The 66271-nt window shown below is 41.7% G+C and overlaps 1 protein-coding gene and 1 long non-coding RNA gene across 2 annotated transcripts; both read right to left on the bottom strand.

Annotated features, from left to right (window-relative positions):
* Positions 1–7700: 7700 nt before the first annotated feature.
* On the bottom strand, positions 7701–53913 carry DCBLD1 (discoidin, CUB and LCCL domain containing 1). The gene is given in 16 exon segments (XM_053939503.1): positions 7701–10170; positions 12664–12783; positions 14306–14355; positions 15376–15466; positions 16940–17056; positions 17136–17283; positions 18811–18935; positions 20004–20219; positions 21482–21522; positions 25535–25668; positions 27334–27406; positions 28143–28194; positions 28663–28800; positions 38131–38343; positions 53486–53750; positions 53752–53913. Coding segments are annotated over 16 exon segments (2463 nt in total). The 3' UTR covers positions 7701–9652.
* A 7660-nt stretch (positions 53914–61573) lies between these two features.
* Positions 61574–64602, bottom strand: LOC128786496 (uncharacterized). Its single transcript, XR_008430305.1, has 4 exons — positions 64539–64602; positions 63696–63849; positions 62135–62226; positions 61574–61656 (listed from the first exon to the last, which is right to left on the bottom strand). It is a non-coding gene; the product is annotated as an uncharacterized LOC128786496 (long non-coding RNA).
* Between the last annotated feature and the right edge of the window lie 1669 nt (positions 64603–66271).

The raw sequence follows: 66271 nt of genomic DNA on the forward strand, positions 1-66271 counted from the left end.
AATAATTGGAAAATACTATCACCTTGTCCAGTGTGTCTTTTCCAATAGGAGGCAGTTCCCAATTCTTTAGAAGTTTTGCACTTGTAAGGGAACCGAGGAGTTGAGAAGTGGAAAACGTGCTGACTTTGAAAGAGAAATAATCAATTTATTTGGATTTTCTTTTCTCGTGGATTTTCGTTTCTCATATTGCTTTTAATGCTTCAGAGTAGCCTTGTCCTAGCTACTTTGTTCATCTGGTGTTCCCTTCCCACAGATGTACTTTGCTTGTGATGCCTGCTCCTGTGTAGGACGTGATGCTTCTGAGTCAAATGGTTGAAAAAGGCCAAGTAGTATTTTTCAAGGATTTTCATTTCCTAGGTGAAAACTTTAAGTCATTGGGTAAATTTTCCACACTATACAAGTGTTTGATTCAATCAGCTGTCCAAATTGATGTCTCTGTCAGCCTTCTGCCTCATGTGCTAAGGCTTGTGTTTTCCAGCTCTACCTAGGTTAAGCATTGGAGCTGCCAATGTTTTGAAGGCTCTGTAGGAGTATGCTCTTCCAGTCCCTTGAGAGGGATGAGAGGTATTTTAAAAGTCCATGTTTTGATCCCAGGAGAACTGGTTACAGTTTTTCTTTGTAACTTTCTACTGGAGATAGTGATCACAATTCCCATCAGAATTTTTGGTATCTGTATTTCTTCAAATTTCCTTTTTGAAATGCAAAAGCACTGCAACTGTAGCTGGCTCCCCACTTGTCCTGTATCAGTTGTGGGGCCATCACCTCTCTGTTGCCTGGTTTTCAATGGCTAGGTCTCAATCAGGAGGTTAGGAAAATGTAAATACAGGTGAAAGCACAGGCATTCACAGACATGTTTTGATAGCCTGTAGTGCTGGAAGTCAGGGGTGCTTGGGAGACAGCTGGTAACTTTTCTGTTAAAACTGCAAGTCTTCAAATATATCTGTAAATCTTTGTAAATCCTTTTGATTAAATCTTAATTTGCCTATGAACTGTCTAAATATTTGCATTGATATTACTTCTGTCAAATGAAATGAGTCTGATTTCCATGAAAATGTTTTTTCTAATGTTACTTTACTTGCTGTTGCCCAAGTGTTTCTGTCTGTCATCAATTTCTTTAGGGGAATAGGAGCATTAAAGGCCGTGCTCCTGAACTGGAATAGTTACACATTTGGGCCACTGGGCTTACACTGCTGGAAATGTCCTTGACTTGAATGCTTTCCCTTTCAATAAGAAATGGAGTGTCCCTATTCAATCCCTGCCAGAACAACCTGTAGAGAATTTGCCACTGTTGACTCTTCTGCTGAAGATCAGGGAAGAAGGTTGCTATAGGTTGCCCATGCTGATCCTCTTGTAGAAGTAAAGCCTTTGAGTTATGCCCATAAATGCATCGGTTCCTCTTGGTTTAATTTATAATTTGCATGGTAGTCTGTGGTTCTGTCAGAAGGGATTCCCCATGGGTGCTACAATTTAAACCCTGCAGTAGGTACCCTCAGCTTCTGAGGGTGGCTTGGAACAGAGAAACTGACTTTCTATAAATGATAAAGGGGGATTTCTGTATAGATGTAATTGAGTGCTACTGCAGGCTTTCATGTTTATTAGATCTTCCTTTTTTATCCAGTGTGCCAGTTTAGGTGTTCTAATTTGTGAGAGATGTGGGGTGTTGTAAGGCAATTCAGGAAGCCAGCAGAATTAGGGTGCTCCTTTAAGTATTATTATAAGTAGTATTTTAAATCCAGGTCACATATTACAAACTTTTATTTTAAAATAAGATGGCAATTCTATGTATTATGACCCCCCCCCCTTACTAAGCTAATGGGGTTGTCTTGAATGGTCTGGGTAAGCAGGCAAATGTACTTGGGGCTGTGTCAGTTTTTATGCTGTTTTCCACTTCCAAACTTGTCTATTACTTGGTAATTGCAATTTGTGACCAGAATCTTCTTTTTCCATGCAAAGTACTTGCATTTGTGTGTGGTGCCAAGAGGGGGCAGCATCTTCCTTCCAGTCTTCAGCATTAACGAAACTTGAGAAACAGAACCTATTGTTTCATGGGTTGTTTTTTTTTTTTTTTTTTTGTGGTTTGGTTGGTTGGTTGTGGTTTTTTAATTAAAAAAATAGAAAAATTTTATTAATTAGAACTATTTCTAGAAACATGTAATCTTAAAATAATTAACATCTAGTCTAATTGACATCCTGTAGCAAGTAGTTTGCAGATGGCACGTAACTACAGTTTAAAATTGTCGTTTGTATATATCAGTGAAATTTATGTCCAAACACTCATAAACACGGACAAGTATAATTACATACAGCTCTGCATTCATAACTTGCTAAAAACACTTGATTATCCCCATCAATTACTTTAAAAAATGAGTGCTCTGCTCTCTTACAAGCTCAGAGAGAAGCAGTGAAATGTTTTATCTCTTGTTTGTGGATGGGTTAAGGCTTTCCAGAAGAAGGGACCGAATGCACTGATAAAACATGAAGTGAGATGCCAGGTAGGTTTGTAAATACCCCTGCCTGCACTTTGCCAGTGCCCTTCAACCATGGTACAGAACCAGCCTTGTCACGTTCCTGGAATCTTTGCTGGAACAGAGACCGCCTATGGTCAGGACAGGTGAGGAGAAGCAGGAAAAAAAGAGATGACAATTGTGTTTTGCTCTAGTCCAGGTTCAGACAGAGGCCTCTTGGTTGGAGAAAGATGAAGGTCAGTTCACATTGACCCACCATTGTCTTTTCTCTACTGGTGCTCCCTTCCAGAGACCACCAAATGATAGTCCAGTCTTCAGGCCTTGTTTGTTGCCATTAACCAGGTGATCAATAGACCTGTCAGCAGAGACATATTTATGTCCTTGCTGCTGGTCCTTGTACAGTGATGCAGTTTTATTATAAAGGGGGGAGGATGGACTATGACTCATATGTTAAAAAGTTACCTCTATACATTAATACTTTAAGGAGTATGAATGCCATCTGCAAGGTCTTTGTAAGATAGCAGAAGACTTATTGCAGCATTGTTACCAAAAGCATGGCTTGCTTTGTGTTGTGGCTTGTCAGAAAAGGCTTGTGTGGCCTTCTATGATGAGACGCTGAAAGCACTTGATGCGTGAACCATCCACAACCTTTTCACATCCACATATGACACTAGCATTTCCATATAACAGGCATGCTTTATCCAGGTCACCTTATTCAAATTTTATAAAACTGTCTGTCAGAACAGATGGTGTCACTTAAGGATAAAAAGCTTAGCCATAGATGTGAAGAAAAGCTGCCTCTTCAAGTGAGGTCTGCTAGCTCATCTTAGTCTTTATCACCCCTGTCTTTCCCTGCTCAACAGAGGACTTTTCACAGGTTTGTGGTTGGTGTTTTCAGAGGCCTTTGCGTCTTTGGATATGTTTGATTTGTTGCTACAGCTCTGGACAGGTGGCAGCATAGCTGTCTATCTCAGTTCGCCCATCTGTGAAATGGTGTTTGCCTGGGCCAGAGAAACTAAGATGCACAAAACACATTTGTAAAGACTGGTTTCTACTATATGCTCAGTGGGTTAAATTGTTCAGACCATGGCCAGGCTGGTGGGTACTGTTACTGTCTTTTTGGGTCTTTTCTCCCCTTGTTTTATGGCAAGCATCAACACCTTCTCTGTTATCTGCCACTCCTCACGGAGGAAGATTTCTGAAGACTTCCCTGTCATGGCTCAGGCATCACCCATTTTTATGTGTTTTTATATTGTTTGATTTAAATTTGTCTTGGTGTTTCTCTTAAGCCTAAAATTTTGGCTCCCTCCCTACCTTTTTGCCTGCCTTCTAGTAGGCAACATACATGTTTTTTCAAAGTCTATTATTGTCTGTTGTCATCTCATTTGGCTGAGAGAATGTTACAAGCTTTGAATAATTTGTTATGTTTGTAAATTTTCTCATTCTTTTTGGTCAGACTTAGTAGGAGGAAATGCTGGATATTCAGGGTACAATTCCTCTTTGGGTTAGCTAATAATGCAGATTAATACATTAATAATACAAGGGAGCTTTTCCAGTAAAGTCTGTTAAAAATTCTGTGTCTAGTCAAAATTATGGATTCTTGAGGTCTGTTCAGGGTGATTATTCAGGGCACAAATGCCTTAGTAACACTACTATGTCTTATTTGTTGACTTTCATTTTTTACTATGGTAAAAAAATATGTTGTCCTTTAACTTGATTAAGTTGTCTCCTTCCTGGATTTATTTTTTTTGTACTTGTGACTATACAAAAATAAACAGGATGATAATCTCTTGGATGTCACATGGCAGAGCAGTAGCTGTGCTGTGAGTGTCTAAGTAATGAATTAACTCAGCCCAGGACAAGAGGTTACTAAATAACTTTTGCCTACTGTAGATGGCAAAGGTTTTTCAGGACTTACAGCCACTTAATGTGAGGCAAAGCCTAAACAAATTGGTAACATTTGAATGAAAGTCTCCAAATTCTCATGTCCAGACTATACAATGAGATAGCACAGAAAGTTAGATGTGAGGCATCCTCCTTATCGTGGGTACCAGGAATTTTCTCCAACTAAGGATGTCTTCCCTCTTGTCTTTATCTAGTTTAGAAATACTTTATCTGACTCCTTGTCGCATGTCCTTAATGGATTGTAGGACTGTACCGGGGGGAGGAAGGGGCTTCAAAAAAAGGAAGCCCTCAGGAGAGGTTTCTATTTTAAGTTTGAAACTGATAGTGCAGAAATGGCACCTTCCTTTTAAATAAGTATGTTCTGTGAAACTCACTCTATCTTCAGTAATTCATAGGCATTGCACTGGTAATCTTCTTAACCCCACACAGCTATGGCAGGGTAATTTTCAGTGTAGGTATCAACAAACTGATGAGTTTCAAATGAAACAGTAAATTCTGCTTTCACACTGTACTGATCACAATGTAGGCTGGAGGTCAGGACAAACATCATAGCTGACACTGGAAAGAAAAGGGCAATACATAATTTTTATTATGGAAAATAATAAGGAAAAAGGAATGCAACAACATAACCTTGTCATTCCTTCGGTCTGGCCTGATTACAGGCTGGGGAGCCTTTAGGAGGCCCACTTGCTGAGCAAAGCTTTACCTGATTTTGGAGAGAGGGTGGACGGAAGAATACAGATGGATTTCTACAAGGTTACTTTTCAGTGGGCCTCTGATCCTGCAGGACTGCTTTGAGACGACAGACTCCCTTCTTAGAACTCTTGTCATTTTTTCACTTTTTGTTTTAATGATAGTGATCTACCAAACAGGTAAACACAGTTAGGTATCTGCTTCTGTAATGGGACCTATAGCCTGATATTCCCATCCTGTGTAAGGAATGTTTATTTCTTCAGACAGGGTTCCAATAAAATCTGCCCATGAAGTGAAGGACTGCCAATTCTCTGGCAGTCAGTGGGAAAAATCTGAAAGAAGTCTGTATTAAAAACTTAATCTTCCCAGGTTTTAGCCATGCCAATAATGCAGACCAGCCATGGGATTCACCAAGCTGCTTCTAGAGATTCGAATCCAACCTCCTGTGTCTTTTCAGAATAAGGAGGCAGGGATCTGCCATTTACACACAGGTGCTAGAGACACTGCTGTGACTGCTGCCATTTTAGCACAGTGCTCACAACACTCCTCAGATGCCAGGGGTGCAGAATAGCCTCAGGGCTTTCCCTGCATGCCCCCATCTCTGCAGACTGCTGTACGTAATGAGTGGGCTACTGAGCTGGTTGAACCCATCCTGTGGATAGTGCCTGGAAAGGGAGGTGAGGCCAGGCTGTTGATCCAAAGATCATAAAAAGAGAGCAGATAATGTTCTAACCAGGACATACCCTGAGCCAGAAAATCCTAATTCCAGTCTAGGGCTAATTTTAATCTATTGCCTGTTGGATGTAAAGATCGTGGTAGGTACTAAGGTAAGGTTTAATATCTGATGTTTAGCAACTAAAAGAAATAGAAAAATACTCCTTAGAATTACTCTTGATAGGAAAAAAGGCTTTTGTATTGAGCATTAGAAAGGTACTTGATAGAAGAAATAGGAATTTGTGATCTATTTTCCAGTCTAAGGAGGTCAGAGCAAAGAAAGTTTGTGGTTTTGCTGTGGTATTTTTGGAACCTTTGTTGGAGGCTTTTTTTTTTTTTTTAATTGTTTGTGTTTTAAATATAAGGCACCAGCTGGAAATGCATGCTGTCATTTTTTTGGTTTGAGTTGTAGGTAGCTGACACCATTTTTTACACTTACCTCAAGAGTCACCTGTTTCGGTTCCCTCAGTCAGACATGCAGTTACAGGGCTGCCCCTGTTCCCAGCAAAGTCAGCGCCTTGCTGTCAATAACAATGGCACAGGCAGGTCCTAAGTGCCAGGAGCAGTTAATATTTAACCTTCTTGTGGACTCTGGCTTGGCTTTTCTGTTCCAACCCACTGGGAGTGCCTGCTTGGGGAAGAAGTTTGGTATCAAAACACCACTGGAAGTCTCCATTGACCAGAGGATCAGACTCTGCTCTCACACAATCTCTAGAGATGCTGGAGAGAGATCTAGACCTAACAGGCCTTCTGAGTGTGGAAATATCCCAAAATAGTGCATACTCTAACCTTCACTGTGGAACAAAGCTTTTTAAACCTGGGATGTTTTATAAGGCTGCCTGTGTTATACCCGCATCTGGCTTTGGCAGTGTGGACAGGCTGATGTAGACAAGCTGGAGTTTGATGTATCAGTATGCAAAAAGCCATTCAGAGGATGCACATGAGGATGGGCATGGGCACTGGTAAGATTCAGGCAATCTCTTTCATTCCTACACCAGGATTTTGTATCTCTATCACCATTAGGATACAAAGACGTGGGGTAGGAAGCTCCCTTGCATATCTGCTACTGGGGTTGCTAAAACCTTCCTAGGCCAAGGTGGAGAGGCCTGAGGCTTTTAGTGTTAACCATGCTCAGCAGCCACTCAGCTGTGAACCATGAAGCACCATGGCAGTGACCAGGAGATGTGCTGCCTCTGTCCCTGTCAGCACTAAGCCACTGTGAAGGGAGGCTGAAGATGTCTGGGGATCCATTTTAACCCAGCTTTGCAGGTTTGTTGTGTTACTTCAGAGGAGGGTGAGGATGAAGGCAAGGTGCAAATTGAGACCAAACTTTCCATTAGGCTAAATCAGTTGTGTTAAGATGGGTTTGAATGACAGCAGAAATGGGCAGATGCTTCTGCCAATAAGCTTTTGACACTTGTACCATGTTGCAGATGTGTCAAGCATGTGGCAGAAATATGCAAAAAGTTCATTATAATACAAGTAGTGTCATCTGCTGGCTGGTCCCCTTGCATTGCTGTGTTCCTTAGCTGCCTCATTAGGTGGGGAGTAGGCCTGATTACTGACTTGTTTGTCAAGTGACAAGTCAGGCTAATTAGTTGTGTGGGCAGAGGATTGGTTTCAAGCTCATCAGGAGGGCATCCTCATCCTTTCCTCAATCATATGCATCCTGCAGTGGGGTTTGGCGCAGGAATTTGTTTGTGGGTTCTTCTTCTTCTCTAGAGCTTATGAACAGAAAATTTGGGCTAAATGGGGCACTGAGAGAATCTTTTTTTAGCCTGTCACACTGGAGCCGTGAATTGCAGCAGCGCAACTGGCACTTTTGCAGGGCGTAAGGAACACTTCCTTGTCACCCTGCAGGGTATGTGGCGGGAGTGGGCGTGCAGCGATAATTGAGTCACGGAGTGAAGTGGCAGGCCTGTGTGGCTGATTTACAAATACCAGTGTTCTTTATTTACACAGACATGTAAACAACAGAAGGTAAACAACACCGCCCAGCTCGGTCTAACAAACAGGCTGCTGCTGTTTCACTTCAGGACCTGAGGTGTTTTAGACATTTCACAGAAACTGTATTGACAGCAAACACAGGAAGGCTACGAGGTTACCTTGACTCTTTCTTCTCTGCACGGGAATCGCATGCACGGTGTGGCAGCGCGGGGGAATGGCACCACCTGAGGCTGCAAAACAAGGGTATGCAAAGAACCCACTCAGAGCTTGCCTTAAGTTCAGGTCTGGCCGGAGTCAGCAGTATTTGTGAGCAGTACCACTGCAACCAGTCTGTCCTCTGACAGCACTTTCCACCCAGAGATCTGAAAGCACTCTGCGAACAGACTGATCAGTCTTCGTTGCATCCTTTGCAAATCACCCCATTTATATACAAGGAAATAAAGGGAGGGCCTTCAAAGAGCGGCTTTCCCAGAACTCAGGTTTTACTGGTCTCGTTTCCCAACCTTGTGCTTTAAGTATAGCACCATTCTTTATTCACAGAAGTATATAGCTTCTTGACATTTTAGGACAAGCTTTTGAATTCAAAGAAATGCCCCAAGTCCGGGAGGTAGAAGGGCAGTGAACGGTCCCAGTCATGACCAGAAGCTGTTCTGCTCCAAAGCTGCCCCTGCTGAAAGAGGAGCCAGCTACTGTGCGATACATTGCACCCAATCCCAAGCTTTTTCAAGTTTGTCTGAAAACGGAACTAAGGGAAACATTAGCTGCAAAAGAAAAACTATTCCAAAACAACAGTGCTGATCTGGTGTCTTGCAAATTTAACTGCAACAGTAACCCATACACACACTGTGTTTCAGTTAGTTGAAATACTTCTAAGACAAATGTTACACTAAATTTATATAACAGAAAAATACCTAATGGAGAAATAAAGAGTTCAGGAAGTTTGCTGCTTTGTGCCAAGGAACAAATTTCCTTATAGTTTTAGCAGCAAAAGAATCAGCTAGGGCTTGAACAGCATTGACTTCCCAGCTGTAAATTCACATTTTGGTTATACACACACTTCCTAAATTAAAAAAAACAAAACAAAACAAACAAAAAACCAAAAAACCAAAAAAAACCCAACAAAACTTATCCAGATTAACTGGTATTGGATATGTTGTTTGGTCTTGGGTTTTTTGTTTGTTTGTTTGTTTTTGTTTTTGTTTTTTTTTTCCCTTGTTGTGGAGTGATAACCATGGCTTGAACCCAAAACCAGTTTCAGCCTTTTGACCTGTTTCCTAAGATGAACTGCAAGTTCAATGGGCTCAGCTTGTACACTAGATCAAATTCAAGCATGTGAGAATTGCTGCTAAAAAAGCAGCTGGGAAGTTGTGTTTGAGCACAGTATTTAAATACTCAGCTGCCTTCTCTCATGCACATTATGCAGCAAGAAGTTTAACTTCTATCCTCCCAATTAGAACTACAGCCCAATCTTCAGTTATCATAGGAAAGGAAATGAATCAACACAACCATAAGATACACCATTTACAGCTGCCAGTACAGCAGCAGGTAAGATAAAGACAGAAAAAGAGGACTGTTTTTCTTAAATAGGCATTCCTGCAATCCTTTCAAACCCCCAGGTGAAAAGGAAACCTAAGAAATTCTCCTTAAATAAAAGCTATGTACAAATTGCACACATTGCAAATGGAGCACTGAGATCAGTTACAGAAAATAAGATGTACAGTCTTCACTGATAACATCTCTCTTGCTATAAACAGTGATAAACAGCATATGCTTTCTTCAGATGTCAGAACCCAGCAAGACAGCAATATTATGTACACAGGGCTTGTTTGCCTTCTGCCTCCCACAGCAGAGTCCCTCCAAACTCTGTTTTCACTTCAGAAAGCTGTGCGGTGACGTTCCTGCGCACCGTGCCGCTCCTGCTCGGCAAATCACAAGAGAGCTGTCATTGCTGTCTGGCTTATGGGCTTTAGGCAGTCTCTGGGCGTGGAGTAACCCTCGCCCCCGAGAGCAGTTTGCTGGGGTTTCTGGTAGTCTGTGCTGTAGCTCACAGAGGTCAGAACACCATTAACTTTGGGTTTGTCATAGTTTATGACACTCTGGGGTGTCTGATAGTCTCCGTTCCTGGTGTCGGTTTTACACGAACTGGAGAAGCTGCCAGCGGTAAGGGACTGTATCTGAGATGAGGCGACAGGAACGTTGTAGCCGTTCTCAGGGGGGAAATTATTTTCTCTTGCTATGTGCCGCTCTATGATGGGGGTGGCGTACTCGGGCTCTTGGCTGGTCAGGGGCAGAGCATATTCGTGCCTGTTAGCTCTGTGAGGGCAGTGATAGTGATTTTCAAACTCAGAACTCCCCCTTCTTCCCTCCTCTTTGGTGTCCATGGGGCGAAAAGTAGATCCTTTACGCGTTACTGTCCCAGTTCCGATCATGAGAGGCTGCTGATAATCTGAAAGGAAGCATGAAATGCTCAATAAGGCATAGACTGATTATCTTGTGTATGTAATACTTATGCATAGATAGGTATTTTATACTGAAAAACTACTCTGTTATTGTATCAAAAATGTGGTTACTGGGGATGTGAAGAAACCTTTCCCCAACACCAATCCTGTAACCTCCTTCAGCGAGCAAGAGTTGCAGAACATGGCAGAAACTCTTCCACAGAGAAGCTCCAATCTGCCACCTCTTTTTCTACTCCCTCCCTCCCTTTCCTTACCTACCCTCCCAAATAAGTTAACATTTCTGGAGTGTACTTGAAAGCCCTAAAAAATAGTGAGGTAAACAAAATATTAGCAACAAATTGGACAAAGGACATTGCATGAAGATCCACAAGCAAGAAGTTCTCCAAAATGAGTGTTCCACTTTTGGAATAATTAAAATGCCCAGAGGATTCTTAACGAGCCGGCTTTATTTAAAAGGCATTTCACAGCAGCTGACTGACAAGAAGGATGAAGTTAGGCAAAACGGCAGCCAAGAGAGTCAATGGAAGTGTGAAATGTGCTAAGCCAGCTCAGCACGGCTGCAGGCGTGCCAGGGGGAATGAGCTTGGGGGGAGAAGTGGGAATGGTGCTGCCAGAGGAACTGGGCAGTCACCCAGTCAAGGGGGATGGCAGGGATAGAGCTGGCCTAAGGCAAACAGCCTGAGCAGGAGCTGGAGTGAGATGGAGGGAACACAGCCTCAAGAAGTGTGTGTTTGCACCTCTAGCTAAGGTAGGTGCCAGGCTGCCATGTGAGGAGATCTGAACGAGAAGGTTTCCTGAAAAAACAAGCAATACTATTATGAGAAAAGCAAACGTTCTAACTTTCTTGCTTTGGCGACAATCTCTTACAGATACTAAGGGTGGCCTGAACAGCTCTAGTAAATGACACTGCTGAAGTATCGTGTTTTCATGCAGGCGTGAAGAAGTTAGCTCGGTTTCTGTTCTGGCATCGCGGTTCATCTGACATGAGCGTCGAATTCGATCCCATATGTCCTGTGAATCTTTTTGGCAGTTTCTGGCTGTGTCCCAAACTTCAGCATGTAGGGTGAAGGTGTTATGATATTTCTCTAAGTAAGTAGTGCAGCTCTCCCCAGCAATGCTGCCGCCATCCCCAGAAACGTCTCTCCCTCAGGATGGAGCATCTTGGCTTCCTCCTGGCTGCCTTTGGGAACCAGCAGGCAGCTGGGGGTCTGAAGTGAGGGAATTCCATGTAGCATGATAACTTGTATGCAAATTGTGTGTTCTCTGCAATTAAATTATTAAATGGCACATTTCTAGGTTGCATTCACGTTCTTATTTCACGTTTTTTATTTTTAAGGAGACTACAGGTGAAATGCTAAGGCTGGGAATATACCTGAGCCAGGCTGAGAGTTTAGACTTCCCACAAACACAGCAGGAGGGGATGGTGGAGAGAGCAAAGACTTCCCAGATATGGCCAGGGAACCTAAAACCCTAATATTTTGTGAGCAACCTTTATTCATTCTTTTTCCTTAAAACTGCTTTATAGGTCTCTGCATATTTATATTGAAAGTTTCTATAAAGGATTGAAACTGTCTTTGAAAGATATTGAGAGCAGCACCATATGGAATTACAGTAACCATCCATTTGTTTTTAAAATGTATTTCTCTGCCAAACACAATGAAGAAATTCTAAGGAATTTCTAAGGTCTGGAGGCTGGAAACAGGAAACTAATCTTTCTTCAAGAGTGCTGATCACTGATCCCATGAAATGGCTGGTCTCACTAGCCTTACCAGACAGACTAGACTAGGGGGGGATAAGATGTGCTAAGAGGATGAATTAAAAAATCATCCCTTTGGGATGCAAATAGTACTGATGCTCTTTCATTGGGATTTGCTCTATCCAAACAATGACCTGGAGCCAGGGTAACACAAGAGAGAAGTGCTGTGGTTGGCTTACTTCTTCTCTCTCATCTACCTGCCTCCTCTTCAGGAGACCTCATCTCCCAAATAGTTCAGGAAAGCTGCACGGGAATCTTAGCACAACTTCCAGCTAGGCATGAAATCCCACCATAAACCAAGTAATTTTTCTAGTTGATCAGCAGCAAGGGGCATCATATTTTGTTCCATTTCCAGAGACACTTGTGTTTAAACAGAAACACAAAAATTAGTCAGCAAAGGGAAGCAATCCTATCCTAGGCACATTCTGGCACTTCATCCATGCCTGAGCGCCTTCCATCATTACCTTCAGCTCTAACCATTTCAGAGTCAGGAAATTTTTCCAACAACTCCAAGAAAACAAAATTCCAAAACAGCGGGTCTTTCCCTCCCTAATATATTTATAGCTGCTTCACTATACTTTTGGGATGAACATGAATAAATCTATTCCTGGGCCTCAGCTTGCATAAGAGCTGAAGCTTGTCACATTGCTGGGCCATCCCTCTCCCTGTTACTGGCTCTGCACACAGAGCAAAAGGGATCCATCTGAGCGGGAGCAGCTGTTACCTGCCATGTCACTGGTGACCAGATCCAGCTTTTGTGGTGTCTCCTTCTCGTTATTATAGCTGATGGTAAATTCAGTTGACTGATGTCTGGTAAAGGGCTGCTTGATTTGTTTCCAACAACCTATGAAAAAGAAATTAAAATATAAGGCTTATCAGCAAGTTAAATGCATGGAATCAGAAGACTGACAAGTAAGTTTAATTTTTGGTATACTCATTACTGTCAATATATTGAAATAGTTTAAAACATGACTAAAATGGGCTGTTTGTTTAAAAAAAGCCCCCTAAATTTGGAGGGTGAAGTAAGAAGTGAATCATCAACTGGGATTTCCAAGTTTATATAAGATTTTTTGGCAAGAAGGGCTCAAACTCTGTAGGTGCCTACAGTGATGCCTTAACAAAGTATATTGATAAAATACCAACTGTAAGTCAGTTCTGTTTTGGCATTGAATATGTGGCAAAAATAATGCTTAAAATTTCTCCTTTTTTCTGTAGATTAATGTGGCTTCTGTTTTACTGGTATCTGAGCACTTGCATTCATCAATTAACTTGTTCTCACAACATCCTTGTAAGACATAAAAGGAAAAAATCCACAGTGGCAGGGACTTGCTGGAGCCTGTACCAGGAGGTCTGTGGAGAGGTGAGTTTGACTCACAGCTTTGTAAGCCCCAAGCTTGGTTCACAAGGGCTTAGGAGCTTGATTCATGAAGCAGACATACAACAAATGAACTGACTGGGTAAGAGGCTATCTCCAATTTCTTGGGATTTGTCCTCATTAGCAAGTGAGAAAGGATTATGATGTGACCTTGAAAAATCATATTAGCAAATATGATGTTAAGTACAAATTAATTTTCTAATGAGGGCGAGCTGCAGTGGGTAACAGCGTTCCTTTCACTGACGTCAGCACCTACTGAAATTTTGGAGCTGAGCTATTGCAAGAGACTTGTCAAGAGACATATGAAGTGCTCAGTGGTTTGGTTTTTTTATGGAAAGACGAGTTTCAGAAGGATATTCCTCTACAGAAATGGTTGGCCAGGAAAAACACCCCAACTGCCAAGCTGATGGGAACCCCACTCTAGAAAATGTTATTGAGCAAGACAAAGAAAATACTTCATCAGGATTTTGCAGTCATCTCCTAAAGCAGTGTGCTCAAGCCAATCCCTCATTCAATACAGTTCACTGTTATTAGACTTTATAAATACAGTTTCAGTCAGGGAGGGCAGTGAGAAGAAAATATTAAAGCCATAAAAAATTATTATCCCTTGCTCTCTTAGAGAAAGGCAATCCCCTCTGCTGTGGGGAAAAGAAAAGAAAAGCAGTAATTTTCTGCAAAATAGGTATTTTGGAAGTGGGAAGGAAAAGGAGGGCACCTGGGAGCACTCTTACATGCTAATTTATGCACTCTGTATAATAGATCTTTTGTTAATTGCCTTTCTGTCATAGAAACCAAATTATATTGTTTCTCAGGGCACTGTGCTAGGATGACACAAGTGGGACTATCATTTGCTGTTTCCCTTGTATGAAGAGGTGAATTTGAATGAGGAAATGTGGATGCTATTTCACAAGCATTAAATGCTCAGTTGCATAAACCCCTTCCTGCTGGCCCAGTGGACAGGACAGGACAAAGTGCATGATTCTTCACTAACCTGATTTCTGAGTACTGGATAATCCATAGGAAAGTCCTTTGGCTTCTCGCCTGAGAGGAGAGAAAAGGGTTTATAAACATCAGTACTTACAGCATTTCAGCTTCATGCCTTAGCTCCAGCAGAGCCTATTTACTTAGTGGTTGAGGACAAGGCTCACTTTGATTTCCTGGAGGTTGTTGTTTACTAGAACATCAGGCATGCAAACCAGCACTTTGACATTTTCTTTTTCTCCATCTATGTGCAAGTTGTGAGTGCTGGTGTTCAAATTTTCGGGGCTGGCACTCATTAGTTTGATGTGTCTATGTCTAGATATGTCACTCTGGGCTGTGTTTGGGTCTGCTCTTCTGAATCCTTTGGCTATTTTATAGATTTACTGGGAATCCAGGGCAGAGCTGAGTATCACTGGTGATGAAGCAGCATCACCAGAGCATTGCTTACACTTCCAAATCCCCATCCGCTGACAAAAGCATTTCCTGGTTCGACATGCAAGTGCAGGTTCACAGGAATGGGCATCTAGCAGGAAGCAGTTAGCAGTGCTTCTTTCAGTCTTCAGTCTTGTGAGATGAAATAGCTTAGTTTTAGCTGCTTGCACCACTGTATGTGTGACTCCACAGAGCTGAGCTCTGCTTCCAGCATGCTAGGTCAAGTGCTCTAACTTAAGGGAGTGGGAAATAAAAGAAACTAAAAGAAAATAAAAGAGGGAAATAAAAGAAAATTATCTGGATAGTTAGCCAAATCTTCCTTCCCTTCACCGAATTTTTATTTGGCTTTGGTGTGGAAATTGTCCGGTCTTTGACTGCTTCATACCTCAGTGCTTGTAGGTATATGGTAGGGTGAAGAGAACAGCTGGTTATGCACAGTTCTGACCTGCTTTACCTTCACTTTTCTCTGACTAGAGGAGGCATACAGTAAGAAATACAATTTACAGAGACAGGTGAGTTCTACTTTAAAGAAAGACTGACAAATAGGATCAATTCCCAGCTCCCTGGTAAGGAGGCTCTGGAAAGAGGAGTGGGACATGCTAGCTAGGTACCCACAAATGCCTCCTTTGACAAAAACCAGTATCTTACTTGCGTAGGGCTGTGCAGATACAAATTCCAGAGAACAAGAACAGAAACAGCACAATGAAGATGGGGACAATTATAGCTGTAAGCTTTAAACCTGCATGAGAAAAAAAAAAAAACAAGGGATAAAAGTTTAAAAGGTAAATTACTCTAAAGCTGGTAAATTTTACTACAGCAGAAGTTAGATAATGTTGCAGGAATGATTCTTGAAGAGAGCATGAAAATGTACAACTGTAAAACTAAAAGACTACTCCTCAGCCATGGTTGGATGCCATGTACCCATGTGGAACAATGTTAAAACAAAATAATTGAATATACTTTCTCAAGGGTTATACTTGGCATCTATATGTATCCTTACAAAGAAGAGTTCTTATTACACACTAGATGACTTTTAAAAAGCCACTCATGCACACTCTGTTTGCAGTTGCTTATAAATCTGCCAAAGGAGACTGCAATTTTACATGCCAAGTATCTGGCTCATGCTGAACTGGCTGAAACATTTCAGTCAAAATAGTTCAAAGATTTCCATGAGGGAACCTAGGGAAAAACCTGTTTAGCTGCTGTTAAATTCTAACACAACATGCTTTAGAGCAGGGATTTGAAAATTAGCAGTGGGGTGGCTCTTGTGTCAGGAGTGTGCCATTCCCTGTTTCTACAGACACTCGCCAGCTGTGAGAATAAGGCAGTAGAAGTGTCCACAGGGTATTTACAGTTTAGCAGATGAAATCTCAGTAGATTTCCTTTTCAGTGTACATGGATGGTTTACTCATACTGCTGCACAGATGAACTGAGCTTGCTTGCTCTTGGCAAGCAGTTTCAAATTTTTTTTTCTTCCACTGACTGCTTCTTACAACTAGTTTTTTCACAGAGGTATTTCTACAACTCTCAGCTACCAATGGGTACAGTGGGCATTTGGTACAGTGGGTCTGGCAATTCCTGCCTGGCTATGAGCCCACCAGTCAGTATAAGCACCAAATTTTGTTTGTTTGCTTTTTAAGGTCTAAGAAGTTAGCTCCACAACATTAAAAGATGAAGACTGTAAATTCAGGGAGAATTACACAAATTAAGGTTGTCTGAGCCCCCATAAACACAGGCATTATGGAAGAGTGTTTAATTACACAATCAGGCACTATTCTATGCTGCTTTCAGCTGGGAACTTGCTCTGGAAGGAGTCATGGTTGTGTGGAGAGAAGATAATACTTTTGTGAGACGACTCCTTCACATACTAAAAAATTCTAAAATACAGGATGAGAGTGAGGAAGAACTCTCCCAAAAATTGCTGCTGAGTGCTCACTGTATTCCCTTGAGCCACCCACCAAGCATGGCAAATCAACCAATATGACAGGGAAACCAAAGCCCAATGTTTAACACATCAAGGAAAATTAAGGCTTTCAATCTCTTTCTGTGCCTTAAGACAAAAAGAACTTATTGCTCCTCCTTCTTCTCTCTGTCATTAATACAGTCTGAAGGGAAAATAAAAGTTTTGATTTGTGAGAAAGTTTAAAGTTCACTCAGACTGGGCTGAAGACATGATGCATCCTAGAGAAAATGCAGCACTAGGTAGTGTTACCCAAGCTAGTTTCTTCGGAGGGGATGGGCTCTGTAACAGTCCTGTCTTCTTTTCCAAGGGAGGTTTCTGTGCTCTGACTCGGTTTCTGCCACATGGAATGCGTGAACGAACTGTTAGCTGCAAGAGAGAAGGGGGCATCAGTGGCACTGGGCAGCACAGGGGGCTTCAGAGGCACCATGCACTGCTTACCCCCTACCTGGCATTATTCGACAGCCCATCAGCTCCAGCTTCAGTGCTATTCTTTGGTTCCAGGTCTGAGGGATAATCCGCACGTAACGGGCCACGATGGGAGGGATGAAGTTGTTGCGCACTATGTCACCAGAGTTGGAGTTGCCTTGGAATACCTGCAATGAAAGGTGCACACATTGTCTGCCCTCTTTTAAAAGTCTCTTCCTCCAACGTGCTCCTGACATCCAACTTCAAAGATTTTTCCTAAGACTAACACACTGATAACCTGGGATTCAGCCACAAGATTTTAGGAATTGAGAGTTCTGGGAAGAAATAATCTTTTTAGTTGTGCCAGATGATCACATTTTTCTGCTAGCTCAGAGGAGAAAGATTATCACCACTTCAATACTGTGTAATTCTCAGTTAATGTATGCTGGTATAATGCTATCATATTTTATTTAAGAGCACTGCAGCACCCTTTCTTGGAAATAGGGGACAGAAACATAAAAAGAAAAAACTGAGGTGGACCATTTCTAGGCATTTTAGTAAAATGGTCACTTTTCTATATCAAGCTTGAAGAATGACTATTAATTACACAGTTGTTTCTGCACTTATACAATATTTCCCAGACTCAGCTTAGCCCCCTGTGCAGAACAGTCATCCTTGCAATATTAGTTCTTGGAGATGCTTCAGCACAATCTAGGAAAACTTAAAAGCCTGATGAGATAGAGAAGTGAGCTCAGCATATCTTAGATAAAATGCCAGGCCATATAGGGTTCTGATGGGACAGGTTCTGTCATGCACCATAACTGAAACCAAGATCATATATAATACTTTCAAAGGATATTTGTATATAACAAGTCACTGTGGGAAACTGCAAGTCTGCATATTTTAAATAGCTAAGCCTTTGCAGTTCACCCACTACTAGGTTGATTCGTCACTCTTTGGGCCAGCATCCCCTCAGTTTAACATTTAAAAAAATATTAACCCCATTAATGTTGGAAATTTCTTGCTATGCAAGCTAAGAAAAGCAGAGCTAGCAGGACATCTCTCTTCAGCTCTGCCAAACTTTCAAAAACTGTCATCAGCCCTGAGGATGGCAGAGCCTTCTCCTGAGGCAAGCTGAGATCCCTCAAGAATGATGAGTGGAGGTCTGACTTTGAATATAGTGGAGACATGGAAGAAGGCTTTTGGGATTTCTTTTGTTTGAAATGAAACATGAGGTTTTCAGGGGAAAATGTTTTCAGACAAACTCCACCAGCAGCTCTGCCTTTCACCCAAGGGGTTGTTTCATTTGGCAGGGGGAGGTGGATTGACCATCCCAATGCATTTGGAGCTGACCCTCAGCTTTGCTGGTGCCATATCAACAGCATCCCTGGCACGGGCAAACACTAGCTGAGCTAAGGACTTGCCCCAACAGCTGCTGTACAGCTCCAATTACAGCACTTTTTTAAAAAAAGGGTGCAGACATACACATGCCTCCCTGTGCGTGTCCCACAGCTTCACCAATCCCTGGATAACTTCCTTGTTTCGACAAGCTCACTATCTACTCTGTAGCCATAAATTACACTGGTGAAGACAGCCCAAGTCTAGACAAGTTTGAAACTCCTAATTGTTCTTGACAGTGAAAGCCTGCCCTTCTATGTCAAGACAGGATAGGCATTATTGTTTCGTGTTTTCCTACTCTTCCCACTTTCCCTTACCTTTTCTTCATTGCTCAGAATCCCTTTGTAAGTTCTCCATTTTGAATTATTATTTTTATAGTTCATTGTAAATGTCTTCACATAAAAGTTGAAATTCATGGATCCAGAACCAGTGGTCTTAATCCCTTTTAAGAAAATTCAAGAAACATTTTCATTTGCTATGTGCCTGTTTTAAGGAAACATTTTCAAATGCAAACACACACACCAAAACAATTCCGAAAACTTAAGTCTTCAAGGTGTTAGTTTATTTTCCAAACTGTGTTGAAATTGAGTTTAAAAGTTGGGTAAAGAATGGAAATCTGTTTTAAATTGTGAACTTAGACCAATGGATATTTTTAACAGAGCACAAAACGCTCAGGGAGCTGGGTCTGTTCAGCCTTGAGGAGAAATGACTGAAGTGACCTCATCAATGTCCATCAGTATCTAAAAGGAGGGTGTCAAGAGGACGGAGCCAGGCTCTGCTCAGTGGTGCCAAGCAATAGGACAAAAGACAATGGGCAAAAAACTGATGCACTCGAAGTTCCACCTGAACACAAGTCAGAACTTCTTTACTGCACGGGTGACCGAGCACTGGAACATGCTGCCCAAAATGGTTGTGAAGTCTCTCTCAGTGGAGATATCCAAGAATTACCCGCACACAATCCTGTGCTGTGTGCTCTAGGATCACCCTGCTTGAGGTTGGGCCATATGACCCACTGTGGTGCCTTCCAGTTTTACTCATTCTGTGATTCTGTGACTCCAAAATGAAAATTGCTTTTTGATATTATGGTCTGTATTGGCCATCTTTACATCTTTAGCAGCAACTGTAATTTACATTTTTACAACTAAACCAGGAGATGGAAACAGGAATTTATTTCACTTCGGCCTTGTTTCAAAGGCTTTAATGACTTTCGTGTTTCTTATTGATTCCAAATCATCCACCCAGACTCTACTGCTCCCTATCTAAGTATTTTGTTCTGTCAGCATGCTTAAAGATCAGATATGCATGACAGTTGAGTTCAATCCTCTATCCCCATAGGAAGACCAGTCTTGTAAATAGCCATGATGTTTTAAACAAGAAAACAATATTCCTGAGTGCAGAACATTTAATTACATTTAACAAAAGAAACGTTGCATTACTGCACCCTCAGCTTTTCAGCTGCATTCAGTTTCTTCTCCCGCTGAAACGCTCTAATAATCAGAGAGCGACATACCCGTTATTCTCTTCTTCTCTCCCAGGTCTATCTCCAGCCATTCACGGTTGCTGCTGTGGTTAGAAGCCCAAGACCATCCCGGGACTTGTAGCCAAGCCTTGTCTGGGGACCACAGGAGTAGTTGCCCAAACTCATTGGTCTCCTCCCAGTAGGAAGATGCAGTAACCTTGCTCTTGGAGAGGAATCCCTCTTCCAGACTGAGAGATTTGTTGCAGCCTAGGAGTCCCCACACAGACAGGCAGAAGGAGTTATTTTGCATTTTCACAGGATATTTTTATATTAGGCTAGCAACATTTGAAGACCACCCACAACAGCAAAGTCAGACGTTGCTGAATCTAGTGCTAGCCTGATGCTCTCCATTAGCTGTGGTGTTTACCAGTCAATTTGTAGTGTATGATCCAGTACCAGAGTGCTGAAGTCCCAATCCTTTACCAGTCTAACTCCTACATACATGACACCTTCTGACTACATCTGCTATTTTTGCCATTTAGTTTTTTAATCTCTGCACTTTTGTCTCATTCCTGTGAAGACATTTTTTATTTTTAAATTTTTCCTTCTGAAACATAATATTTATGTTTTGAGATTGGCATTAACTAATTCTGCTGTACAAAACATTTCACAGATGAAGGCACTGTACTGAGAGGAATACTTTACTGTAAATATTTCATGATTCCCACCTGCAATTAGGGCTAGGAAAGTTACTCATTAGAGAAGCTCCTTGATACTGCTGCCAAGATGTGATATCATGAAGATAATATCTGTGGGTAAGTACTACAAACTCCACCAAAGAACCCACAAAGTCTCTGCACATCAAGGTTCTTCAGAGAAAACAGGCCAGTGGAATATGGTTCAATGAAGTTAAAAATAATTCCTTGGCAGATTCAAAGGCCTATACATGCTCTACAGTTTTCAGTAGAATAGTAAATGATTTTATCTCAAATGAGTGAAATATAATTCAAATGAACGAATGCGAACTTTTCCCTCCTCTTTGCTGTGTTTTATGAAAATGAATGGCTTGACGGATTAAAAGAGGGTTTTGCATCTTGGAAAGCCATAAACAAAACGCCTTCTGTATCAGTGCAATATAAATATATTTTAATTTCTCCTATGTTTTCTTTCTCCGTTTGTATGATGAAGATGGAAATTACAAATGTCTGAAGAAAAACTGCTTTCATTTTCTGTGGCCTAAAGTACATAAAAATGGGATTATCTGATTGTCATTTTTCATATGCTGGCACCAGAAATGTAACAGCAGAATACTATTTCTGTTTCTCATCTATGTGCGTATGACCGCACATATTCTGTGTTTTTTTCTAGCTCACTTCACATCCCTTCAATTTTTTTTATTCACTTGCCAATTTTAAAAAACTGTTGTCCTAAAATATCCTTCCTAGACACAGCCTGACAGTCTCCTGATTATTTTTTAAAATTTTAACAGAAAATATTTAAGTAGCTAAAAACAAAGCAATTTTTCTTACCATTTGAAGTAAACGTAAATCGCTTATCTGACAGAGAACCACTGTAAGAAAAGAAAAAGGTAATGAGGTGGTCACAGGAGTGCTGAGGTAGAGCTTCAGAATCACTGTTTATCCAGTAAAATATCTCTGGCCAGACAGCCACTTTCTCTGCTGGCTGGATACTGACCCTCTTAAGAGCACTCAAGTGCATCTCTCATTGTGACTGAAATCAGGTGATTTTTTAATAGTTTTGAGCATTTTTTAAAGCTTTAAAGTGACTTCCCATTGCATCACCCTGTTACTCCTGCTATTTGTGAAAGAGTTGACATTTGATGGAGACTAAACCACACCAGCTCTGGCCATTCTTACTTAGGCTACAGGTGTGTCATAGGATGAAAACGGGATGAAAACTATTCCTTGTTTTAATCTGGGTGGGAACCAGTTCTGTTATAACCATGGTCAACATCTCCCATTAGGAATGGTTCTTTATGCTCCATTAACCACATCTATGGCTCCCTTTTTCTTCCTCCTCCTGACATGGACTGTTTTGCTTCAGGGGAAAAGCCATTTCTTGGGCCATTCCACACAGTCCTGCACAATGCAGGACAAGATAAAATCACTACTCTAAGGGAAAGCTGAGTTTTCCTTGGCCTCTCAGGGAGCCACTTTCTAATTCCCAAGGAAATGCCCCTGAGGTTTCATTCCAGAAGCAATGACTCCAATGACTGGCTGTTTAATAAAAAGAAAACCCAGGGTTTTAACATGAAATTAGTTTAGATTTCTTGAAAATCTGCCCCCTCCGCTGTCACTTTGATTAGCTGCATGCATCACTGGCCCCTTTTGAAAAGCCTTGGCTAGCGTGACTAAGCAGTAAAACAACTTCTGCACCAAGCATGGAGACAGTTCCCTTTTAGGCTGCCCTTTCTTTGTTTTTGGCCAGGAAAATTTCCCCCAAGGTATTGTCTGCAGCCTTACCATGGTGTTATATATTTTGCAGGGCTATATGTTTTGAGAGCACTGCAAACGGGGAATAGGAAAGTGGTCCCACGTCAAGGTCAATAAAAATACTGCCTTTTTTGTCACTGAGGGAAAACTAATGACTACAGGCAAACTAAGCCCTTCAGAGCTCTGGGTGGGAGCTGATTTATTTGGGCATGTAGGCGGCTGAGTAGCTAGAAGGGGAAACACAAGCCCTCCCGCCCACATCTTCCCCACAGGCAATCCTTAGGGGCAATCAGATGTACTCTGCTCACTTCAAACCAGTTCACATCACAGCCAAAACAGTTGTTGATTTCTTAGTGAATGAAAAGCAATTCATTTCAAGAGAAAAGAAGAAAATAAATACCTAGATAATCAGTAAAACCTACCCAAACCAGCAATCACAATGCTCCTTAAATACTTATAATGAAAAAAAGTCAACCAGAACCCTTTCAAATAGAGGACTGCAAATATAGCAAATAGAGGAGGTTAGTATTTCTAAGGTCTACAAAGCTATGAAATCAAGCTGATAAATTTCTACTGTAATTCACTAAAGAGAACAAGCCAATTCAGTAAGTGGTAATTCATCAGCTTCCTAATGTGACTGCTGGAATTTTGTCACACAGGTTCCACTTTGTCCTCTAAGGGAGGGTATAACTCCGTGTTCCTCATTTGCCCGACAACCTTCAGGCTCTTGCGTTTTATTTTTTTTTGCCAGAGCTGGTCTCAAGCAAGCTTCTCTTAAGCAGTGCAGGTTAACCCCAAATCTCATCTTTCACTGTTGACAAGCACGCAGTCTCTTGCATTTTCAAAGGCAAATGATTCCACGTGTGCAGATGTATGGTCACAGGCCAGGCCATGTTACAGCACCCTGTGTATTTCCACTGGAATATCACAACTGCCCAGTAAATCCAGCCACTCGGTCTTCATTGCAGCATCTGGGGGTGCAGGTCTGCACATGAATCATGGGAAGTGAAAACCTCACAGATGCTGGAGTGTAACAAACACACTGAGAAATGGAGTGGGGAGGCCAAGCTCAGCTCTTGCAGGGTGGTGGGTGAATGAGACATAACTCCACGTTAACAACACAGATGCTTAACAGCTCGATGCACTCCAGCAGCAGCTTTTGATGAGGTCAATTTCAGCTAAAGTCGCTAAATAATTTAAACCTTTAATACTGAAATCCACTATAAATGAGATTTTAAAAGCTTGAGCAAGCTCTTATTTAAGGGCATCTAAAAAGCTCTTAAGGCACTGTTGCTCAAGCACCAATTTTTTCTTGCGGGTACTGGCTCATCTGCAGGATTTTCCTTCAGCATGTAGGTACTGCAGAACAGGGAAGCCATGCAGCTTTGTAGATGCTTCTTAAAAAATACTTTTTAAAGCACAAAACGCATTGGTTCATTTTCTTAGTAAACAGGCCTACTGTTTCTAGGAGCCCTTTTTCATGTTTTGAAACAAAAGCATTTCCCTACATACTCCAATTTCCCTTTCCTGAGCTCACACCAACAGTTCATCTGTTCTAGAGACTGTCCCAGCTGCCAGGTGTGGCAGAAACATCCTAGGAAGCCCTGTGCTGACACACCCATTTTTCTCAAACTCCGTGTCGTCTAGTTTGTAGGCATACAGCCCAGTATGAGCCTGTGGCTTCCTGTATAACCTATAGAAAGCAACCTCGGGGCAATTCTGTCCCTTGGAGATGTGCATCATGCTTGAGGAGTGCCTCTGTGTGCCCCCATAGGCAGGAGAGCTACAGGGGCTCCTCCTCAGGGTGCTCTCTCAAGGGCCTCACATTAAATGGGCTAAACCCCCTGCACATGCACACTTGCAGAATTACACATTTCATTCTTTGCCCACTGGCTCTTGTACTGTGAAAAAAAAATATAAATGGGAATCACAATTCCTTTTCATTAGAAAATTTTATGTGCTACTGTCCAAGTTACTCCACTGGGATTATCAAGGGTCACAAGCATAGGAATGTATCTGAACAGTTCTGTAACATCTTTAGATAAGGTACAAAGTATTTAATTTAGGGTTTCACTAAGCTGGCATGTGTGTGATGGAAAGAATTTATATTATTTGTTTTATGGAGGGGCTTGGTGCCTGACCAGAGTTCTCAGCCCTGCTTTGCTTGAGACAAGTTTACATTAATTTTGGCAATTAACTTCCAAGAAAAATAGAAAATATTTAGGCTGTACAGTTCTTTGGCTATGATTTACATACTACCTAGCTTTGTATACTCCAGTGCCATTGTATATAAAGCATTTCAGTCTCTGCTGAAGTTTAAGCACAGCAACAGAGCACATTAATGCTCTTTTTTTATGAATGAAACCATGACTGTAAAATTTTCAGGAGGGTGTGAGAAATCATGGAGAAAACAGGAAAATAGTAGAAAAATTACATATTGCTGTAGCTCTCATAGGCTATGGGATGGAAATTTCCCTTCTCAAAAAAGAAAAAAAAAGGCCTCATGTAAAATCCAGATAATGTTTGAAAATTAAAAACTATAAACCAACAGGAATGACAGAAGCAGTTGCTGGAAGGTCTTACTGTGCTGGATAGAGATTAGAGGATTTATTTCTACTTCAACAGCAGTACAATTAAAAGTCAGAAGATAAGCGGTAAATATAGCACCCTTGCTATAAATATTCTAAAAGAGAAAAACTCTGAACATGTCAAAAGCACAATGTTTAAGAAGTTGTTCATTAAATCCCCTATGGCTCAATGGCACTTTTTACTTACTCATTTTTCCTAGCTTTTTTTAAACTTCAACATGAATTTATCATGATTTATTAGCACATCGATTAAAGCTGTTTGTTGCAGAACATCATACTCTCATGTATCTGCTAACAAAGTAATTTGTAAATGTGCTTTGGAAGGAACAGAAGGGAAAAAAAAAACCCACCACCCTACATGGTATATAGAGCCACTGAAACTCTTCCTATCTCCCTTGCCAGTACCATTTTAATAAAGCCCTAGAAACATTCCAAACATCTTTTTCTCCTCAAAACCGTGTCCCCACCTGCTTGTGCAGATGGTGGGCAGTGCCCTGTGCCCGGGCCGTGCCCCAGTGCCAGCGCCAGCTGTGGTACTCACTCGAGTGAGGGGACACCGTTGGCGACGACGCCCTCGTAGCGGCTGATGCCCTTGTGCTGCGTGACGCTGATCTGGCCGCCCAGCTCGTCCGCCACCACGCCGGCGTGGATCGCAGATTTGCACAGCAGAGATGTCTGAAAGGCAGGAGCCAAGGCTCAGGAAATCAATCTGGCAAACTGCTAATGCCTTCCCTTCCAAGCTACCAGTATACAGGTGTTACAGCTCATAAAACCCAGCAAAAGCTCAAGAGGAATAAGAGGCAGGGGAGAGAGAAAGAGCAGTAATCTTTGAAAAATATACACCTCCCAAAGTAATTTTTATTTCAAATGAACAAACAAACTATCTGCTTCTGAGAAGGTGCTGTAAGATTGTCACTCCTCAGGAAAAAAAGAAGTCAAAGGCAAGGCAACATTTCCTTGGGAAGATAAATCAATAATTCCTTGGTGTTCTTGCCTGAAGACAAACCTATCTATTACTGCACTTTAGGATTTGAATTATGGTGCACCTTAGGGGTTTGGCTATGTGTTGAGTAGCTCCTGCTGGGTTTTAAGTGCAGCCCATTTCCCATTATCTCAGGTGGGATAGTGCTGAAAAATACAAGCAAGACAACTCTTGTGCCAGCTAGGTGGCAATAACAGGGCTAGGGCAAAGCAGGAAAGGGACAGAGGAAGGTACAAAGAAGACTTTCTTAGGGGCTGCAGGCAGAGGCTGTTCAGGTTCACAGTGGGCCAGTTTGGACTGTGCTACTGGACAAGCTGGGGTGCTGAGCTATCCCCTCCAGGGAGGGCTGGGGATAGTGGAGGCACAAAGGCAGCACATCTCCAGGGGAGCCCTGCAGGTTCTTCCCATCAGAAAATCCTCCTTAATGGTGGAGGGAAATTTTCTTTTGCAAATTCCTCAGTGCAGATAAAATCTGCATGAGGTCATGCCATGTGCTGCTTTTCTGCCCTAATCATTGGAACCAAGGGCAGAATAACTCCAACTAATGAGAACGTAATGTGGCATTTCTTTGTTTCTTCAGCTCTGCCACTTTCCAGGCTGGAGCCAGCATGCTTGAGTAACTGGATGAACAGGTTAAACGTGAGCACTGACTTTTTGGAAACTCAGTGACTGTGATAGGGTGGGATTTTTCTTCAGTGGTGTAATTAGGTTTACTCCTCTGTGAGAGAGGTAAAGATTTCACAGACATGACAGGAGAAAAGTCCAGGGAGAGGGGCACAGAGAGGGCAGAGCTCTGAGTCATATGAACTGTGGATAAATGCAACCACGTCAACTTTTTCAGTTTGAAGAACAAGAAGTTAAAACAATCCAGGAGGTTGGTAGTTACTGGTGGCATGTGGTTAGGCAGTGTGTAATATTTATTTCATCTCAGAGTATATGCTAGGATAGTGCAGGCATAATCTTAAAGAAAGCCCACGTTTTACTGAAATGTATCTTTTTCACATGTGGATACCAAACAAGTAAAAGCAAAAATCATAGAAATATTTCGTACATGGATGAGCACTGCCTCAAGAAGGACAAACACTAGGCAGGCTTTTTCCAGAAAGCCAGAAACCACAAGTCAGTAGGTATATTTGACAATCAGTGGACTTTGTTCTCACACGATTGATTTGTCTGTTTGAAAAGTGTCTCTGTGTGCTTATATACTGATAACTTACTTATATACTGATAATAAAAGGTATAGAAAAACAGCCCAGAAGAATTACTAACAAAAGTCAAGCAGCAAAAGTTGAAACCAAGTCGCTCTGTTCTTGTTTCTTTTGTTTTTATAAATTCCCCCCATTATCCTGTGTACTTACATCTCTGTATCCTTCTCCAATATTCCCAGAAATGTCACCTGCTATGTCTCTGCAGCCAGCAGGACAGTATCTGCTGTAGTGAGAGAAGAAAGGCTTGTTTAAGGCATGAACTGTAGTGACAATACACACAAAGAAACTCCTACAAAAGAAACGCTCTCAAACCAATAAATATTTTAGCAGTAATTTCTCTAAATTACTGATGCTCTGTTAGTGAGTCTAGGAGCTAAATAAATGGGCCCTTGAGTTCATGGGTGGACTGAACACAGTAGCACACAAAGAACCAGAAAAGCAGTTTAGCAAGGGCATTTATTTCTGTTTAATTCTCTTGTTCTAGAAATGCTACCACACAAGTTTTCAGAGTAAGGTAAGAAGCCTATATGCACATCCAGACAGCAGCCAAAAGAGCACAATTTATTACCATTTCAAACCTATCACAAAGTTCAAGGAACCGAGAAATTATAGCTTGTCCTCAGATAATCTTGTATCAGCTGGGACGTGATCTGCTCCCAGAGGAAGCACTGGAATTTGAGGCTACTTTGAATTTCAAAGTGGAAACTCTTTTTACATATACCATGTATATGTATGCACTTAATGAGAATTGCTGAGAGCTCTGCAACTCCATTCCATCATTTTTCTGGGCCACAGTCTTCCATTCTGCACTATGGGTTCTCACAACCAGGCATTAGACCATTACTCAAAAAAAATTCACTTTTCCAGAAAACCAAGACTCTTTAACATTTTCTAACAATTGAATCAGTTGACAGATACTGCAAAGCAAGCCAGAATGCAGAGCTGCAAGCCCTCTTTACCTGAATTCAGCCTTTGTGTAGTGGTTTGCTCGTTCCAAACAGGTGATTAGATCTGTGAAAATTTAAAAATGTCAATTCCCATTGTAGGATGTAAAAATACAGACAAATATTTGCCAGAACATGAAATTACATTTAAAGACCTCTCTGTATAATATTTCAGCAATTTTATTAGACTGGAAGCAATAGCTATAGTTTTCTTTCATTCTTTTCAACTCCCCCTTCTACTGTTCTTATGCTTTACAACTTCTTCAAAGTTGAACAGACCTCCAGAACATTAAATGTGGGAATGAAAACTTTAATCCCTCCTACCCCTCCAATCTATCACAGTGTGATGGATGCTGGAGCTCAAAACACTGTGGATCTTCAAGGAGAAGGCACTATTTCCCCCTCCATGCTAATCTGCTAATCTGGAAATATTTAGGAACAAACATTTAGGCAAAAGCTCTATGTCTGTAAAGATGATAATTAAATAGGGGGAACTATGCCACTAATCTTCTACTACTTTTGGATATCACCTTACCTGGATGATCACTGCTGGCATAAGACAACAAAAAGCCTCGTCCTGACACGTGGGATCCACTCTCAAAGTGAATAGTTGCCTCATTGCTATCTAGAATGATTTCTTTGGGGACAGGCATCACATTACCACAGTATGGCCCTACAGACAGAACAAAGAAGTTTTCAAAAGTTTAGATGACGTAATTAGCCTGGAAAAGTCTCACGACTAGCAGAGAATTTCATAATACACTCATTCTTTTTCAGTATCAACCCAAATGTTGACAAAAGGGTTTTGGCTTCAGTCCTTTACGAGTATGAGCTCTAAAGCTACCCTGACAAGCAGTGGCCAGGATCCAGTTGTCTCTGCATGGCAACAATTCCAGCATTCACATTTCTCATCACATAAGCCTTAAGAGAAGGATTAATGCCCTTCGACCTTTGAAGTACAGTGTGCTTACAACCAGCAGTAACTCATTAGAGAAAATGACACTACATTCAAAAGCAATCCAAGGGATCTAGGCAGGGTCCCTGAGATAAACTCTCCAAACACACACAGCTCATGCCATTGTGGCACAGCAGCCAGTCAGAAAGGATTAAGATCATAAACAGAGCACCTGGTTTTCAAGGACCTGCATGTCACAAGCTGAATTGTACTACAAGGCAGTAACGCTTCACTTAGAACATTTCCTAAGCTTTTTCCATTTAAAAACACATGGAAGTACACAGTTCAAGCCTCTAGATTTTTAAAACAAAAAAGAGAGAGGAGAAAGGGGGGAATTAAGGGAGTGGGACAGGGAGACAACAGACTTGTGCTTACAGTGAATTGGATAAGGGTTTTATAGGTACCAACTGCAGTATCTTGGAATGGTCTTTGGGACACTCCTTTCTTGTGACAGCAGGCGTGCCCAGGACTCCTAGTAATTACATTTGCTCCCTCAGAAAGTCAATTCCCGAGGGGAGTGTTCCTTTGAGACCACCACAGCCTTTGCATTTGCCTTCTGTCACCGTACCTAGGCGCAAACACTTGTCCCTAGCTGCCCTCAGGCACAGATAATACAGAAAAATTCAAAGCAGTTTGGATATACTTGTGCAAATTTATGAGTCTATGTACAATATAAACTGCAAAGAAGAAGTTTTTGTAAGATGGCAAACAGACTTTTTTCCCCAGAGGAAAAAAAAAATCCAAATGACCCTTTACAAGCCCTCAGCCCATCTGTTCTGTTGAGGTGAATGACAGCTTTTGTGTCCTAAAGCAAGTCTTTGGGATGAAAAATGATCACTTTGATTTTTCCTAGACTACCTCATCTTGGTGGTGGTGGCTACTTTAGGGCAACTTCAGCTTCTGAGACACAAGAAATTACATTCACATCATGACACAAATGTGATGAGTGATACCCATCATAACAGGCTCCTAAAAACTTAATTTTGCCTGATGCTCTGGGCTAGGAAAGGGGCTCTTTTCCAAATACTTCATTTGTCTTATAACAACTATAAGGTCAGCCTATAGAGTAGCCCAATCAGAGCCAACGAGAGCCAGCTGTCAGCAGAATGGGACAAACAAAAGGAGGAACTCTTGTCCCTTTGGCTTATAAAAATCATATGGTGAAGGCAGGCAGGCAGAGAAACAAGCGATGAGTGTGACATTTCCCTGGAGTACTCATGTGTTGAAAAATGACTCACGACTTAGTCAGAGAAAACAATGTCTATAAAAAGGGTTAAACAAATTGCTTAGGAAATGAACTTATCAAAAAGACAGCATCTGACACTGTGTCATACCAGTCAACTGCACGAGTGATTTATTTGAGAAGGTCTTTTGTGTCAGGTTGCAGTGGGAGAAGTGCTAACTTAGATACTTTTTTGAGAGAGAGAGAGAGAGAAACGGGGAAAAGACAGGGAGCATTGCACATCTTCAAAATAAAACACCTGAGAAAGCTTTAGTCCTTTTCTTCTCTCAAGGACTGTCTCTACACATTTTCTCACAAGTGTTCTTTGGCTTTCTCCCTCGCAGCGATTGGCAGTGACCTATCTACTCTGGAGGTATAATTTAGATGGCTGATTCACGCAACCACACATCACCTGGATCAGGGATGAGTGTCTCCTCCAGTAGCAAGTCTACACATGTTCCAGATAATTATACAAACAAATCATACATCATGAGCAAAACCAATAAAATAAAATAAAATACAAAATAGTCTAGACACACAGAGCTGTATAATCCAAATTAAAGCAAGAAATTCAGAAGCAATCAGCTTAAGAAACCATCATTCAGTGTCTAAAGACAAGTTTCTGCTATTAAGTAATAAATCCTAAAAGGTGACCAGGCTATGGTTATCTTCTGCCAAAAGCAGTTCTGGCGTACCAAGAGATTCCCATGGGTAGCTCAAAATAAAGGGAGCCTAGGATTAATTCCTTAAAGGATATAGAAGCAAGAACTCAAGGGAGGAATATTTTCCAAAGGTTTATAAGTTTTGTGCAAAGATTTGTAAGAAAAAAAAGGTGTGGGGGGGGGTGGAGCAGGTAGAATTTATTAATACTATGAAACATTCACTTATTCTTGTGTTGCAAACTGAGGAAGCCTTGCAGAATATTTCAGTATATTTCTTCTCAACAAATCAGGTAATACCTTATCAGCACTACACTGTCAGGTCCTCAGACTTGCCTGGGCTGTCTATATGAATACTGTAAAACCATAGTGAAGATGAGAGATGATGGAGAAAGCCCCGGTATGAAAATGAGAAACTTGCTTATAGGGTCCTGTAAATTTTTACTGCAGCATTTGGACTTGACTCTGGATAAATATTTAATTCCTAAACCTGGGATTTAGCCAGAAGTTTTTTAAGATCCCTTTTGAGAACTGCCAGATCACGTTATCAGTTTTTCATCTTCTAATGTTAGTTGTGAGGTGGGCTGTTTTGCATATTCGGCTTGAAAAACGAGTCATGAATGCTGATCTCTCTCAGCTTCCTGTTAAAGCGACTTGGCTGGAGCTCTGCTGGGGTAAGTAGGCAGGATTATTTGGTTTGTTTATAAGAACAAAGGAAAGAGTTTGATTTAATAAACAGATGTGTTACATGTGGTGAAGCTCAGAAGGTGTTCTCCATATTTCAACATTACTATATCTAGATGCCAGGGCCTTTTCTTCTTTCTGTGTCTCATTAAGAAGTTGACCCAATTGTGGTTCTGTCTGTTCACTCCAGATTCCTTTTATACATATTTATAAAAATTCTGCAGAAGATATATTAGGGGTCTAAGGATTTCAAGTATACTAATTTTAATAGTCTCCATAATTAAACTAACTTTTAATGCCTTTCATGCAGAAAATTTGATCTGTTGGTATGGTTTAGGTGGCTTAAATAAAACACTTTTGTCTCCAAGCAATATTAACATCCTGCAAGATACACGGCAAATTGTCTCGTGGATATCCTTTGGCTGGTCCCTCTGGAGACTGAAGAGACTATTTTACACATTGTTTATTTTTTCAATGTTAGCAATAGCCTACCGCTTTTGTCTTTTTCATAATAGTGTTGTTTTGCAAATCTGATGATCTTTACAGCATTGTCTGGTTTTATGAGGTCTAGTTTACTTCTGCTGTCAACCAGGCTCTGGCACAGCTCCTGAGCTTTCCTTGTTGAATTATGTTCCTTTATTTTTTCTACTTCCCTTAAGAAGTACTGTGCCCAGAGGACTCTCTTCTTTCACACCAGCTGGCAATGCCTACATGCTGCTTGTTTCTGTAGCTCTTAATACTTTCTGCCTCTTCTGTAAGGCTTTTGCTTCCTTTTAGAAGCAACTATTTCCCTCTTCAGCTATTCAATGGCCAGTTCACTATGCTCATTCTGCTTTCATATTCCTCAACTTCATTTGAAATCTGCAGCATGACACTTGCAGAGGTCTTTAAGAAACTTGGTTTAGATATTAAATAATTATGTCTTCTGCTCAACAGAGAATCTTCTCCCATTTTTCAGTCTTTACATGCAGAGTAAGCTGTCATTGGCAGGCAAGATGCAGCAACAATCCATGGATGTGCCTCTAAAGGATTATTATGTCTTAATCCATTTGTTTGGGGAAAACAATGTTTTAAATTGTAATCTTTTCTCAAATAAATAATTTTGGAATTACTTCAGTAGCTGGGGAAGGACAGGGGATGAGATGAACACGGATTACACTTGTTTCACTTCAGAGCTAAAAACTCATCCACAGTGCAAGTCTTTCACAAACAGTTCACAAAACTAGCAAGGATCTGTTGTATGAAAACACCTTCAGTCTCAAAATTCACCTCCATCCCACATTCACACAAATGCTTTGATAAGCAGTAACTCTTCCTCTCCCCCTTACCAAGAGAGGTCCTCTTTGCTCCAACCCTGACATGCACGTGTGCAGCAGGAACCAGCAGGACCCTGCAAGGACACAGAAAGTGCTGCTCCATGTCCTTCCTTGCAGGATGCAGGGAAGGTGGTGTTTAACACTCTGCAGATACGAGATGACAGAGCAGTCAGGATGAGACAGCCTAGTTATTCAACATTTAACTCTGTGCAACACAGTCTGACCTCAGGCTGAGTGGTAAGCATTTCTTGTTTCAGGAAAAACAAATATAACTTTCGGTTAATGTTTCTAAAGGGTTACCAAAGACTGCAATAAAGGAAAGAAAAAGGCATCTGAGTTAAGTTGGGGAAGTAATCCCAACTTTAAAATGGAGCCTCTTGGCCACCTGCACAGGCTGGTCTGCCTGCTTGACCTCAGGTGAGTGAGATTGCCTCTTTTAACATGGTTGTGGTTTTAGCCAAATCCAAAGACAGAAACACAGCAACAACTAGGAATCATGAGTGAAGAACTGTAGTTTAACAAAAAACAGAGACTAACACACTGTATGCAGCTAACAGGAAAAAAGGTCCATTTGATAAAACAAAATGCTGACATTCTTTGTTGCATCAGTCCTTCCAAAGCTGAAAACTGAGGATACTGCAACCACTCAGGTGAAACCCAACTGTTAAAAGTGTTTTGACAGTTAAGAAACTGCTCAACTTGATCTTCAGCAAGAACTTGTCTGGGCATTTCTCTGGGTTTCCTGAAATACCAGAAACAATACAGTAATAATAAGTTTCCTTTGAGGGATGAAAAAAAAATCTGGACACACCCATTATTCAAACAAGATATTTATTTCAATACATAATAAGGAGTGACTGGTTTGATGAATCCCCTCAAGTCATAATGACAGGTAAGAAGCATCCAAAAGCACTCTGTACCTTTAGTGATGGGGTGTGGGGAGAAGAAAGCATTTTCAGTAAATTCTCTATTTCACATTAGTTACCAGCTGTAAATTATGCAAGAACAAGTCAACTGCACTAACTCTCCAAATTATTACTAGTCACTCAGCAGCTCTGACATCCACCCCAGAGGAACACATCAACCTCCTACTGACTGCAAGTGAATGAGGAAGTAAAGTAGGCACTTATCTCTTCTTTTGGTTTTCTCTCCAGTCAAGACTGATGATCATCTCACAAAATTAAGGGAAAAAATACCAAGCCATTAGATGGGGAAGAGATAGAAAAAAGCAAAAGAAAGGGGTCAAAAGAGGTACAGAAATTTGATAGAAACATGAAAAGAAGCAGACTAAAAGCAGTCAAACTTTTAAAACATTTATGATCCACCTTCATAAGTAGTGCAAATTTTGTTCTTGAGAACTACAGGGCTGACATGGTTAATCTTGTTTTCACATATCCCTTTAACTAATTAAAAAATCAGAAGCTCTACTTCAGAGCTCAGTATTTTTAATATGCTCAGATAATGCAATTAACTCAAGAAGAAAAGCATTTTGGTAAAGGCTGCACCTTGTCTGCACTGTGAGATTATGCTCATATTAATTTTCTGTGGGACAAACAACACCATATTTTAATCCAGTCAAAAACTGTGCCTTTGAAACAGACCATGATGATCTATTTATTTCTCTTACAGACAACCTGTGCAAAGCTGTGCTAATATTTAAATGTTTGTCAGACAAAGGTGACTCAGTTTCACCAAAACGGGTGTCAGACTCCCTTTGCTGACTGATGATTAATATTTTCACAGCTACGTCTGGATACAGAGCTAACAGCTTGAAAGAAAAGGCTTGCTACAGGTTCCTTTCTCCAGTGAACACTGAAGAAAATAATTTGCAGAGTAATAACTCAGAGATACAGTGTCAAGACCCTGTATGGCTCCAGTTTCAGAGATTCATTAAGATTATTTAACTATCATCTTTTAATTGCAATATTGGAGAAATATCAATTCAATAGTTGCTTTCACAGGTCCACCAAAGCTGAGAAGTACCAAAGGTGAGAAGAACTGTAGTGTCACATTTGTGTTTTAGTTGACACTGAGAAAGGCTTCAGTAGATCAGCATATACAACAACTGCATGCTTTTCTAGGAATGAATCATACTCTATCTGTCTGCAGAATTCAAGGAATGTCTTGAACTTTTATAAAATCTGCATGTAGGTGCTCTAATCTGTAGTCACCAACTTACTAAAGTAGCATCAATGTTCCTGCTAACATAAACCAATTAATCCCTTCATTTGTATTTAACAGATTCCCTTTGCTGCATGGAACATAAATACCCCAAAGACAAATTGAGTTACTCCTTGCTGTATTGCAAGAATCCCTGCAGATGGTTATAATGATGAATGAATCACAGTTAAATGCGAAGACTGGAAGAAATCTAAAAGGAAAACAATACTTTATCATCTGAAGCCTTCTTCACACTAATTTTATATTTGTACGCATAATCTAGTGTTTTGCCTCTGACCAATTTTCCAAGCTTCAGATATACTCCTCAACAGATGTTTTTATTCATACTGGCATTCATGCTGTTGTCTTCTGTAGAGCTGAAGAAATCAGCATGATATTTAAAACATATTTCCCTTTGGACCCTATTGTCTTGTAATTGCAAACCTCCTAAATAAAGAGCAAATGCTGCTCAGACTAATTTGAAACATGAGCAGTATTCACATTGTCATCTTTCATACTTTGCTTTTTAGGTTTTCCTTTTTAAACTGAGGTCAAATACAGAAAACACACAAAGATTAGTTTTTAATTGCTCAGATGTTTTCAGTGCTTGCAAAATTATTTTCAAGTCTCCATCATCCCATGAAAGAATTTCGATGCTTAAGGTCTATCTCCTTGGCCAGAGGGAAGATGTTGACCTACCTGTAGATGTTCATGAAGAGGGATGGGTTGCAAAAAGGAGATCTGAGTTCAGAAACAGCTGTCTAAAAGGACACTTAACAGACTGAATGGATATAGCAGTGCTTATTCACAGGGCTTCTTTTACTTGCATGAATGCATATTGAAACCCAAAGCTATAGCAAGACTGCTGAAAAAAATGACTTACAGAAGCTCTAATCTCATCTAAGAATTCACTTGTCCTTTAAAACATAAGCAACATAATGAATTTATGCCTACAGAACTATTTCCACATCCATTCTGCATGGATTTGCCTGAATGTAGAACAGACACTCTGTAGGTATGCTGGTGGGAAAGTCTACAGTGAGCAGACCACAAAAACCATTACAGATGGTAAGTCTGCCTAAACTATAAAACTGCTTTAATCAGATATGACCAAAATCTGCTAATTGTGCAGTTCACTACTGAGAATGCAAAATATAGTCCACATGCATCAGACGTTACTAATCAGATCTGAAAATGGGTGTGGGAATACTTTAAAATAATTAATTATGTGGACTTGATTGCATAATACACAGTTATTCTGTGCTTATAGGCTAAATAACTGCAGTTTAAATGATGTGAAGATGCCTTCAGGCTGATCTGTAAGGAGTCAGAATTTCAATCAATATCCAAGCTTCATTTTTCACTTCAAAAAACAATATGTTGATTTATCCCTGTTTCCGAGAAGATTTACATTAGAAATGTCAAGAGAGTATCAATAAAAATTATTCAAAGATATGCTAATGCAATAATAACCATCTATTTCTTACTGCCAAGTACAGACAGACTGCTTCAGGTGAACACAACTCATTACTTAGCTATGAAATGGATCACAGAACCATAGAATGGCTTGGGTTGTAAGGGATCTTAAAGACCATCTAATTCCAACCCTCCCTGACATGGGCAGGGACCTTCCATTAGATTAGATTGGTCAGGTCCCCATCCAACCTGGCCTTGTACTCTTCCAGGGATGGAGCATCCACAACTTCTCTGGGCAACCTGTTCCAGTGCCTCACCACTCTCACAATGAAAAAAGAAATAACACTAAAAAATCCCAGCACACATGAACAGAGATGTTCCTTATGCCTCTAATCAAGCTCTGTGCAGGCTTAGATATCAGCATGTCACTGCCCACTCTTATTGAAGGTTGTTTCAAGATGTAATACCTCCCCCACGAGAACAATAATTACCTTTACCTTCCTTTGTGAGCAAGCCTTTAATACCTCACTTGATCTTCTCTTACCAGATGAGTGATAAGCCCATCATGCTGATAAATGAAAGGCAATCAACCCTCCTTACTACTAAGACATCCTGTGAGATCTCATCTTTGGAGAACCACATACTTTTCTGAGCCAAGCAGCGAGGTGGAAAACCTGCAGAGGCTCTGTGCAGCTCGTATCTTCATCACATTTTTCCCTTGAATCCATTCTGCTTGTTAAGTCCAGGACAGTACATTTAGCCTCAGCTGACGGAAGGGCTACACAGCCCACTCTCAGCAGGCAAAATTTTATGAACTGTCAATTCATGAGTTTATTCCTACATTGCAGAACTCCTTGCAGCTTTGAATTTAAATTGGATTTCTGAAAAAGAGTGCATGACTTGAAAATCAGTTTGACTCTTCTAGAAAGTGCAGATCAAAAGTTTCTGTGACAACTGGTTGGGAAAACCATTTTGAGGAAGGCCTCATGTTCTCCCGGGGGAGAATCCTGTTGCCGTTATGATTGTTTGAAGTGCACAGCTGTAGCAGATTATTTGCTTATCTTCCTGTGCAAATCTCTTACAAGAGCACAGTCTGGCTGTATGCATTTAATATCTGCAAGTATTAAAGCCTGTACATTAGTAAGGTGGCTAACAGCTAGCAATATTAAAAAGGTTATCTCTGAGCCATGGACTGCCTATAAATAGAGACACACAGGATCACTGACTCCAATTTCTCATCTTTGTCTGGTTTGTGAGGAAGCTCTTCCCCTACACAAGAAGGGAACAGGGCTGATACAGATCTACAGACTTGCTGTACCAGAACTGTGATGGTCCAGCTCTGCAGGTGTGAAGGCAGAGCGCTGAGGAGTGCTGTGCCAGAGCCCTGGCAGCCCCTCTGCAGCACAGCATGGCAGCACCCTCAGCCTTGGCAGAACTACACACGGTGGGACAATGGCTTCCCACACAGAGAACAAAACACCTGAATACAGAAAGGAGGAGAAAGACTGACATTTCTTGCATTTTGCTAAGCTGCCTTTTACTCACAGTTTCACCAGTTCATGAATCAACCACGGCCTTGTCTCTTACATACCATGCAATGTTGAAGAGCTCTGGATGGTAAGGTAGCTGGACTCGCATTTCTGTGATTCGATATCCAGGTCTCCAATTTTCAAGATCAGGCGTTTTCCTGGAGGCACTTGGATTTTCTTTTCACAAAGAGTGTAGTTTGGGTATGTCCCAGGATAGTTCTTAGATGCCAGTGTCCCACTGTCTTGATACATCACTGTGTGCCCACATCCATCCCCTGCAGTAGGAGAACAAAATGGAAGAGAAACAGAATGTATTCCTCAATTAAAAAAAAAAAAAAAGTAAGAAAATACTTACTACATACTCATGTCTCGTGCACTTTTCCCTTTTAAATAAGTATTTTGTAATACTCCACCTCAGTTCTGCTCTTGTTGGAACATAGGTAACTGAAATAAATATAGTCACATTTCTCTTGGAAAGCAATAGAAAGAAGGGTTGGAAACACTCATGAACTAGGGTGTATTTGACAGTAATGTACAGACAATGTCTTGTCTCTCTGTCTTTCTGCTTTATAGCCAAACCTTACTACATCTCTGAAGATGCAATTCCACATGTAAGGAGCAGGATCCTTCCTTAAGTAATTTTCTCCCAGTTATCAGTCAGCATTTTATTTCCACAGCAATAGCCATCTCAGAGAGGGTAACTGAGTCATGCATGAAAGCACAGACGTGACTTAACTGCATACTATCACAGACCTGACACATCTTATTTTCCTGTTGTTTTTCTTGTGCCACTTGCACAATACTAACAGCACAGGGTGAAGACACAAGAGAGACTTGCAAAGTGGGGTGTGCACGGTTAATGGTACACAGGCTACTTTGCAGCAGCATGCCCAGAAAAGCATGTGCTGCTGCCTCTTTGCTCAAGAGGTGAGGATAGGGGTCCTCAAAGTGTGTCTTCATGCCACTGTATAGGAGCCAGCTCGGCTCTGGTACCTCTCCTTGGTGGAGAGGCATCTGAGGAGCAGCTGCAGCAGATCAGAGGACAACAGGAAAAGATGCATGGAAATACATGGGGGGGATGTGTGGACTGACATGGAAAACAGGAAGCATCCATAGAGGGGGAAGGAAGCAGGTATCAGATAAGAGACCTTGACTACTAAAGGAAGCAATTTTTACTGAACTATTTAAAAGCATACTAAAAACTTAAAATTTGTGTACTAAAGCTTAAGCCATTTTGTTCTGCTCAATCTTCCAAATAATGGAAATATTTGTGACAGTGGACTAGTGTGGTAGTCATACATGTGGTAGTCATACATGTAACAGGCAGTCCTCAGTTTTAAGTCATTTAGGGCATAGGCATACTTTCCACAGGAGTCTTGCATACTGTTATTCTTTATCTTGGCAAAATTGAGGCTAATCCAAGAAGTGTTAACAAAATAAAGAATCCTGCAGAGCTGGGAATTCACAATGTTCACTTTAACTACCCAAAATTTCCCTTTGGGGATATTTTGGTTAAACGGTTTTGGTCTGTGCCATTTTAATTACTATCTGAATTTCCTTCCAAAATCATTAGAAACAACAAACTTAAGGTTTGATAGGATTTTTTAAAAAGGGAAAACTAGGAATGAAGTGTTGAAAAAGAAACATGCCATACCAAGGAAGGTTGGGGGGGTAAGTGGCATGCTGTGCTAAGATAAGCTCCAAGCTATCAAACTTTGACTTGCTACCATATAATTACACTGCCATTTCATCCAACTCACTCAACTGCTTTTTCACAAGCAATCACATTTATTTTGAAGCTTTGGCATTACTACTAGCTTTGTTGCCTAGTATTTATTTTTGTCATAGGTTCATGCTGGGAATAGAGGTGAATAGCAGATATAGATCCAAAATCATATCACCATAAAACATATTCAATATGGTTTTTTTCAGATCTCCTTTTTCACATGCTTTAAAAAACATCTGTTGTTCAGGGTTTATAACCAAGCACTATTGATTTTAGGATGCCTAGGAAAATACTCAAATGAAAGGCAAGCTGGCTTCATGAGCAAATCACCTTTTAATGGAAACTTCTGGCAGCATGACTGAAGATATAAAGAACAATATGGTACATGAGCTGTCAACTTTCTGAAGGGAGAGGGGTCCATAGAGGTCTAGGCAGTGTAAAACCAGATCACTTCCAGCAGGACACAGGACAACCTTGATGCCCACGTAGCCAACTGCTGTACAGTAAAAAAAGAACTGCCCATGGCCTTTAATTTAAACTGCATGCTTCTAACTGAGAGAATTTATTTTAGCTGGAATAAAGAAACTACAATATTGAGCTGCATTTGCAACATATCCTTATTAGGGAAAAAAAGGAAAAACAATGGTAAAGTTACAGAACCACATGGGGAAGAACTCCTTAAAATGGAAAGTCATAGACTTCACCTTACTGGGCTATATTCTGGCCTCTGGCACCTTTGTACAATGCCAAGGATCTTTTGTGGTGCAAAATGCTGCTCAAGAACTGTAAAGACCTTGCTATCATGATAAGACCTTGATGACTATCCAGGTCACAGAGCCTCATATTTCTGCAGAAAGTGTACAGGCAAAGCCACGCATGATAGACCTCAGCCTGCCACCCTCCTCTGTTGAGGTTATACAAGGTCTTGTTCCCAGGAAAACTCCTTTTTTTTTTTTTTCTTTTTTTTTTTTTTTTCTTTTTTTGTTAAATCAGTCTTTGAGAGAGAGCATTAACACCAGAACATCTTTTGAGCTAAGAAAGCATAAATGCTATTTTCTGACTTGTCACTGGTGGAGCATGGCCATCGAAACACTCTAGCTCAGGAGAGGAAGGCTCAGCATCAGCCTGCACCTAGAACATCCCTTGCCCTTGCTGCCTCAGTTCTGCCTGCCTGCCATGAAGCAAAACCTAATGATAAAAACTTGTTTGCCACAAGAACCAAAGTAATGTCCAAAAAGTCAGACCAAGTCCTAGTAACTACTGCTTCTTACAGAGAAAGCTGACTGCAGCTCTGAATTCTGAGTTTCTCAGCAAGATTAAGATTTTTCTTTGCTCTGGTACACTGAAATTTGCTGGAAAACACACCCAAAAGGAGTCAGAAGGTATAGACAGAAGGTAGAATAAAGGTTAGGATCTGACAAGTCAAAGAGCGAATTAATGACTAAATATTAGTAAAAAACATAAATATAACATCACTATATAACATGGGCTCAGAAAAGGAGGCTAGTAAGGAATTCAAGCATATCCCTAGTCACATTACAAATGTAAAATGTGAACAATACTACCATTAGTTTTGCTCTTATTATTTTCCACAGGAAATTTTGATTTTCAGTAGAAATGTGTTGGCCAAACTTAAAATACACAGAGTTGAAAACACAACTCCTTGTCCTTATGAAAACTATGGCTTAAACACCTGATGTCACACTCTTTTCTATAGGCACAGCTCTTCTGGATGGAAATATGTTTATTTAACAAGTCAGTTTGACACACTTTCTTGCTGACACTAAATTTTCACTTATCATTACTTCTGAGAACTGTTTTCTATCACCCCATTTGGCAAGAAGCTGTCAGCCTTGCCTCAGACATCCAGGTTCCATCACTTCTCACTGGACAGGAGCAAAGCGACATATTTGAGCACAAGATACTAAACAACCAGAGAATCTAAACCTACTCAGATTTAATAAAATCTCTCCTCAGCACCAGGAGTTATTGAAAACACATCAAACATGCTTTGTAGAACAGGTTCCCATCGGCACTTGAATCAAGACCAAGATCATGATCTCTGAATCGTGGGCGACCACCTGTTGGCCTACATGCAGGTTGTGCCAAGGATCACACAGCACTGGAATTAAGGCTGTTTACCAGAGATAAAAATAATCTCCCATGGCAGATGATGGAAACAACTCCCCAAGAAGAAAGAACCACAACTGGCACCTTCTGCCACAGCAGCAGGCTCACCACTCACACCTTGCCCTCTCTCACATGGTGCTCACCAAGAGCAGTGCATGTTTGAAAACACAAACCTGGGATCCCACCAGAAGACAGCAGCACATGTGGCTGTGGAGAGGGCAAGAAGGGACACCAAGGGGCTGGCAGGTATCCCCACCCTCAGACACACACATAATGGATGCATGTGGGACAAGGTGGAGAAGTAGCTTCAAGCATCTGTGTCTGGGCTAGGTCTGACCATAGTTGCTGGCCCACAGGCAGGAGGACCTCCTCCAGGATCTAACCTGCCCAGGAAGGACAGAGGTGATGAAATCAATGCCCACAAACAAGCTCTAGCTCCATCCTGTGAGCTGCCTGGGACACAGCCCGCGGTAGATACTGGGGCTTTAGCAAAATGGTGGTGGTGCCAGAAGCAGCAGAGAGATCCCTGAAGATGATGCTGGTTCCTTCAGGTACCCTCCTGTCACCCAGAACCACCTGACTGGACTGATTCTCTCCTTCCATCCCTTCCTAGGCCCAGCACACAATCTGAGCCACGGTGTCTCACTCCTTTCCCCCTGGGCTTTTCCACCCCTTGGCTCCACACACGTGTGGATGCACACAGTGCCTTCATGAAACCACTCTGCACATTCCCTTCTGAGACAGGCAAAAGGCTACAGTTTTTCAAATAAGTGCTCTACAAAGTTTTCATGTGCCGTACCTTTCAGAAACATGTTGATTTGGCCAGCTACAAAACAGTTACAGAGTATGATATCAAAGCATTTTCAAAAGCATTGCTACAATATCCTGGCAGCAAACAGCTGCCTTTTTCATCCTTCTGATTCACCCTCATGAAGCAATTCATAACAGCCTTGGACTCACTCCAGTGCTAAATACGTGTTATACCTAGGTGTGATCACACGCTCAGCCTGCGGCTCCCTGCCCTCTTCCATTCCACTGGACAAGCCCTGTGGGGCCCCAGCTTTTCCCACTTGGTCTCCATGATTACAGACTACTTCTACCTGATGTCCCTTGGCTGCCCACTCTTTCCCTGCCTCCTCTCACCCCATTTGACATCTTTTTGAAAGTCACCTTCATGGTGGCTTGGGAGAAGGCAAGCTCCCTCTACTCCACATGGAGGACAGGGAACAGAGCTGTTGGGAGCTCATGGCCTGTCCTTCTTCCTTTCCACTCCTTCATTTGAAAGCAGAAAACTGGGTTTGAATACCTAAACTTTGAATCCAGCCAAAAAAATCAGCATTTTCTGAACACCCACTGCAGCAAATGAGCATAGCCAAAGGGAGCAAAATGCCATGGAGTCAAGGCTATGGCTCTGAGAGCTCTGATGAGAAGACCCATAAGGAGAAAAGAGATTTGTCTCATCTTCCACATTGCTTTCACTGAAGTGATAACTCCAGTTTACTAAAAGCTACAATATTAACTGAGTCAAGGAGTTTTGCATCTGTGCTTGAAATAAGATTTGAGTTATGCATAAGAACAGACAAGTATCTAAGAAAGAAATCCACTCCTTCCAGTCAAACCTGTGCCCTCTCTGCTCACGTGGGATAGGAGAAAAGAGAAAATCCAAGTTTTCTTGGCAGATGCCATCCAAATCCACTGCAGTGGTCTGAAAACACTTTAGGTTTTCATACAACAACTCTAACTTTAATCACTAACAGAATCACGCATGCTGCAAACACAAATGGGTTACGCCTTCACTGCTTTCTCAGGTGATGGAGTAAAATGCAGAGTTAAGTGCTTCATCTCTAACTTCTCCACTGCCAAATCCAGGTCAAGAGCATCAGCTCTTTACTGCGCCATTACAACAGAAGAAACACCTCCATGCAACCAGGACCTAAATAAACCCTGCACTTCCACAGAGAATGGTGAGATGTCAGAGCTTTGTGCTTTTCCTGGCAGCGAGCTCAAACAAAGGGCAACACCACAGCCCTGATGCATTGCTGGACAGGTGAGAACCCCCAGTCCTCCTTCTCAGCCATGCTGGGGCCCAGAGCCAGAGGCACCATGGGGAGGTAGAGGGAGAAATGGTCACACATTTGGGGATTTCACAAGCCCCTAGATTCAGGGCAGATGCCATTTACACCAGCCAAGCAACTGGCTGAGCCCTGCTTCAAAAGCCTATAAGTCCACAGGAGGATTTTTCGAAGTCCAGCTTTACATTCTTCACAATATTTTGTGAATACAGAAAAAAAAACCTATTTTCAAATAATGAAAGAAGCCATTAGAAATTAAGGCAAGTCTATAATGAAAAAAGAAAAAAAGTGACTGTCATGATCCATGGCCTTCAAAGTAGTATTAATATCTTTTTAAGGGAAAAAGTCTCCCACATCACAGTATACCCTATTGCAAAAGGGAAAACAAATAGCACATAAATGTTTTCTTTGAGTTGCATTTTAATTTAACTCCATTAGGAAGTCAGGAAACATTTTATCCTTTGTGCTGCAGCAGTTCCTGAGGATACTTATTTCACTGCCCAAACTAACCAAGTGGTGGCTGGCAGGAGGGCTGAGAGCAGGAAGGGAAGGTAGAGCAGCAGAAGAAACAAAGGAACACTGTGGAGTGCTGATTTTATTGCCCAAATTATTTACTTACCAACTTCAAAGGGATGCAAAAGGTGAAGGAGGCCAAACAAACCACAGCATGTTTTCCCCTCCTCTTCACAGACATTATTTACTGTAATGTCCCTCTTACAGTAGAAATGAGAAATAAGCAAATGACCTCAAATTGGTTCTGTGGCGGTTCCATAAATCACAAATTCCCACCATATGCCCAGCTGCCATCACCCCCACAGCCATTCAGACTGTGGCTGGGAACTGGCTTTCCTCAGGATGTCCCCTGCAGCCAGCCTCATGAGATGCTCTGCCTCAAACATATGAAAAGTTATTTTGGTAACTAGTTGGATTGCCATAATCAGGAAAAAAACCCTGACAACCCTTCTGAATCTCTTATCTAGCAACGTAGCTTACATCCATATCACCATTTTTCAGAATGAGTTTTTTAGCCATTGCAGCACAGCCATCTGGGAGTAGCCAGGGAAATCCTTCCAGCTACATGGCAGTGACTTTACAGGATTGCTACAACTGACATGGGCAGCCTTTACTATCCCAGAAACCTCTCACCTTTGCAGAAGTTCACAAAGACAAATACATACCAAGATCTGAGATTTTATTTATTTAGCTGCTAAAAGGTCAAAAGAAAGCAGATTATCTCATAAGCAACTTCTTCTATCAACACAAAGCCATGTCCACTAAGCCAGAAATTTACACTCAGCATGCAGGTTTGAAACCTGAACAAGTAGTAAAGTCTTTCTTACACTAACACAAATGTGAATCACGATCTGATTCTGCTGCAATCTGTGAAAGACAGACAGTACCAGAGTACATGTCAAAAATAAGTATGTTTTAGTCACTGCTTCCAGGACTTAGGCACTATACCCAAATGTAGCCCGCCAGAGAAGCGAGCTTCAGTACTGGAATTTGCTTTTCAGCACTCTAAATACAGCATCTTGAGCTTGTGGGTGTGAGAAAACTTCTATGCCTTTTTAACTGCTGAAACAAAAGAGATTTGTAATTTATTTATTTACTGCATGGCTTCATTTAAATATTTTTCAATGCTTTCCTTTTATGAAGGTGGCATATTGCTGTGACTGACCACCTCAACAGCTTATTGTTGTGCAGGTGTGCAGATATGTGAATGTGCAGATATGAGAATGGAGCTACACATGCATGGAAATTTCAGAGGAATCTTAGAGTCCCATTTTTGCAAAAGGGAAACTGATTTTTTGTTTTCTAAATAAATAAATGATTACTATGAGATACATGTCCATATTACACACCTCAAGTGCAGAGAAGGCACCGAGTCCATTGCCAGCCACTTCTTGTACCTGCATGCTCAGAAAGAACTGGGAAGGACTATAAATAAATGGGACGATGGCCACATTCCTCCATCAGCCACCTGTGCAGAGTAACTCAGGACCCTGGTGATGGTTCAGAGCTATGAAGGCTATGAGAAGCAAATATCCCACAGACAGCAGATTCTTCCCTGCCCCTCTGCCTACAGCATCCCAGAAATGTGTCAACAACACAAGGCTGGAGCAGGAGATGGAGCTCCCTCCCATCCTGTGCTGGGCTGTCCCTGCGTTGGGCAGACATTTTGCCATTAGGGCATCTCCTCCAGTTCTGCTGACTTGAGGCAAACATGAAGTTGGATTTTTATTAAGGGCTTTTCAGGCAAAGTAGGAAATGCTAATCTTAACTAAGAGTCATATCATATGTATGCAAATTGTTTGCTCTACTTTCTCCATCTGTTTTCTTCCCAGGTTTTTCTCTCCGCTATGCTTTACTGGAGATTAACTTACAGTATACTGCACCAAATTTGGACCGTGTGGGAAACATATGCTGCAAGCTCAAGGCCAGACTCGAATATTGGGTTGCACAGGAATAGGAATATTCACAGCAGTGCTAAGGACTGACAAACCCACAGGGACAGGAAATTCAGAGACACCAGGGTAAGGAGAGGCTGAAGCAGAGCTGTTCCAGTTACAGTAGCAGGTGGGAAGGCAAGATTTCTAAACAGTTTTAATTTGGGCAAGAGGAAGTGGCTGAACATGATAGAATGAAACCACACACTCCCCTAATTTTAATATGCAATTACCTTGTTAGTATGATACATGTCAAGCAAGACAGTTATCAATGATGAAGGATGATCTTTTTTTCTAGAAATCAAACTTGTCCTGACTTACTTGAAAAATCACGCATCCACCTTTTGTGCCTGCACGTCTAGGTGGAATATATAATTGGTTAATAAGAAAGGACAAGAGAAAGGATGCTACTTTTCTCAAAGTGAATTATACAAACACCCCATTATCCCTAAAGTGTAAATCAACAAATAACTCAAGAGAAAACAAATTGGTTTGTGATGGAAACAATAATTGTCATTGATCAGCACAAAAAAAAATTCATGTCTTTTGCCTCAGTGAACCCAGTGTCTAAGAAACTATTTCCTCCATGGTTACTGCAAACTAACAACAAATTTTTTTTGCAACTCCAGTAGAAATGGAAGCAAAATTTTACTGAACTAAGATGATGAAACAATCAAAGAACTACTCTGACCTGATGCACTGAAAGCAAGAAATGCCTTTTATCAGTATCGTCCCACAACCAGCCTGCTTGATACTCATCCTCAAGGTACTAAACAAAATGGTACATGCAGAAGCTCCATAAGCTTTTGCGATCTTCCCAATTCATTGTAGTTACATATAGTCGCTGTGAAAGATGTTTTCAACTTAAAAAGAAAAAAAAAATAGGAAAGCAGCTACATCATTACTTAAGTACTACGGTGTTGGATGTGCACCGCATGTGACCCACAGCATCATTTCTGTCTTCTGTGACACATTAATGAGACTCCATAAAAGGTATTTATTTATGGATGTGGAAAACAGCAGAGAGGAGTATATTTTATGTCACCCTGTGTACACCACTTATACTAAAACTCCGTAATTTCATTTTGACCAGATTTTTTTGATTAGCAGTAGTATTAAACAATCACATTCTCAAATTTTGCAACAGGATACAGTAGAACGGTCTGAATAGTTTTTCATTCAACCCAGGAGTGAATGTCTCAGTGTAACTGCTTCATTTGATACAGTTTTACCTTGCCTTCCATCTACAAAATGCAGCAACCAAGTTTCTTCTACAAAAAAGAGTGGTTTAATTTTCAAAACACAAGCATTAGCAAGGACCATGAGTTTAAACATGTCTCTTCTGTCTTTCCTAAAATACTAGATCAGTAAGTGCCGATTCCTTGGGTTTGAAAATGTTAACACGACCGCTCAAAAAGCCTTCATTAGCTCAGAGGCATTTGAACTTCAATTCCCCTGTAGCATGCTGACATAAGAAACATAGGCTAATACAAACCCCTGCCTTTGGGAGAAAGCTGACACAACAGGGAAGGCAACAGCTAAAATGTGAGCCACGAACCTCACTGCTAAAGCATCCCAGCAGAGGGAGACCCACAGGACAATTGAATTTATTTTATAAGTTAAAATATATTTTTGCAGACCTGGAGGATAAAATGTGGACTTCTTGTTGTTGTTGTTGTTATGAGTTCATTTTACTCAAGTGAGGCATTGCTGACTATTAAGATAAAAACAACATACCAACACAGAACTGGTGTGACACCAGAGCAAAACACGAGTGAATTTCAGCCAGAAGCCACACATCTCCTTTCTGTAGTTAGTGCAGCTGCAACAACAAGGCTCAGGCACATAACAAAGCTATTCTGTTCGGGTGGGTGAAGAAATCCACCTATGTTTCCAGCTTTTTGAAGTCTCTGCTGCTACTCCATGAAGAAAAGTTTTGTTTGATTTCGGACAGGACACACACAAGCCTTTGTATAGCATGAGGGATCACATCCAGAATTCCCCATGTGTTTTTGTAATTTGAAATAAAACAAACAAACAAAATTTTTATTCAGTAGACATGAACATCTGGAAGATGACATCAACATGACTTCAACTTTAATGTCAAAGCATTAGACTGAAATCCAATATTGTTGAACAATTTGTGGTGGAAATGCCAGAAACTTGAGCATCATGGAATAAAACTGTGATGGATATGAGGTTTCTGCAGCAACTGAAGGAAGAAACAATGTTTTAGAGCTTAACTAAATGCCTGATGAACACTAATGTAATTACAGATGTAGCTTGGGCTGAAATGCATGATACTAAATACAAAAGTGAACACCCTGGTCCTGTGGAAGGCCTGGGGACTGGGTTTCTAGCCTTGCTTTCCCTAGTTGTTTTCCTGTCCCTCATTATGGTTGGCTTGAAAACATCTTCACTGATGCTCTTTGGAGATGGGCAAATACTGCACAGCATGGGTGCCCTCATCCTTCTTTGTGCCTATGTGGGAGAGCAGAATGGAGCTGCCACCAGACAGCAGCCCCGTCCCATCAGGGAAACAGAAGTAACAAATATGGTCGCAGTGGGACTGGAAATCTTGCTCAAAGAGGATGAGAAAGTACCACCACCACCACCAAACTAAGCCTTCATGGCTTGGAAAGAAACTCCTGAGAGGCAAGTCCTGGCTCTGTCAAAAGAAGAGACAGGGAGAGAGGCAATGAAAGACCAAAATGCTTCCTCTCCTCAAAACACTCAGCTCCCAGGCCTAATTATACAGGATCAACAACCCTAACCAAAACTACTGGCAGCCTCTGTCTATGTACAAGCATACAGCCAACCTCAAAATTGTGGCTTTAGCACTCACACAATTTTCACAGGCAAAAATCAGTTTAATTAGATAGTTTGCAATTTCTTTTGAAAGCAAAAATGAAGGTATCTATATACTCTTAAAACTAGTCAAACCACTATCCTTTTTTTATTTAAGCATCACTATTAGCTTGTCCCAGTTTGAAGTTTCCCTCTCCCAGTTGTAAGACTAATTAAACCTTTTGGGGAAGTTGTGTGCTCATTCTTATGCATTGCTATTAATATTTTTTATTGCAGTTAGTTGGGATCCAACACCATTCCACTGAACCCAGTCAGAAGGATTTTATTTTGATTTTGTCTGGCTTGTTTTATTCTTAGCAGATGGTGCAAACCCATATGTTGATGAGTACATGCCACAGGAGAGCATCTGATCCAATACAGCCAGCCCCAAACTACAGTGATGTCTGTACTGAGGACTTCAGTGCCTGCCACCACACAGGAACACACTTCTCAGCATGGTGTGAGAGCTCAGATGGGCTTTCAAAACTAGACTAGTCCTGGTACCTAACATACTTGTGAAAAGGTACCTTAGGCATCTCTATACAGTAGCATGACTGTCCTCAAAATTGGTATTTTTTTCAAGCTAATTTTTACTGTGCTACCCATGTAACTCAGGTGGACTAAAGGTGACACTTGTATTTGATAAATATAAATGAATATATTTTTGCATATGCAAATCAACAACTAATTTTCATTAAATATCATTCAACAGCCATACAAATAACAACTTTCTCAAAGCATCTTTTTCTCCCCGCATTGTCAGAGAGACTCCTGCTGCCCTCCCTGCCTTGGATTTTGTTTGAAATACATCCCCTGATAACCTAAAGAGAAGTACTTATGAAGAGCTTAGAGCTATTTATAGCAAAGTCTGTGTGACTGAAAACATAGCAGTTTTCTTGTGGTGGGTACTTGCATTGCTTATGAACTGCAACTGGAAAACTGTTGCCTCCCTCTTTAGCAATTCTAGTCAGCATTCCCAAGGCAAGAGAGAGGGAGCCAAGGAAGGAAACAGACATAAGGACAAAACGCAAACAAACTGAAAATTTACCAATCACTTATATTCAGAAACTGAAGTGGGGGGGCGGGGGTTTGGGTACAAGAAAGACTCATCTCAATCTGCATTTCAAACTGCTGGAAACGGGCATACAAAGTGGATTAGCATGATCACACCAGTATTCTTCAGCAAGGGTTTTGTGCAAGCCCCTGAGAACAGGCATAATCTCTTGTAATTACTGGATACACTGTTGTCACATTAAATAACAGCCTTTCCTCAAAACATAAAAGTCTACTCCCCATCGATTCTTCCAACTGGGCATTGGGTGCAACTCTCAACAGATCCAGGACTACAGCAAGCAAAGCTCACTCCTGGATGCTGATCTGCAAATCCCACATGAACTAGTTTCATAGCTGTGTTTTATTTGAAGTGAAAATAAATGAGGTACAGCAAGAGCAGTGGCTTAAATCTTGTACTTAATAGATTAAAATCCCCATTCCTCTTATGCCTTCCTACAAACAAACAACATTTGGATCAGTTTTAAGTCCTACTGGCCATAAATGTGATAGAAAATGAGTCAAAACTCTGGAAAACTCAGATTCAGCTCTGATTTCTGCTGCTCACAATTACACGGTTCAAGGTCTTGCTCAACAACACCAGAAGAAAAAGCAAGGAATGGTGAAAGTCAGAAGATAATGTGTTCAGGTTTGGCTCCCTTCTGCCTTGGATTCTAACTGCTGGAGGAGATTTTTAGAAGAGATACCAGGATATGGGATGGCTGTGCGAGGCTGGCAGACAGGGAACAAGGTATATTTTGTAGTTGTCAGTAAAGAGCTGGCAACTGAAACCCCAGGAGAAGATTGGTGCACAGCAGAACAAAAAGAGAAAAGAACTGCCTTTTATTATAAATTCCAAAGCTATATATCACTCACGGACAGTCACAGATGTAGTGTTTGTTCCCAGGTGAGACCTACTAAGCTTATAATTTTTTTTTTTTTAATTAAAATAGTTTCCCTTGATGCGCAGACTTTCTTTTTATCATTTTATGGACAACAAAATTCCACATTCACAGATTCCTCAGACAACACATACATTTAATGTATTTTCAAGAACAGAAAGAATGCTGACACCTGGACTCTACACGACCACACTCAGATACAAGCCATCCTCTGAAATAACCAAGCCACAGTGAAAAAAGAGGTCTTTCCTTAATTTGAAACCAAAATAAAAGAACAGAAGTTATAACAGCCGTCTCATCCTTGTTCTGTAGCACCCCTCAAGAAAGAGTTAAGAGGAAGGTAAAGTCAACTCAAGAGGAGTCAGAAAAATATAATGCTCCATTTTTTAAAATCAATATACTTAAACCAGTGCATCTTTCTTTGAACCAGCTGGTGGGAAATACCAGTGGTGACCAGATACAGAATTATCTGAAACTCGAGCCTGATTCACTCTGGCACTTCTCCTGCAACTTTTAAATCAAGTCAAGAAGCTTGTGTAACAGGAAGTTTGTATCCACTTATCTTTATCTCCTTTCTCCACTGGTGTGACTTTAGAACACTTAGCCCCTAATTTATAGGGTAATAGTAATAAACAAACACAGAAGAACTTCCCCCGTGGAGAAATGAAGTGTGTGGTGGGAAATCAACATATTTTCTGCTTTCTAGACACTGGACAGATTATGTTGTAAATCTGAGTTTGATCCAAAGAGAACCAGGCAAAATAACACTTGTGTTTCCATTCTGTTGATTTGATAGTAGAAACATTTTTAACATGAATAAAACAAAAGTGCTTTTACCAATTAATTTGGGAATATGGACAAGAAGGGACATTCATACTTACTACTGTGTTACTGTATGCACAAAACCCCCCTGAAATCCCAGCAGACTTACTATTACTCACTTGCACCCCAAATGACTTTCTTCTCCCTAGTGCCATTGAGTGAGGGACAAGTATTGGTGAAAGAGAAAACAAACAAAAAAAACCCTCAACTCACTGATGAAAAGAGGGGATTACGGGAATGTTTTTTTCTTTGCTACATATGTTTCCTGGAACATATCAAATTGGAATCCCAGCACATGGAGGACAGAACAGCAAAGCCACCAAGAAGCTGGCAAGTGGCAACACGACTCATACCAACTTCTCCCTTTTGTGGAAATGCGTATCAGAAATCTCTGTTAAGAGGAGGCTATAGGAAGAACAGGTATAAATCAGCCAAAGTACTTCCTGCCAATGCCTGTATACAATGCCAATGCCTGTATACAGCTAATGCGCAGCCCTGGGTTCCGGAATTTGCAGCCAAGTCGGAACATTATACGGGACTTCTAAGTTATCTGAATGCATTGTCAAGCTCATTACGATGCTTAGTTTTCAGTACTAGCTATTTTATCAGTAGCTGCCAGTGAAGTCTTCTAAGACGGGGGCATCAGGCCACGCAATGCAACAGCCAAGGGGCTGCAACTCCGCGGTCAGAGATGTCAGCTGTACTGGTAATTTACACAGGAAGTTTAAAAACGCAGGGCAAAGAGAATGGTACCCGCACTCGATTTGCAACAAACTGCACTACCACAAAAAGGCTCGTAACATCCCCTTGAGATTCCTACGAAACTTTGTCCCGGCACGAGTATGGACATTACACTTTCTCCCCGAGACATAGGGAGAGCAGAGCTGCCTGTACGCGTCTGTGGGACAGCGGCTGCCGGCCCCAGCCCCGGCCGGAGCAGACGCGGTGCTGCCGCTGACCCAGCGCCGCCCGCCGCGCCCGGGGCTCCCGCCGGGGCTGGGGAGGCGCGGCCACAGCCGGGCGCCCAGGTGGCCTCCCCCTGCCTGCTGCACGCAACTTGCCGGAGACTTTTTCGCCGCTTATCTATCTTATCATAAAAAAAAAAAAAAAAAAAAAAAAAAAAAAAAAAAAAAAAAAAAAAAAAAAAGTCCTAATTAACAAAGGTTAAGAAAGTCGTAGTATACATCTACCGTAAGGGTGGTTACCACTTTAATCTCGCAGCTACTCAGACACAGGGATAAACCCGGCGAGGATTAACCAGGTCAGCTATATACAGCCCTGAGAGCAGCTCAGGCTACGCTCCCGCAGAGCAGCGAGGCGAGGACGACGGGGGCAGCCCGCCGCACCCCTCCGCTCGCCCCCAGCACGGGGAGCCCCCAGGGCCGCGCCTGCCGACCCTCCCCGCCCGGCCCCGGACTCACCCAGCGTCTCCGCCCGCAGCCAGAGCGGGGCCGAGGCTCCGAGCAGCAGCGAGAGCAGCAGCGAGGGGGCGGCCCGCGCCCCCCCGGTGGGGCCCATGACTCCGGCTCTCGGCGGGGCGGGCAAGGCACAACTTCCCCACTTCCCTCCTGCTCCTTTCTCTTCCTCTCCGCTTCCTCCTCCTTCTTCTCCTTCTCGTTGGGGCGGCTCCGGAGCCAGCCCGCGCTCCCGCGGAGGGGGGCGGCCACCTCCCGGCATCCTTCCCCCCAGCAGGTGTTTCTGCGGAGGCGGAGAAGGGGCCGTGCGGAGCTGCCTCTGGCCCCGTGCCCCGCCGGTGGCCGGGCTGCAGCGCTGCCGCCTCCCGCCTCCCCGGCCTGGGGCTGGGGGTGGAGAGAGGAAACGGGAGAAGGGGAAGCGCCACTATTCCCATTGGGCTGCCGCTCGGGGTATCTCCTCCTCCTGCCGTGGACCGAGGGGCCGGCGCGGCCCCGCCGCCCCCTCCCCTCGCCGAGTGCTGCTTCTCCCACCCACCGCCGCTCTGGGGTGCTGCACCGGGGTCGCGGCGTTTCCCCAAACCCATGCAGCCCCCAGCATCGCCTGCAAGCCCCCGAAGCTGGCGAGCCATGTACATGTCCACATACATATATACACGCACTCGTATATACGAGTATGTTCCTGAGGAAACAGGATTATTTTGCCGTTCGCAGGCTAATTCCCAGGCGTCGCTCCTGCTGCCGCGGCGGGAAGGGGCGCGGGGATGCCGCAGGGTGTGTGCGCGGGGGCGGACGCGAGTGGGGCCGGCGGGCAGTGCAGCCGGACGAGGCAAGCGGGAGCGTCCGGCCCCTTCAGCACAGCTGGGGTCGTGATCGGGCTTCTCGATCCTGAGGAAGTGAATACGCGCAGGTTTGCAAACCGTATGGTTAACCTGTGCCAGCATTGTCTGTTACAATTATGGGCTGAATTAAATAGGAGTCTTCTAAAGTATGCTGTGGGCATCTCTCTCTCTGGGTGGGACCTTGACTGTCCAGCTCTGAAGAAACCTGTGGCACAGGGAGGGTTGCAGATGCACGACAGGGAACACAGTGCCAGCAGCTGCAGTAGACCCGAATGTTAAGCAGGCTCCAATGGTTTGCCTTTTAAAAGTACGCTGGAGAATGGAAGGTGGGCTGCCTGACTCTGTACAGTCTTTTCGGGGATGGGTTGCTGTGAGGCAGGTGGATTCACACTGCTGGCAGGTCAGGAACACTGTGCTGCTATGCCAAAATGAAGTACAGAATTAACTTGTTTGTCAGAGACAACATTGCTAGATTTTATATTATGTTAGAAAAAGTCAAGTTTGGTAAACCTTTATTCTAATTGCGCTCTTGTTTTGTAAGTGTTAATGTCTGTTTTTTAACTTTTCAGACACCATATGTGATCAGGCATATTTTTTGCCATGTACCCAGTACATTATATTCTTGGTATATGTATTTAACACACGTTGGTAGTATTTGAGACTTACCCTTCTTTTCAAATGAGAGTTTGAAATCTAGACTAAAATGTTAGAGATGATATAAGGCAGAGAGAGTGTTAGTGCAGCAGTTTGGTGGTTAGACTAATCCTCACTAGATTTTACCAACAAATTGCCAGCATCCTTCTAGCTGAAGGAGGTTGGGATGGGTCACTCTCTTCAAGACTCTGAAGGCTGAGACTTTTAAAGGGGAACATGTCCATGTGAATAAAAGTGGCCTGTTCTTGTACTTGTCTCACAGATTGTCAGGAGCAAATCCATACAAACGAGGGTGATTATGGAGACAAAGGGGCCAGAAAGTCAAACTCTGCAACAGCCTCAAAAATGAATTTAAAGACCCCACAGGAGTGGTGAAAATATTGTGGTCACAGAAAATAGTTTTTCCAATACCAAATTCTGGTCCAAAACCTACAAACAAGACTCAGCATAAATGGAAACCTGAGGGAGAGAGATGGATAATACATATGTTGCAAAACATATATCATCTTTGAAAGTGTGGTAGTTGTTGAAAAGCAATATAACAACATATGAGCATGCATTGTTTTGTATTTGTCTCAACAGGCAATCAAAACCAGTCAGTCCTACATGGGTTGGTACTGGGAATTATACTGATTTGTCATCAACTGAGATCTAGAATATATTCTCTAGTAATAGTGCCAAGTTCTAGTTATATTTGTTAAGAGTTATCATAAATATGGACAGAACAGTCATGCAGGTCAATCCCAACTAACCTTAGGCAAGCAGTAATGTGATAAACCAGCTTTAGTGATCTTGGGCATTAATGTGCAAAACACTTTGCCATGGAGCTTGCAGATAATGTCACTAGTGCTGATCTCTCCACAGAACTTGGATGGTTGGAAATTGATACAGGTAAGTTAGGAGCCTTGGAAGGACAAAGCAGATTTGCCTGTCACACAGCTCCAGAGGCTCAGAACAAGGGGGAAGGTAGGTTGATAGAAACATGAAAGGAGGCTTTCTTCATCTCCTGGGCGCTGGAGGCCTGGCAGTGCCCTCTGAGACAGAGAGACAATGATTCAATTCGCAGTTATTTTTATTTCAGTGATTCGTAGTGAAATGATAAGTCATGCCCTTGAGACTGGGGCTGTAAAATGTCTGGGAGTGGTATTTATTTTCCATTCATGGCCAGTAAGGAGAGCACTGGTGGAGGGAAAGCGTGCAGGCTGCCTTTTCAGTCTCACCACTCTGGGCTCAGCCGGAGCTGGTCGCTCGTCCAAGGCCACGTGTTTCCTGTTGCAAATGTGTAGTGCTCAGGGGGAAGCCCTACTCCTCTGGACGGTGTTCAGAGAACAGCTTTCCTATTGACTTCAGCAGGATAATAATAATAATGCAATCAGTGAAGTAGCTTCTTTATTATTTATTTTGCTATTAAATTCTCATTACTATGCCCTCTCTCTGTCAGTTTTCAATGTGCTGTAGGCAAAGAACTTACTGTCAGCTTCCAAGATTGTTTAATCATTAAGATGAATGAAATAGTTTATAGCTCTCAAAGTTGCTATTCACAAGGACTTGTGTAACCCTTGTCACCTTGCTACACTGGTTCATGTGTACTTTCCCAAATACCCCTATGTAAGGAGGAGAGTTAAAAACAGCTTTTAAATAACTATAGTTTTAAAGGCAAGTGCTTTGAGTTAAGGCAAAAGACTAGCTCAGAAAGAAGGCATACATTGAGCCTGACTAAATACGTTGTCACATGGTGGGAGCATCACAGCAGGAAAACTCCCTGCCAAACCACTTCTGACAGCTTGATGCAACTGATTTTGGTCACTAACACTGACTTAATTTGAAAGAGACCTGATTCACCCAAACCATAGCTACTTTTTAGCATGAGCATATGCCTTTACAGGTAGTTTTCCAATGGTATGAGTTAGGATTTTATGTGTTTGTTGCAAATGGTATTCACTGAGTCACCTACAGCTAGATAATGTGTCTCATCGTTCACTGTATGGATGCCTTTACTGTGCAGCCACCTGCACGTGAGCTGTTGAGTTTTTACTCTGCAGACCGTTGACCCCAGGATGAACAAAAAGCGAGTGAGGACTTCAGGATAAAATCAGCTCAAAACACCTAAGGTTTTAAAGCAGGTGGATGGTTAGTATGGGGACATACCCAGGTTTCATTTGTAGACTTGTACAGTCTCTAGCTTCGTGGATTTACTTTCTTGACCTATACTTTTTATATACTGTTACATAATTGTATATAACACACAGAGAAAGAGCTGCTTCTAAGCAGACCTAAATAATCTGATGAGTCCTTGTGTTCCTTGTGTAATGTTAAACTGGTAGTTTGTCTGGGGCAAGGGGCAAGGGAGGAAGGAAAAAACACACCACAGAGTTCGCCTCAGCTTATCTTGCAAGCTTGACACTGTATATATTCTTCCTTTCCAAAAGCATCTTGTTCTGTACAAGTTCTAGGGAAAAAAAATAGAAACCAAAACCTTAATTTATACAAAGAGGTTTAGGTTTCTTCTTAATAGAGCAGTCTTGCTTCTGTGCAGCTAACAGGAAAGTTCCTGCTCTTAGTAAGTGGAAAGCTTTTTCTTTGCATAGAAGAAGGGGGAGGAATTGAAAACACAATGAGGTAGAGAGGACCCGAGGTTACAAATTACAAAACAGCAAGAGCAATTCTAGACATTGAGAGGTGTGTTAATCTCTTCATTAGCAGAAGGATAGCTTGCAGATTGAGAGGCCTTTTAGCAGTCTTTATACATGGGCCGGGTTTTGCATTTTCACTGGGGCAAAAGCAAATGGTATAGTGGATTTACAGGATAAAGCTGAGAACAAAATGCTGTGGTTGCTGATCTCCGTGTATTCAAGGACTGTGTTCTGCCAGAAGTGTATGTGATGGTTATATTAAAAAATTCAGAAAATAAAACACATAAAGGAAAATCATTAAATGTGTCTAGATGCAACATTTGTATAAACTGCATGAGGAGTCCTCTCTGTTAAAAATGATCAGACTACAGCAAAGCCATTGCTGCCACAAGGCTGTGGCATGACTTAGGAAGTTTAGCAAATTCCTTGAGATATACATGAAGTATTCTGTGTTTGTAAAGTATTTTATGGACGCAATGCTCTATTCTTTGTTTATATCATTGGAATCTAAGGCCTTGCCCATGGAGCAGCACAGACATTTCAGCCTGTAAAACACCACTCTCCACTAAGGTCTGCATTCCATTAAACCATGATGAGATGGACTGATCTCCAGGACTCCTCTGGATATTCATCTAGTGACTGTTGCAAAAAAATTTTGACATTTACCCACTGGAATTAGAAAAAAATCTGCCCATTTGTAGTAGGCTGTGGAGCTGTGCTGTCCTTCTCAGAGCCAGCCTGGGTTCTGGTGAAGTTCATGATACCAGCTTCCCTCCTTGCTTAATGTAAGCATCCCTCTCCAAGTGTGAAAATGCCCAGGAGGGAAGGAGTCAGTAAAATAACATTTCCACTTTTCAAGTAGTTCTGAGCAAGTAGCTAAGAGGATAGCATGACCAACGCTTCATTAGTACTTTGAGGCAAGAATCAGACAGAAAAAAAAATTCTTCTGATAGAAAAAACAGTTTAACTTGCTCTAGCACAGGCCACTGCCTGCACCCATATGGGTGAGTTGGAACCATATAGTGTCATTATGTAATTACACTGGTAGCAAGAATCCCCAGGGGGGAGAGACCATAAATATTCTTAGACTTGAAGAACATGAAAAAAGAAATAGCAGGCAATAAATTCCGGGAGAGAAAACTAAACCGCAGGAGGCTTCAAGACTTTTGTTTTAACCATAGGTCTTGTCTGAGTGGGGGTGGCTCAAGAGGGCTCTTCCCAGCACTGTTAGGGAATGTCTATGGGATAATTGGATGCTAAGAGATAAGCAGCCTCATTCACTGCAACAGCAGCAGTTGGGTGTAACTCTAATGAGAGTCATATAGAGGATGAATGTGCACTTTTCATCACTTTAATTGCTGTAACCTATCCAATCATGTCACCTATTATGATGTAATTATGAGATCAAGTTGAAGACTAATCATTTGTCCCACTGCCACATATTTTGCAGTTTCTCACAGCTGCTTGATCGTCTTAGGTCATAATTTTTCATACTTTCAAGGAAGAAGAAATAAAGTTGCTAATCATCTGGATTTTGAAGACAATCAACCAAACATGCTATGCTGATGTCAAGAAATATGGGGCAGAACATTCCTTTTCATTTACACATATTGTTTTAAGTTTGCCTTGAAAAATGTTATGATCTAGAGATTCATGACACTCTTTGTCAAAATAGAGCCTACTATGTTATAACTTACCAGTTTGGCAGCATCCTTGGTCATTGTCAGTGACAAAGCTCTGATTGTTTTTTATAGGTCTTTTAAAGAGTTTTTGTGATGCTGCAAGATATTAGTCCTCATACTTTTAAAAAATGTCAAACATTGCCCATTAATACATAGGTAGTATGTGATTTTTAATGGTAGTATGTTTGGGATTTTCAAGAGGGAGTTCACAGCTGAATTTGCACAGTCTGCATTTTTTTCCCAAGGGAAACAAGTAGTCTTAATCATTTACTCATGTTTATGAGGTTGCATCCAAGTAGGAGCTAAGAAATTACTTGTGCAAAATATGAAGTAATCCAGTGGTGACTTCCAGGAATAACCATTTATATTTGAACCATGTCTTTTAAATAAAGTTAGCAATTGATCTAGTTATAATCTTTCCCAAAAGGTGTGGAGTAGTGGGAAATCAATGCAAATAAGCAGGACTTGATCATTTCTAATATAGAGAGTGTGCCACTTATGTACACTGGAGAGGGCAGTTTATGTGCTGGTTTGTTGATCATGATACCTCTGGCTGTATAACTAAGAGAGCTGAAAGCAAATATGAGCTGAGTGCCTGCTTGATTTAAAAGAACTCATCCAGTTTATTCCAGATCTATCTTGTCTTCCTAATTTCAAGGATTATCATGCCATGTTGCAGTTTTCCTGCAGGGTATGATCTGAACTCAGGCTGAAAGTCTCAGGAGTTGAAAAGTAAGACCTTCTTTCTCTTCAGTTCATTTGTTTCAAGAGAGAGGGATGGGAATCATGCTTATTAATTTAGTAATTATGATGTGTGGGACTGTGGTCCCATCCCCCTCCCTGTGCTCTGTACAGGCCCTGTGGAAGTCTGCACAGCAGTAAGCCAGTTATAGTGAAAGTATAGCTCATAAATCTGCAATAATAATTATGTATGGTGAAAAAGAAAAAGCTTCTTGTGCAACTTTTCTACATAGCATTGGGCCACTATGCCAATGAATCACAAGGTCACATTCTTGTAATTCATACTGTGGATCACAGCTGTATATATAGTTTAAGGATTCACTGTGAATTGCTTTTGAAGCCAGGCTATTTATTGAATGTAAAAGCCTGATCAAATGTAATCTGTCTCTGTAAAAAAACTTTTTGCCTTTGTGCAAATAATTAGAAAAATGTGAGTTTGAATGAATATTTTCTCATAGTTTAATTACATTAATGTACTATTGTGCCTGTTATGAAATACAGAAAATTAGAGCCTGCTTTAGCTTCCTTGTCAAAGATAACTGCACAACAGAAAGTAAATATATCATGTTGGTGAACACTCAAATCAGTTTTGAACATTCTTTCTTCATAAGATAATAAAAGATCAATAATTGATATTTGTTGCCACTTAAAGTTAGGTTTGTGTGGACGGTATAATTTCTGAGATATTCCTTCCCAAAGCAAGAACTTTTAGCTTTCTTCTGTCTTCTTCTTTTCATTAAAGAGACCATATTCAGACATTATGTCAGACATGTATACTGGTAGTTGTTCTTGGCCCCGGGGCTCATAAATGGTCCTAAAGGCCTTTTTCCAAATGTGATATACATAGTTGAACTCGAGTTTAGTCTGCCTCCAAGACTTAAATTCAGCCTGTATTTTAATTTTTTGCTTTATATCCAGTATGGCATTTGTCCACCAAAATCAGATGTTCTTATCCTTCTTCCCTTGAGCACGATGAAGGTTTTGGTGCAGGGTGGTGAGGCTGGGCTGACTGTCCATGCGGATTCAGCCCAGGCATGCACCTCCTGTGAGCTGCTTGCCTGCACAGGTGAGAGAAATAAGGGCCTGGGCCAGGCATTCACTGTGTGAGCAGCCCTGCTGCCTAACCTTAGTTTCTCTCTGGGCATGTTGAGTTCCCACACTGTGTTATCTATTTCATACACATTTGTCCTCAATAGCTTAAAAAGTCTGAGTGAACCCTTCATGGCTTCATTCTCCAGTGGATGAACAGAGCATCTGGGAACAAGAAAACCTTCATCTGGCATGAACAGCCGTGGCAGAGAACAACTGTTTGTGGCCAAAGTTCCTGTAATAACCCCCGCCATCCAGCCACAGTTCCTCATGTGCACAAAGAATCAGGCAGCTTCACAGAGGAGATGCCTTGGGACAGTTGGGATTAGTCTGGCACAAAAGGATTGAGGATGCATGCCCAGAATGCCAAATGGTGAGCAGGGTATTGGTGAAGTCAGCCACAGCTAAGACTGTTATCGACTGCTCCAACCAGGCCAAAACTAACCCAGGTAATAATTACCTGCTCAGGTCCTGCAGTTACCTCTGCTCTCGAGAGAAGATCTGAGTCCCTGCAGTTTCTGGATTTCTCATGCAGCACCCTGCTCGTGAGTGATTTACAAGGACTCAGAACCTTTTCAGGAGTTACCATCATCTTTTAGGCTCAGACTTCTGCTATGTACATTTGAATACTGTACCATCTAGGCATTTATAGGTATTTGACTTACTGTTTCAATAAAGATAAGCATGGTATATTAATCATTCATTGGGATTCATGTTAGCACGTGTAACTGTTTTCAAGCTGACTTTGTAACTTTTACTTGGAAAAGAGAGCAATCAAATGGATTTTGATTCATTCTCATGGTATTATATGATCCTCTCCCACACTCCCACCAATATGCTCCTGTTACCAGGGATCTAGAGAGGCAAATCTTATCCTCTAAATGAGCAGGAGCAGGAAGTCCAGCTGCTCTTCAGCCTTCTCTCAGTTACAAACCACTCTGGAGCACATGTAGGTAATTTCACATTGGCTTCTGCTGGTTGCCGCCTGGATTTGGTGGACCATGAACTTTCACTTACTTCCTTGCATCTTATGCCAGTATTTTTTCTTTATGTTCTTTGTTCTGTGTTACTGTCCCAGGAATCTTTTTTGTTGTTGTTGTTGCTTTGATCTGTAGAATTACATTAATGCAATAAAATAGCAAACACTGAAGCAAAGGAAATAAAAACAGCATGACAGAGATACCATAGTCAGAAATAATTATAACATTTGCCATTCTCCCAAGTAAAGGCTAACTTGTTGCTATATAAAGGAAATATTATAGCTGTTTTGATTTACTAGTCTTATAAAGACACACTTAAAGACAATTTCTTATATGTAAAAACTTGTGTGAAAATGCAGTGAACTATTTTTACTGGCATACAGACACTGGAGTACATCTACCTGGGCACTCTGTGCACCTGGAATCTCCACTAAATGAAACGTTACTGCTTAGTAGTCCTGTTTGGGCAGAGTCTCTTTCTTCAGATTAGTTCTTGGGCCTAATCTAAAGTACCTTGAAATTACTGGAGGTGTCTCTCTTGACAACAGTGCCAAATGCTCCTTTGGGCCCATGCTTTCTAGATTCTAGTGCTGTTACATTTCAAGATGTTGCTGTATCCATAGCTCTTCACTCTGCTCAACCTCTGCAGCTTGCAGAGCAATGGAAGACAGCATGTGTATGCACCAAATTTAAATTGCTGTTAGGATGGGTATTCCCCAGTACACTGGACTGAGAACACAAATGTCCAGGGAGGTTGAAGGATATGGTCTTTACTTAACCTATGCATTACCACAAAAGGACACATTAACCTTTTTTTCAGAGAATAGTCTTTCTCTGGTTTGTGGTTTAGTAGAAATCCAAAACATGGCTGGAAAATAAATTTTAAAAAGACCAAACAAAACAAAACAAACCCCAAAAAAACCAAAAAACCAACAAAAAAGCCCCCCCAAAAAAACCAAACAAAAAAATCCAACTAAGCCAGAAGAATCTTCTCAGAAATAATTGTTTTAGTTATTGTTTTAAAATAATTAATTCTCTTATATCCATTTTGGTATAGAGATTTTCTCTTTTTAGTGCATCCCTTTCTTCTTTGAGCTCCTCTGAGTCCTTTCAGCCTTAGAAAAGACATATAATTGTGTTTGTGCATGTAAGTAATACTGGAAAAATAATGTACTTTTCATAAACCAATTTAGATCTTTAATCTTGGGAGTATGAACATATGAACCTGTATGACATCCCTTGTTTAATGTTTCTCCTGTCTTAGCCTACTTTACATTGAGGTAGTGTTTGTCATTACAGCCTAAGCATGTAATTGTTCTGCAAATCTTTTAGGAGTCCAGATGCACTCACAATCAAAGGCTACCTCTTACTATTTGTGTTATCATAATGCAGAGAGAGGTCACTGCTCTGTTGTGCAAGATCACATTCAAACATGTCCTGAGCAGCAGGCCCTGCTCCCCAGGCTTCCCTCTATTAAGGGACAATGATGTATCAGACCTAAATTTAGTTAACAATAGCAGCTGTTAGAATGAAGGCTCAAACCAACTGCGTCAAAGGGTTCCTTTCTTTGCCTTACTTCCCCTCTTCCTGGAGCTCACCTGATGTTGTGTTGAGCTAATTCAATTTGCTGAGGTAGCAGAATGTTTTCTTGACAACAAGGTGAATGGCTTTCCTCTGTGCTGGGGACCTGAATTAGCTCAGTAGAGGATCCAACAGCGCCGGAGCTGGTGCAAGGGGGAGGGAGGGACCGCACTGCTCGGGCAGGGCAGGGCAGGAAAGCAAAGCAGAAGAGAGCAGGTCAGGGACCATGACAGGGAATGCCAGGGCTGATGTCCTTCATAGGTGATAAATTCTCTCGGCATTGGGAGGATGCACCCTCACTGCCAGTGTGCAGGTATAGCTCTGTGTGCCTGTCCCCTCCTTGCTCTGGCATCTGCCTGGCTTCTCAGTAACAAAAACTTCCTGAGGAGGGAAACTTCCCTCAGCCTGAAGGAATTTTCCTCAGCAAAAGAAAATAAAAAAGCTGGTTTAGCACCCAAACCACCATCTTGCTGTGATTCTGACAGCATGTCTGTGCCAGCTCGAGGGTCAGCACATATGGCTGTGGGCAGGTAATACTTAGGCTGTTTAAAAGCATTGCAATTAATTTAAAATCAATACATCTAAATTTGAGTGACTGCTGCTGCAGTCAATGGAGTTGGCAGACTCAAATCAGTGGCCTTTTGAGATTCTTGGATGATCCCTCAGTTACTGATCCAGAAGGGCAGGGGGTGACACCTGCCAGCCAGGCCCTGAGGGCACACCTGGATGGGCTGGCTCCGCCCAGCTGCACTGGGCTCCCCCATCCACCCGGGGACTGGAGCCCCATGCCAGCCCCTGAAGCCATCAGCCCCAGTGGTGCAACATCAGGGCCACTCTCCAGCCCTGGCCCACATCCCAACCTTGGCCTCTCTGTTCCCAGGAAGGTGCCTGATGATGGTGCTGGCTGCCCTGCTCTTGGCTGGGGGTGGGATGGGTTCTGCCCTGGGAACCCCCTACCATGGTACCTAAACACTGCTAGTCCTGGGTGAACGTCTGGGGCTCTCTGCAACAGGGAGGGTGTCACTAGGGACCTGTGTTTAGGGAATGGAACAAGCCCCATGTTCCCCATAACAGGGGATTGGGCTCACAATGGAGGAGCTCAGCAGGGCTGGCCCTCATCACATTGATCTCTGGGGGCTATGGAGCTCTGCTCAGGCCTTCCCCTGCACCTAGAAGGGCAAGGAGCAGACTTGTCTAAAGTCATGGCAGCTGTTGGTGTTCCAGAGGGGTTTGAAACCCTTGGAGGATAAATCCTGAGGTTGACTGGGCTGCCTGTGGTGTTGGTGCATGTTAGCAAGTTAAGACAAAGTGTTGTCTTGCCCACAGCATTTACCTTTTTAGCTGTTATTGCAGGTGGAAATGATGTGATGGATTACCATCCTCAGGATTTCTCCTCATGGTAGATCCCAGCTAATTATGGTCTTCCTGGGGAATGTTTCCCACTCCCTCAGAAAAGAAGGGATTAGATACAACTGTTTGTAACAAGCCTGTGTTTTAGAGAACATCTTTAATTTTGTTCCCCTACTGTCAGGAGGTTTGCTCTTGCTTGTGCTTGTTCCTGTGCACCAGTGTCAGTGCCTGTACCCAGGGGTACTGCTCAGCCAAGAAGAGGAGGGTGGGAATTTATGGGGGGAAAAGGACTGGGACTCTAGATACCTACCAAAAGGTTAGTGGGCAGTGCATCCAAATAAGAGTCCAGCAACACACTTTCTCAGGCTGGTGATTGCAATGGTCAAATCCAGTCCCTGGACTGGAGACAGTTAATTCCTGTCTCCATAGTGGGCACTGTTGCTTCTCAATCTGTAAGGAGCTCAAGGCAGATGGGCTCTCTCCTGGATTGCTAGATAAGCAATTTCTTTTTATGGAACTACTGGGAGATAAGATGTTCAGGTATTTGGGAATGCCATGGAAACCAGGAGATGTTAGAGGTAGAGACTTTTATGGGAGATGTTTATGCAAACTGAACACGTGACTATTCTGAAGATCTTTACAAAGATTGAAGATGGTGTAATCTGCACTACTGCTTCTGCACCTTTTGTCTTTTTCTCCTAATCTTGATTTTGTATCTTCTTACACACTGATCTACATGCTCAGAGCAATAAGTCACTCCCTCTGTGGTATGCAATCTTCTTTCCTTCTGTTTCCCTCTAAAACCCTTTGCACATCTTTTTCATGCAATCGTCTTCAGACATCCTGCATCAGGCCATTTTACACTCACACTGTTGCACTGCCTGCTACTTGTGTATGTTGAAATTTAGTTTTCTTCAAATTTCAGACAGCACATTTGATTAATAATAATCAGGAGATATCTAATAGATAACACAGTTGAACAAATCACTAAATAACTTTGCAAATACTTTGCCAACTCACCCTCTTTAAAAAAATACAAAAAGAAGTGCAAGCTTTACCTACTTAACAGCAGGGTTTTTATTGTTGCTTTGTGCTCACTGTCTCTCCTAATGTTGTGTATGATGATCACACAAACATAGTTTAATAAGCCCTAATATATTATTTTTCTTTTAGATTTGAATTTTTAGCAAAGTATTTATAGATCCATGTTATCTTTTAGCATTCCTTATCTTTTCTATCCTGA

This window comes from Vidua chalybeata, chromosome 3, assembly GCF_026979565.1.
Source record: "Vidua chalybeata isolate OUT-0048 chromosome 3, bVidCha1 merged haplotype, whole genome shotgun sequence".
Lineage (NCBI taxonomy): Eukaryota > Metazoa > Chordata > Aves > Passeriformes > Viduidae > Vidua > Vidua chalybeata.